The sequence below is a fragment of the Epargyreus clarus genome, unplaced genomic scaffold (assembly GCF_041222505.1).
Source record: "Epargyreus clarus isolate Ecla_fem2 unplaced genomic scaffold, WU_Ecla_fem_2.2 ptg000002l, whole genome shotgun sequence".
NCBI classification, from domain to species: Eukaryota; Metazoa; Arthropoda; class Insecta; order Lepidoptera; family Hesperiidae; genus Epargyreus; species Epargyreus clarus.
The window spans coordinates 4,758,215-4,830,303 of record NW_027332210.1 but is presented as its reverse complement, the minus strand read 5'-3'; the positions used below and the strand labels follow the sequence as shown (position 1 = coordinate 4,830,303).

The window sequence follows — 72,089 nt, the reverse complement described above, 5'->3', positions numbered from 1 at the left end:
GAGAATTATATATTTAAGATATAACGAAAGTTATATACTTACACTAATTTCATTAAAATCCCCCAATCCCACGTTTGCAATAAGCCACCTGGTAACTCTACTAAGAGCTATAAAATCAGCCGCACTTCAGTAGCAATAGACAAGCTTCAAAACACTTGTATGCATTATTCTAATACCGATACGATCTCAGCCAACGGAAAACTCGTAAAATTATTATTTTTGTCCCGGATCAAAGATCAATTACAATAGACTTTGGAAGCACTCTATCGTACTATGTTCTATCTGATTTGCTTTTCGATTTAATCTTTACTCTTTCGCGATATTTTGTTTCGATATATACGAGTAGTATTTTCTTTATTATTGATTCCTTTTGAAATGGTGATTCCTTATGCGCGAATAAGAGATTCATTATCACATAAGAGATTCATTCATTCATTAGTTCCGGGACTAGAATAGGGCTACGGTATCCCCTGCCTGTCGTAAAAGGCGACTAAAAGGGGGCTTCCGGGGTTGCGGGCGGCAAGAGTGGGATATCGAACCGTCCAATATGCTAGCCCGGGAAGGACGGCGGTATGTGTGGTCGCATACCGTCGTAATCACCAGATGTTGTGGGAGGAGCAAACGCTCCCCCAGGGCAGAACCCGATCCGGGCATCGCGCTTGGAGGACTCCGGTTGTGTTCCGTTGGAGATCCCGGAGTTCTCCAACAAGCGCTGAGGATGGCCACCAGGGCGGTTTTAGTGCGGTAAAAATCCCACATAATCCGGCGTCGCTCCCACGTCGTCGGGTAACTTTTGAAGGTTTCCCCCTCGAAAAGAAACAAAAAAAAAGGTTCACAAGGTATATGAAGGTATATGACGTCTACCGGTATACACTTGGCCAGCGCGGTGGACTATGGCCTGATCCTTCTCATTATGAGAGGAGACTTGTGCCCAGCAGTGGGACAGTAATAGGTTGACGACACCTATCCTTTAAATATCCAGTTTTACTCAATAGCCTAAAGAGCGATGGTGATGATGATGAGCATTGAATCCAGTTCCCAAAAATTCTCATCTTCAAAAATGAATTTCGTATTTTTTTGTACAATTTCGATGTACGAGGTACACATCGATCTAATAGGTCAGCATTTATACAAAATTTTAATAGACGTTTTGATAAATAATTTAATTTTATCGACAAGCCGTTAAATCAGATCATTCAGCGATTCTTTTACGTTTCTTTCTAAGAGTTCATAAATATAAATATCGCCGTAACAGTGCCTTAATAGAATATTTCATTTTATTAATCCGAGCGAGGACGCCTAACCCGTCGCTACTGGAACTGATATCGTTACATGTCCCTAACAATTATATTGGAGCCCGACGACGGACGCTGTTTGCGGTGCCACATTGTAGACTCATCCTCATGAAAGAGTCTCCACTGATGCGAGCACTGACCTTGCTCAATGGCTTGGTGGAGTGGAGTCCAGCTGTTGACATTTTCTGCACACCCCTTGCTGAACTTCGCAGCGCGGCAGGAGAGTACATTGCAAAGCTTTAAAACAAATTGAAGTTTCTGTAATGTTTTATTGCTTTATTTTATGTGATAATAAATAAATAAATAATATACTTCTTCGATGCTTTTCAGATACGATTACCAAGTATTCACTAAAAATCCCTATTTCTTCCGTGTCTATGTACTACAGTATTAACAAATGGATTACCCGCTTGCTACGAGTACTTACTTTAACAAAATACCATTTTTTTTCAGTAAACATGATTTATTCTCGACGCTCTTAGGATGTAAACAGACGCTACAAGCTACGAGATAACGCCAATGGGATACACTTAAGGGTTAAATGTTTGGGGATGTGCGATGACGTTTTCACTTATCGATAGTTCACTGATTCTTGCGACTGACTTTGAGACAGCGGCGGCTAAAATATGTTCGGTTTTTTCCTGAGACTTCGATGCGGTACTTTATTGTGGTACATATTACATCTAACCTTGAAATATAATAAAGGCTCCATTTACATAAAAATGGGTTATTACTTTTGAGAACTCATTAGCATAGTTTGAAGGTGGTAGAACCCTTTGTGGTTCGACTCCGGCGGCACCACCGCCACACCTATTTCTACCTAATAACAGCAGTGTTAGGCGTTGCTGTGTTCCGGTTTGAAGGGTGTGGTAAGGGAGACAGACTTTTCCGAGGCGTTCCAGCTTAGTCCTCAGGGGTAGCGGCGCATCTGTGGCCGACCTCAGGTAGGAATATCTAATCCTATCTGAGGTTGATTACAGATGTTCATGGGCGGCAGGAGCCACTTACCATCAGGTGGACTGCATGCTCGTCTTCTACTCCTATATTATAAAAAAAAATAAAAAAAGAATGATTGGGGAGGTGTGAGAGTGCCCGCTGAGGTATTGGAAGTGCCTTACTCAATCTTTAAACTGGAACACAAAAGTATTACTACCATATATACAAAACTCCCACATACTCTCAACATTACCGTCCACGGCAATATTGAGAGTCCGTTTTGAATACAAACAGAAACATGATTGATATACGGCCCTTGTGGTTGAGCAGTTCCGGGTTCGATCCCATTCAGATAAATGTAAATCATGAATTTTGACTTCTTTTCTAGGTCTGGGTGTTTCTATATTGGTATTTGTGTGTATCCGTTGCACCCACAACATTGATAAAAGTCTATCAATGTTCCAAGATTTATTACTACCACTATGCATGTAGAAAGTGCGTTAGTAGTGGTCAACCTCAGCTAGGTCGACCATATCTGTCCCTGTAGTTCCGGGATCAGAATAGGGCTACGGTATCCTCTGCCTGTCGTAAGAGGCGACTAAAAGGAGGCTTCATAAGCATCTGGGCGGAGCCAGACGGGGCCACGCGCCAAGAGGACTCCGGTTGCGTTCCTTTGGAGATCCCGGAGTCCTCTACGCAGCACTGGGGACGGTCACCGGGGGGGTTTTAGTGCGGTAAAAGTCCCACATAACCCGTCGTTGCTCCCACGGCGTCGGGTACCTTTTGAAGGTTTCCCCCTCGTCAACAAAAAAAAAATCGATCGATATCGATAGAGGTACATCACTAGGCCCTGTCAAAAGGAGTGCGCACTCCAGTTGTATTTGTAAGGGCCACTTCACCTGATATTTATGTTTGCTTATCTGCTTGTTGCTAGTCCCTGACATTGCACAGAAGCATTGGTGGCGAAATAGATGCCACAGATTTTGTCAAGTTGTCTGAAGTATGAGCAATATATGGTTTTTAGTACTTAAAATACTGATACTATCCTAATTTATCGCAAAGACATGTGTTATTAGTAGATTACGTTGAAGTTTTAGACATATTAATATTTTTCCAAACAGATCTTCAACAAAAATAGTTATAAATAATAGTAAAAGATCAAATTGGGGTTCCTTAAATATTCGTTTTTGATATTCTTATAAAAGTTACACTACTCATTTGGTATACCTACTTAAATATAATAAAATGCAATTTAATGTTATTTTGATATTTGTATTTATTTTAATATTGTTTATAACTTTCATAATTATATCTACCTTTAACATCGACAACCCATTATTATCCCGCAGCTGGGCACGGGTCTTCTCTCAGAATGAGAACGATTAGGCCATACTCATAGCGCAAATCATAGCGCAATGGACTATGGCCTAATCCTTCTCATTCTGAGAGGAGACCCGTGCCTAACAGTGGGACAGTAATGGGTTGATGATAACATACATATTAGCAGTAACATACGCCCGTTATTAATAACCAATCTATCCAATGTCTTGCCTACTAAAAATTGGCATTTAACAATTCCTGCATATTAAAATTTCGATCTTTGCTTGGCAAGCATTGTATAATTGAATTAATAACAGACATTAAGGAAAACTCAGGGTTACCTTATGAATACACTGAAGTACTCATAAAAGGTACACTAAAGTACTTATAAAAGGCCTTATGGTTCAATGTGCTTGTGGCCGAGTGATTTACGATAACTACTGAAGTGCACGGAAAAACTGACCGCGACTGCCCACTCCAGTTGCCAAAAGAATCAGCGATGTACAATCGCGATCAAAAGTGTTTGTTATATAAATAATTTTACTTTACATTTTATTTTACATTATTGCGATGTTCTAGCTTAGTCCTCGAGGTAGCGGCGCATTTGTTGCGAGCTCGGGTAGGAATCCAATCTTATCTGGGGATGATTACAGATATCCATGGATGACAGTAATTAGTAGCAGATAGTTTCTCAGATGATAGTGGTCATTACGCGGTCAACCTGAAGCAGCAAACCTTTACAAATAAATAGCACACAAATTGTCTAATCACGATATAATCAAATGAACTAAAGAAGGCAGCAACATATAGCCGGATATAAAAAGCTCATATATCGTTTAAAGATACGAAAAAGTAATAGAACAGAAAACCTGAATGTAACTTTCTAATTAAGACCTCGATATACCTATCAAATGATTTAAAGAAAGCAGCAACATATTGCTATATACAAAAACAACTCATCGTTTGAAGAGAAAATAATAGAACAGAACACCTGAATTAGGCTTTCCAACTTGGTCCTCAGGGGTTAACGACCATTTAACATTAAGTAGATAGTTTGTTTGTTTGTTTTTCCGCAACATAAAAAAAACTTACAACCCATAATAAACGGTCATAACAATGTATGAAAATCTCTATACATAATCTCTATACAAGACACTAGTCACTAGTACGACAATTGATGCAAAGTCACTGCCATCCACATCTGTACGTCTGTAACCAGTTCCATTTATAACAGAAATTCTACCTGAAGCCGATGATATCCGTTGCCAATGACGACAAAGATGATCGCCTTATACATATACGAGCTTTTGCCCGCCGCTTCGCTCGCGTTACGATGTAATATTATTAACCAAGAAGATTTATTCAATCTTTCATCCCCTATTTTATCCCCTTGGGGGTAGAATTGATCAAAATCCTTTCTTAGCGGATGCCTACGTCATAACATCTACCTGCATGTCAAATTTCAGCCCATCCGTCCAGTGGTTTGGCTGTGCGTTGATAGATCACTATGTCAGTCAGTCACCTTTGAGTTATATATATTTAGATAAACCAACTGACATAAATATTTCTTAAATCTATATTTTAAAATAAAACCGTAGACACTTTGCCAACAGGTAGTACAATAAATAAGTGGCGTTGAATTGGGCAAGCAAAACTCAAGTGGTCTATTAGAAGCACATTTGGACCGCGGGCCAAGGTGCATTCAGGCTAATGGCAGACATACTTCTAAATAAGCACACTCGTTAAATTATATCAAATAATAAGTTAAATTGCATATGAATTTATCAGTTAAATGGCTTCTTAAGAAAGAAATTAAAGAGTTTAAATAAATACTGCACTTTCTGTGGCATTCTAGAATTGGGATTTTACAGCACAACAGAGGTGTGAAGGGGGCAATTCGATAAGGGCAATACATTTTGGGTGGTAAAGATTAGCGTTTTTGTATTATTTAACGTGTATTTCTTATAGGAACACCTTAAAATTAAATTTAGGTCCCCACGAGGCACGTTTTAAAGACGATTTATTATAACTTTTTGTGGTCTATTAGAAGCACATTTGGACCGCGGGCCAAGGAGCATTCAGACTAATGGCAGACATACTTCTAAATAAGCACATTCGTTAAATTATATCAAATTATAAGTTAAATTGGAATTTATCAGTTAAATGGCTTCTTCAGAAAGTAATTAAAGAGTTTGGTAAAGGTGGTAGAACCCATTGTGGATCGACTCCGGCGGTACCACCGCCACACCTATTTCTGCCGCATGACAGCAGCGTTAAGCGCTGCTGTGTTCTAGTTTGAAGGGTTTGGTAAGGGAGACATACTTTTCCGACGCGTTCCAGCTTAGTCGGCAGGGGTAGCTGCGCATCTGTGGCCGACCTCAGCTAGGAATATGTTATCCTATCTAGGGTTACAGATGTCCATGGGCGGCAGTATCCACTTACCATCAGGTGGACTGCGTGCTCGCCTGCCATTCCTATATAAAAAAATAATGCATCTACTGGCACGTTCTAGATTTGGGATCTTACAGCATATTAGATGCCATGAGTGAAGGGTGAAGTCGGGCAGGGCAGGGTAGTGTTCAAGTGGCAGAATCGGACTATGAAGGGCTCTAAGATCTTCAAAATTTCTAGGAAAAATTACTTTAGAATTACCAAGTATTTTATATGTCTACAGAACAAAGTAAAAGAACTGTGATTAGGCTTATATTATTTTGTGAAATGAACAATTCGACTAACTAGTAAGGATACCTATATAAGACAAAAGAAACTATGTTAATATTAACAAAACTGTATAAAGTAATACATTTTATAAATTACAATTATTTTTTATACTTTTACTCGTATTACCATCATAATGAAGAGTGAATTTTCTGAAGGAAGCTCGCGCGAACATAAAGCACTCGTCTCAGTGCCGAAGATAGAATAGCATTCTTCATTCTATATTCTATTCAATATTCTACCTTATAAAGAATGCTGGTATTCTAACCGAAATCATTTTACAATGAAGTCGGTTAAAAATTACAAATGTTCTTAAGCACAGGAAAATATATTTGAGATTTCATATAAAATATATTTGATAAATAGATTTTGAGGCGGTACAAAGTTTGCCGGGTCAGCTAGTGATTAAATAAAAACAATTGTTTTAAACTCCGCTTGTTTTAATAGGTGAAATGTTCATTGTACATTTGAAAATTTTAAACTATTATATGTCTTTAATAAAATTCTTTCTTCTCACAGTGAGACAAGTGTGTAAAAGACGCTCTTTAAAAGTAGAAAAAGCTCAAGTCGATTACCCTTGGAACGTGACGGAGTGAAATCAATTTGGCCTCAAACGGGAAAGAAAGCTAATCAATAGGAGGATTCAATAGGCGGAAACCGCCCGAAGGCAGAGCGAGGGCGGGGTAAGGCGGGCGGAAAAAAAGTGGAAATAATTCGTTAATCCCGTAATTGGAGCCCGCTACCGAACCGGAAAACAAATTTCCTATTATTGGATGCTAGGGTTGGCGACGCTACTTTTTGGATTCCGACTTTATCAACATACATTCAAATTAAATTTTGATACAATACTATAAACGTGCAGGACAAAATGGAATCAAACGAACAAAGATTAATCTATTGAAAAAAATATGTGGTATCTTTTATGTAACCTTCTTAAAATAAATAAATAAATAAAATTGTAAATAATTTAATTACTTGTATTTTTTTTGATGTGAAACATCTATAGCCGCACGTAAAACCGATTTCTGGCGTGGCGACGCATGCCGTGCCGACTGTATATATATACCATCGTATAGCGTGGCGACGCATACGATGATATATATATACAGTCTATATGCAGTAGTGTGTACGGTGTGGCGACGCGTCGCCATGCGCAATAACTATTACCGAAGTCACTGATTAAACGAATTAAGTAGTCACGATTTGAAATAAATTCGTAAATTTTTGTATTTAATGAAAATAAATGTTTATTCAATAAATAGTCATCGTTATCTGGAAAAAAATCGTATATTTTATTTTATCATTATGACATATTTAGTTCCTATCACAATATGTTCTTTTCTGCATATTACTTTTACAAAATAATGTCGATGTTTCACATCTGCCAGGCGTCCCGTGACGGCTCACATTTTTTTTTTACCTACATGTGTTTATGCGAAAAGTTATATAGGATATTGTACTACTTTTTATGTATTTTTTTAAGTTTTCATTATTTAATATCAATTAATTACAATAAAGCTTTAATTTCGCAAAGACTGACAACAATGACAGATGTCATAAGCCTTTTTTTTTTTTTAAATCATTATTGAATTAAAACTCAGAACCTTTTTACACTCCACGACACAACCCTAACCGAAGAATATTCGCAAAGTCGAACTGAAAGTGTAGGTAGATAATTATGATCGGAGACTCATTAGACGGCGATTGTCGTCCCCTCCGTCCGGCCGCCACACCTGACCGGACCGTTTATATCGCACAATTGGCCCGCACTTTGTATGTACAGGGTGTCGTGGGTTGTAAAAAGTTTTTGATGTGAAACATCTATAGCCGCACGTAAAAAAGATTTCTGGCGTGGCGACGATTACCTTTAACTACATAGACAAATGTTCTATAAGGGACAGAGCTATTAGAACAATGTGATAAAAAAAGACAACTAGTGTTTGACCTTGCGTTTCAAGTGTACGCAAACGTAAATATTGACCATGGAATATAGTGACCAATGATTACTTCAGTCAAAACGGGACATCGATTTTTTTATGTCAAATACTTTTTACTTGAAAAAATATAGTTAGAAATAATAAAAAACACGCTTTTATGATAAAATTAACTAAAAAGTAGAAAATAATTTTCAATCTAGGAATCATTTCAGGAAAAGTAAATAGTATAATTGTGCAAAAAATGTGGGGCTGTGTGGGGGTGTGTGTTACTTAATTGACAATGGCAACGGTTCATTTCGGAGACAACGGCACGAAGCATCGAAAAAAGGGACTGTCCCGTTAAAAACGGGACGTATGGACGTATATTTCTCATTGATACTGATGCTTGTCAAAGACAATGAAATAATGGAACAGAAGGTAAAAAATGTCCAGAACTGTCGATAATAGTTTTAGTACATCGTTTACGTAGAAATGTTATAGTACAGTTTAACTAAATAAATTATTATTATATAAATATATAATTTGATGAAAGAATGTATCTATACAGATGTATCGACTGGTTTAAAGACAAGAAAGTGTACCCAGTTTTGAGAATTGAAATAGTTGCGTAAAAAAGTTTTGCCACGTCTCCGTGCTAAAATGTCCCTAAAATATTTGAAATAATTATTTATCTATTATGTAAATTACGCAGTATTAGTTATTTATTTGTAAATTTTCTCTAAAAATGTTTTTATTTGTCAAGAATTCAAAAAAAACTTACTAATAAGCCGTTTGTGGCTTCATTCAATTTCAAGGCGGCGAAGTATCTTTACTAATTTATGTTTATTATTTTCAGTTTTATTTTACACACGACCATTAATTGCAAAGTTGTGTACATTTTATAAATGTACACAACTTAGCTGACCCAGCAAACATTGTGTTGCCATATAAATAAAAAAAATGTTAAGGGTGAACAACCCTTATCACTTAAGAGATATGAAAAATAGATAGATAGTAGCCAATTCTCAGATCAGTAAAACCGTTTCGCAGGAGTACAGTAACTAACATCGTGACATGCGAATTTTATATAATCTTACCGTGGTCTTTTTGAGGATTAATTTCTGGCTATACAAAGATTGTTTATTAAATTATGTTTAGGTTAATTTATTCAATTAAAGAAATTTTAAAATACCGTATACTATCCTATATAAATTTTATGGTAATATTTTTTATTATTTACCACAGATATCGAAGAAAATTTAGAGATTAGGATACAGAATTTCCCATATATCGATTTTATTTTATTAAAATAAACTATAAAAAGTTATATTTTGACTAAAACACACTAATATAAAAATTAAGCAGTGGGATCTTAAACTATAACATACACGTATGAACATCGTGAGCTTCAATAAAATGTCACTTCTGTTCTGTTGATCTATGGTCATAGATCAATGAAAATTATTTCATTGATCTATGACAGTTCAATTCAATCAATGAAAGTTTTTGTCAATGAAAGTGATAAAGACGCAAAATGCATGGTCATGCATTTTGCGTCTTTATCACTTTCATTGACAAAAACATACTTTGTCTCTTTCTGGTTACTCATGTAATCATGGCGGATCGAACACGAAAAATAAACAAAATTTAATAATTTCTCTTCATTTACGTGTGATAGGTGATTCCATGAATCTTGTTTCTTTTTCGAGCATAATTTTTGCATTTATGCATTGCACAAGAAGGCATTTTGAGGCTTAAAATTCAAAATAATGACGTTTAACGTGTTCAGTGACATTCGTGTGTATTACTACACCGCGCGAGAGCGACTGGAGTCGTTTTAACTCGTTTTACACCACTTGACGTATTTTGTATGTTTTAAGTATTGCCCGCTTATTTTTCTGATAATAAAATGTCTGACCGTGATAATTTAGAGAGTGAAAGTGATCAGCCTTCTGCAAAGAAAGCAAAATCACACTATGACACACCATCAAGTCATCAGTAAGTTAATTATTTTTTTATAATTAAAGTATGCATTTATCTGTGCATTAAGCACGCGTATATTTGGTGTGTTTTGAGCGCCAGCAAATGTAAAATCTACTATCTTGGTAGATTAAAATTCACATAAAAATCATTGCATACAATGTTTTTAAATTATTAATTAATTTTAATGTCATTCTTCTCAGAGAATAAATTTATTAAGACTGACAGAATTGTATTTCAAAATCAGCTGATGGCGTGCAGCGCACGAAAGTTTTTTCTTATTTGTTATAAATATGAACATTAAAAAATTAATTATTTTTTCTAATCATAGTGGCATTTATTGTGAAACATTCATTATTGATACTTATAATTTACGATTTTAGTAATATATTGAAATAACTAGCTAAGATTCTTGAGTTTACTAATATATTGGAGCCAATTTATTTTTTTCTGTATATTTTAATAACATATTTTTTATAAATATTTCAGAACCCAACAATCATCACAGGGGTCACAAAATATTATTATTGAAACTGGACGTCACCAAGATCAGTTAAACACAAGACATACTATTAATGTTATGTAAGATTTTGTAAATCTAATAGTACCAGAATATACTAATTTTGATGTGAAACATCTATAGCCGCACGTAAAACCGATTTCTGCCGTGGCGACGCATGCCACGCTATACGATGGTATATATATACAGTCTATATGCAGTAGTGTGTGCGGTGTGGCGACGCGTCGCCATGCGCAATCGAATTCAATAAATAGTCATCGTTATCTGGAAAAAAATCGTAATATTTTATTTTATCATTATGACATATTTAGTTCCTATCACAATATGTTCTTTTCTGCATATTACTTTTACAAAATAATTTCGATGTTTCACATCTGCCAGGCGTCCCGTGACGGCTCACATTTTTTTTAAGCTATCGTTCTTTTGTTTGTGAAATATGAGTGTTTTTTTAACTTACAAATGAAATGGTGACTAGAGTTGGGTCGTAGATATTGCAATTTTGTGGAAAATGTTTTCTTTAGCTATGATACATTACTAAAAAGGATAGGACACGATTAATTATTGTGGTGTCATGTCTCCCGTTGGTTTGTAATTGTTGCGCTTCTGTACATTAATACAGGTAGTCATTTTTCATCTTTTTTATTAAAAACAAAAACGTACAACTTACAACTTCTTATTTGATTACAATAAGAACACACACGCTTTTCTATTCAACACATTACACAGAGTGAATATATAAATTATACCTAATATTAAAATATTAGTAAATAAATTATCTCATCAGCAAAATTTCATATTCTTTCGCAAAATTATAATTATTTTTTAAATCAGAGCAATATTTTACTTTATTGTAAATTTCATTTATGTTAACTTCGCATCATCCTGTATATTCCAGAGCTGAGACGCCATTACTGGCTCAGCTTTTTATTTGTCGGTGCTCAGGTCGCGAATACTCTTCAACTTCTAACTACTAACCCTAACCACACACTGAAACGATTTATCTCATTGATGAAGATGGCTACAGATCAATACCTATAGGTAATAAAAAAATAATTCTGATTTAGAATTCCATTTATTTTCAGCATGAAATTATAAGTTAGTGGTTTCAGCAGGGCTTCGGTTTCGTGCCATTCCTATTCCATTGCTAGCCACGGCCCTCCACTCAGAAAAATCTGAGGTCATAGTCCACGGCACTAACAAAGTGCGGATTGAGAGACTTCAGACATCTTTCAGGACTTTTTTACAGAACTCTCAAGTATAAAGGTTAACTCGCGATGTTTTCCTGTACTGTAAAAGCAAGTGATTATTATTATTATTATTTTATAATATAGGAGTAGCAGACGAGCATACAGTCCACCTGATGGTAAGTGGCTACTGCCGCCCATGGACATCTGTAATCAACCCTAGATAGGATTAGATATTCCCACCTAAGGTCGGCCAATGATGCGCCGCTACCCCTGAGGACTAAGCTGGAACGCCTCGGAAAAGTCTGACTCCCTTACCGCACCCTTCAAACCGGAACACAGCAGCGCCTAACACTGCTGTTATTAGGTATAAATAGGTGTGGCGGAGGTGCCGCCGGAGTCGAACCACAAAGGGGTCTACCACCTTCAAATTAATCGTATACACCAAAACCTTCCCTATACTCTTAAAACTCCGAAAAACCGTGTGTAGAATTTGAATCCTATTCCCACAACGTAAATTTGAAACCACTAAGCTACGAGTACCATTGTATGCATTATTGTCTATCAAATGCATGTTCGAAAACATTTCGTACAGATAACAACTTTACCAAAATCCATCAGAGTTTTTCAAACACAACTATCGATCAAGGTAGCGAACAAATAAACAAGAAAAATGGTTAATGTGTTGCATTATCCCTTCAACGGATAATTAAATATTTTGACTTCGACGTAGGCATGTTACGTGGTTCTGACGTGCAATGAATGAAAGGTAAATTAAGCGGGTTGATTGTGAAATCGAAGGAAAATCATTGAGTATTAAAGCTGTGTAGTGTGTGTAGAGATACTTATACGTACTATATCTAGAGATATTTGATTTAGTCTTTCATGTGTTTAACCGATGCATTATTGGCAAAAATTTTACATGAAATTTAAAGTTATAAATAAACTATAATAACTTTAAGTTTTAGTATTTTATTTTTTTTTACGTCATGAAATCTCGGCACGAGTGCCTTCCGCCATATGGGCCGGCAGAAGGTGATGTCGGGCTCCAACCGACTAAAAACCTGACGGTGTCCCTCCGCATCACCACGGGGGTGGAGCCGCGGGAACACTTGCGCACGTTGCGCACTTCCGCGACTCCACCAGTGCTGTCCGACCGAGTCGTAGTCGAACTCGCCTCAGGGGGGGATGATGTTCTCCCCCGCCACCGATGTCGGCGTGCCGAAGTTTTAGTAATATCTTAAAATATAATGAAGTATAATTCAAAAACATTCATATCTAGAATTTACTTTAAAATTGTAACAGAAATAAATGCTTATTATTATTTTTTTATTTCATTTTATTTATTTTATTTCAATTTCTAATAACTCCTATATCGAGACAAACTTGAGATTAGAAAGCTTCTTCAGTTTTAAATTATTTAAATGTAGTATTAAATGTAGTAAAAGTATTATACTTATTTATAGTAGTAATTTTAACAGTTTAAAATTAATAAAATTGTAGTGTTTGTAATTTCAGCATAATATTCTTAATGATAATCATGCAATCAATATTTTGCAGTACAAAATGATTAAATAATATCTATCTGTTATCAAATTTATATTTTCTGTCTGTTTCCATGTCTATAAGGGTTTTCATCTCTATAAGTCTATAAGTAAATATAACTTAGTAGATTTTCATGTGCAAAATTAAAACTATAAAACATTATAGTGGTAGGTATACACGTAGTACTGCACGTGGGTAGAACCTCACACGATTTCTCATTAACTATAAAATATAACAATAACATTGCGTAAACCGAACAAAATGAAAGCCCTCACATAACGCATTCAGAAATATTATACTCACACACGACCCAAATTTTAAAAGTTAAATAAAACCCGTACATCTGCACATCACTGTCTCAAAGTTTACACGTTGTCGGAACAATGATATTTAATTGCCTAAAACTCTCGTAGGGATGTTGATCTGAGATCAATTAATCGATTAATCTTTTGGGCCAAAAATCGATTAATCGAAGAATTGATCTTTTGGGCCAAACATCGATTATTTTAGTCGATCTCCAGTTATTGATTGAGTGAATCGATCTTTCGTCCTAGAAAATCGAATTCGATCTTTCCCAAATTTTGAAAGTTAAATAAAACCCGTACATCTTCACATTACTGTCTCGAAATTTACACGTTGTCGGAACAATGATATTTAATTGCCTGAAAGATCTCGTAGGGATGTTGATCTGAGATCGATTAATCGATTAATCTTTTGGGCCAAACATCGATTATTTTACGCGATCCCCAGTAGTCGATTCAGTGAATCGATCTTTCATCCTAGAAAATCGATTTCGATCTTTTAAAAGTTGGTTGAATGTTATAGACATTGTTTTTCCGACGAATTATGTATTTCAGTGCTTGTTTGTTCCTGATGAAGTTTTTTTCGCTATCTTAGGCCTTTTTAGCTGATAAGATCGAATATCGATTTTTTAAGAATCGATTCTTTGGGCCTTGATATTTTGTGAATCGATTCCTTGCACTTCAATTGAATCTATTCAAGAATCGATCTTTTTCGGAAAGAATCGCTATCCCTAGAGAGAGATTCTCTCGTGAACAGTGAAATGAGAAAAGCATAACAAATAATATATCATTTAAATCTTGGACAGTGTAAACACGTTATGAATGCGGTTCTTTGTATGTAATTAAGTAAACTATGTGAATGTAATTTGATTCAGTTCATTTTGATTTGATTATTGCCAATTTCAATTGCTGTTTGAAAAACAAAGATGTTTCGCAGAATTAAAGTTAAGACCACCAGATTCACGGATAACAAGATTTTTTTTATTAAAACGATTTGTGTCACTTTCTAAAGATTTCATAATGTTACTAGCTGACCCGGCAAACGTTGTGCTGCCATATAAATAAAATATTAAGGGTGAACAACCCTTATCACTTAAGGGTATGAAAAATAGATAGTAGCCGATTCTCAGACCTACTGAATATGCATATAAAATTTTGTGAAAATCAGTAAAGCCGTTTCGGAGGAGTACGGTAACTAACATTGTGACACGAGAATTTTATATATAAGATAATTAATTTGGTCTCAAAGTGAGTGCAAAGTGGTGGGGTCCTAATCGCACCCTTCAAACTGAACCCAAAGCTTAGCGTTATTTCCATTATAGAAAAAGTAGAAACTAAGCACTGCTGTGTTCTGGTTTAAAGAGTATGGTAAGGGAGACATAGATGCTTTTCCGAGGCATTTCCGTTAGTCCTCAGGGATAGCGACGTACGTGGCCGATCTCAAGTAGGGATCTAATCTTATCTGGAGTTGATTACAGATGTCCATGGCCGCACTTACAATCAGGTGGACTGCATGCACATCTGTTACTCCTAAGTATATTATAAAACAAAAAGCTCTCTACCCAGGATTCGAACCTGGAACCTTCTCTTCGTTATCACAATTCTTTCGTCAAACAAGTACCTACTGACTAATCACAAATAACCCGAAATAAATCGGAGCAGGTCATCATAAACGCTGGCAGCAAAAACATAAGCATTCATGTTTAGTGTATTCACATTTTTAATTACAGGCAATTACACGGCCGCAATGTAATACAAAAAACTGGCTAAGGGCGAGTCGGGCTCGTACACGGAGGGTTCCGTACCACTAAATTTTCATTTTTTATTTTTAGTATACTTTATCGTTGCAAGAAGTGAATGCATTGTGAACATTTTAAATAATTATTGATTTTAGTTTAATAAATAAAGCGGAAAACGCCGAAAAATTGATTTATTTTGTATAGCGATCCCTTTTCAAGCTATATTTATTTTTATTTTTATAGTTTTGTTTATTTATTTATTTATTTATTCTTATCATTATCATCTATCAATAGATACAAGTTCTTCACCTAAAGCGATAGAGTAGCCTATTTATAATTACGTTAAATAAACTATATGTGGGTACATAGCCATAAATATTATTAAAATTTGCTTTTTAATAAATTTGTTGTTAAAGCAACCACCGTTGTGTATACTCTGTAAATTTGAAATTTCCATTTATAACGGTTGTAAAGATAGAGCCCTGACAGACGGACAGACAGAGTCTTAGTGACAGACCTGTATTTGTTTTTTAGGTACAGGTATGTGGTCTTAGTAGTACGCTTCCGTTTTTGCCCTTTAGTTACGGAACCCTAAAACGGACACGTCAGTTTATTGTTGTCGTAACAATAAAAACTGTTTAGCGACACACACACACACACTGCTGAAACAATAAACATTATACACATGTGAACCAACATGTATTTCAAACTATGAGATCTGTTTCGGTGGAAATTATTTATGGCAGACTCTTTATAAATGGAATTTGTACTGGAGTTCAATTATTTATATTATATATTTAATTATTATTGAAGGTAGAACCCCTTGTCTTCGACTCCGGCGGCACCACCGCCACACTTCTTTCTGTCTAATAACAGCAATGTTAAGCGTTGCTGTGTTCCGTTTTAAAGGTGGTGGTAAGTGAGACATACTTAGCTTAGTCCTCAGGGATAGCGGCGCATCTGTCGCCGACCTCAGGTAGGAATATCTGGTCCTATCTGGGGTTGATTATAGATGTCCCTGGGCGGCAGTGGCTTACTATCAGGTGGGCTGCATGCTTCTTGCTTGCAGTCCACCTGATAGTAAGTTGCTACTGCCGTTTATTCTGATATCAAAAAAGCAGAAATAGATGTGGCAGCGGTGTCTCTCAAGTCGAACCACGAAGGGTTTTTAAAAGTCCTAAACAGAGAACAAACCCAGAACCTTACAGTGGCAGTGTTAAGCGTTACTTATTTATATAAAGGTCCGTCAACATCCCTACTCCCATTAAATCTCATTACATCTCAAATAGTGATGGTTCGTTGAAAGAAAACCTTTTTGTCTCACGTGTTTAATATTTCAACACGAGATGTTAAATAAACTGTTTAAAGTAAACAAATGGTCCATGCGAGATCGGTATAAAATTGTAAGGAAATATTGTACCTACTTGATTTGTTTTTATTTTATTTCTCATACGTATGAGATTGTTTGAAAGATTTAGAAGTTTTGATTTGGTGAGGCATTGTCAAAAACGAAGTTTGATTTGCAAAGTATTTTCATTTTATTTCGTGTAGGTACTATATATAATAGGGGCATAATTATATTAAATAAGTTTAAATGAGTTGGCTACTTGTAGTTTTTGTAATTATTTGGAAATAAGAAAAGATGTAACAATTTTTTATTAAGCTCTTAAAATTTGCTTTCTTCTTTACTTTATTTTCACTTTATCCTAGTCTAAAAAAACTTATTGAAAAATAGATACAAACAATATGTCACAGTACAGTGAAAATATATTTAAATAAAGGTTGGTTTAGTACATAAATCTGAAGTCGGCGTTCAATATATTTCGTTTGATAACGACGTAAACAGCGTGTCCAATATGAGCGCTGGCCAAGGATCAGCCTGGACAAGATGACTATGGGAAGGGAAGGATAGCTTTGTTCACCGTGGTTTACGGCAGTTACTAGACCATACTTTATAGGAAAATAATGGTCGGAAGTTAAACAACGTTTGAAGGTGGTAGAACCCTTTGTGGTTCGACTCCGGCGGCACCACCGCCACACCTATTTCTACCTAATAACAACAGTGTTAAGCGCTGCTGTGTTCCGGTTTGAAGGGTGAGGTAAGGGATACATACTTTTCCGAGGCGTTCCAGCTTAGTCCTCAGGAGTAGCGGTGCATCTGAGGCCGACATACGGTAGGATTATCTAATCCTATCTGGTTGATTACAGATGTCCATGGGCGGCAGTAGCCACTTACCATCAGGTGGAATGTATGCTCGTCTGCTACTCCTATATTATAAAAAAAAACGTTGCGACGCAGACAAAGCCGCGAGCAGAAGCTAGTCTTACATAAACTCAAGAGTTCACCAGTAACTAGTGAGACTATAAAACTACGAACCAGAATAGCGGTGATTATAATTTACGCGCGATTCATTTTATAGAAACCTCGAGTTAATTACGTTTACTGACGGAGAGATTTGCAAGTTTTTGAACTACAATTTAGTGTTTGATTAAAAAATCCAAGTCCATAAAAATAAGTGACTAGAGATGTTACTGAAGATGATTAAAGCTGGAAAATTGTTTTGACAAAGAATAGTCAAGTTTGTCACTTTTTCTCTTCCGAAATTGATCTTATTTTTTTTCATAATATATGTTCAAAATATGCCTTCACAATAATTTCATATGCATACTTAAGTATATCGATTTAATTTTGTTGATTTGTATAAATATCAGTTTGAAAATTAGAAGTCGAATTCAAGCCTAAAACATAGAGTAGAGGACAACCGGGTTAGGCTAATTTTAATTATTGTTGCAATGCTACAAAACTTCCACTGATGTAACTCCACAATCTGACATCTAAATTGATCACAAACGCTACAAGCTACAAAACAAATACAGCAATCAGAATAAAAATGGGTCACAGAAACATCGGAAAATCCCGGAAATTTTCACTCAGGAATGAATCAAAAGACCTTCTAATTTTAACATTGGAATGACTCAATCATCCCCAAAGCAATTAGAGATGTACCATTACTCATAAACCGTTTAGAAATCAATTAGTGAGCCACAAAGCATTGTCGGCGACCGAATTAACCTCATCTAAAACAAGAGGAACCGCACGTGTTCGGAGTGAATAAAAATAAAACGTACCATAGACAACGCGCTTCTTCGATGTAATGGAAGGCGCGTTTACACGTACTGGCTGTTATGAGTACTAATACTAATACAGTGTTGACTAATTTATATGGAAATAAAAATGTTATAAATGCTGCTTGATGATGAAGATAATGCCCACAGAGTAAAACAGTTTTTATTGTTCCATGATGGTGCTTATTAACCTAAACTTTTTGTGTCATGGAAGACATATTATTTTAAAATACATGAATAAAAGACGAAAATAAAACAAAAAGTAGGTATTTAGGTTGTAGGTAGGTACTTTACAAGCTTAAAGATAAAAGTTTGTGAAAGGAAAAAATACAATTGCTAGAAGTGATGCGATAGAATCAGAGATTTGCTATCAATAAATATAGTATAATATATTAGTTTGCGATATCATTAATAATAATAATAATATATAGATGTGGTTAAAAAAATATAAGAGTCGCTTATTTTCGTCAAATATAAACAGGAAGAAGATGAAATTAAAAATAAAGAATTAAGCTATTACAACTTAACCAATTAAAGAAAAGCTTAGTTAACCAATAGTACTTAACACTGTACTCGTACAAGTAACTCGCCTAAACAAACACACGTCCAGTACTTCCGACCGCAGTAAACAGGTAGGGGAAACATATCAAACGTTTATGCTACTGAAATGTAAATGTGGCCGACAAACGGACGAACGGATCGCTCATTCACTCATAAATACCGTGAAGTAGGAATCCGTTCAGATCGAATGGATTGGAATGGGAGTGAATGGTTATTGAGTTTAGGTAAAGTAATATTTTGAGATGAGTAGGTAGGTATTGTTGTGTAAATGATGTTGTCAGATTTTTATAATTTTGGTAAACATTTATAGAATTTCTAGCTGACCCGTATTTAAATGTTAAGGGTGAACAACCCTTATCACTTAGGGGTATGAAAAATAGATAGAGATATAGATAGATTCGGAGGAGTATGGTAACTAACATTGTGGCACGAGAATTTTATATATAAGACTAGCTGATCCGGCAAACGTTGTGTTGCCATATAAATAAAAAATGTTAAGAGTGAACAACCCTTATCACTTAGGGTATGAAAAATAGATAGTAGCCGATTCTCAGACCTACTGTAAACAATTTTACATATAAAATTTGGTGAAAATCGGCAAAGCCGTCTCGGAGTAGTAGGAACACGACAATTTAATATATGAGTTGACTAGTCGATTAAATGACAGACATGCCGAGGAAAATAAGAAGTAAATTGTCAGAAACATTTTTAAATATTAACCTACTGCTGGGCACGGGTTCCTAACCACATTTAAAGGAGGTCTGAAACGTCTTACTAGAATCACCATAATTACTGAAATACTAACTTACAAACACCAACAAATTCGATCAACTTTAGTTGTGACTTATGCTATTATTTGTAGTTCCTTAGATGCAGAAATCCCGATATCGACAATAATTATCCGGTGGATTATATAGTATAAGGTGGTGGAACCCTTTGTGGTGAAAATCCGTAGGCACCACAGCCACACCTGTTTCTGTAACAACAGCAATATTAAGCGCTGCTGTGTTCTTTGAAGGATTTGATAGGGGAGCCATACTTATCCACGGCGTGTCAACTATCCTCAGGGGTAGCAACGCATCTGTGGCCGACCTCAGGGAGGAATCTAATCTTATTTGGAAATTACATATGTCCATAAGCTTCAGTAGCAGTAAGTACTACGTCTAAGTACTACGTACTACGTCTATTACCTATATAAAAAATGTTCCTATGACACCGCATTTACTTAAAAAATCGAATTGATTTTTTAAGGCACTATACCTAAGCTGTCCTCATGAAATCGAGATCACGTCTGCTTCATAAAACATGCTTGGACATTTTATTAGTTTACAACACATAATTATGTATGTAATAAACGAATTTCCGAGAACATATAATATTATTTTAAAACTTTTTGTCGCTGCAACTAACACGGTGTTTACGTTATAATTCGGAAAAGAGGCGGGCACGTTTAATAGGTGTTTAAGTTTTTTGGACGGTGGTGTGTTTTTATTTTGAAACCTCGTAACACGTGTGTAGATTTTTGGGGTTCCGTACTCAAAGGGTAAAAACGCCTATTACTAAGTCTCCGCTGTGTGTCCGTCTGTCACAGGGCTCTATCTCTTGAACCGTAATAGATAAACAATTGATTTTTTACAAACTATGTTATACATAGTTTAGTGACCGCTATAACAACAAATACTAAAAATAAAAATGTCTTCAAAATAAATAAGGATCTTCATACAAGAAACCTGCTATTTCTCGGGTATTTCACTTTTTCTATTGAACCTTAGTAAGTAAACAGTATAAAGTTTCGCCATCATTTAATTCTAATACCTAAATATTAATGAAAAATTTGAAATACGGTATCCTCTATACGTGAGTTCGACTCGCACTTGGCCATTTTTTGTAAGGTTACCGTGATGGGGTTGTGATTATTTAATGACTTAATTCTAAAGGAACTGGTCTGTGGCTTTTTTTAAGAATGTATGGAGTATGGTAGGTAGGAATGTATGGTATATTTACATACATTCCTACCTACCATACTCCATACATTCGTAAAACTGCTAGTCCGTTCTGAATATAGAAATGAATCTCGTCGCCTGGTTTTTGAAAAAGTACGTCTAATTGAGAATCGAATGAGAATCGAATAAAAATAGAAGGGAAGTATTGATAAGTGACAAACTAAAGGAAAGGTTCATTTTGAAGAAAATACATTTTTTGTCAACTACTTAATGAAATTATATTTAGAAGAATAGACGATTCTATCACATGCGCATACTAGTAAACATTTAATAATATGTGCAGTAACTTCGCTACACGCACTGCAGTTCGACTTCCGGCGAAGCGCAGCGCGTCAACAATCGCAGTGGAGCGGAAGTTTCCACGCGCCGCGACTGACGGACGTACAGACGGACACAAAGGCGTTGGAGTATATACTCTTACATTACAGCATTGCATAGAGTAGCTATATTTGATACCTCTACGTACTAGAGGTATCAAATATAGACTCTATTAAACAGGTTATTTTTTTTTTAATTTTGCCTGCATGGTGAAATTCGTAGATATAAGGATTTACGAAGATATATGGAAAATGCTGTAAGAAATTGCAAGACCAATTTTGAATAAAAATGAAGCGTATCATAGAGTACTAATGTGTAGAGGTTTTATAACATTCTGTTTTTATTTAAAAACTAAGTATATGAGTTCAATTTATAATAATATAGCAGATTAACACTAGATTTTTTTTCAATTCATTTTTTAGAGAGTGAAGGTGGTTTCTGCCGGTGTCACGATAGGTTCCGGCTATTATAATTGTAAAAGATACAAGTACAAAAATATTCAAACGCAAACAAATATTCAATTATTTTTAGACATGTTCTTTTTTTGTATAATTTGAATTTTAATACATGACCTAACCTAAGCCCTTTATAGTTTTTAGTCTTCGTACAGCTTAGAATTCCCGCTGTTATAGGTATCATGCGTAATAAGGACACATCGATAACTTAATTCGCAAATCAGCCAACTCCACTTTTTGGCTAAATGTTTTTTTTATTTATTTTCATAATAAATGCCGTTGAACGAACTCAATTATACATAAATAAAAAAAAAACATTTTGAAAAAAAATGGAGTTGGCTGATTTGCGAATTAAGGTATCGATATATGTAAAAATATTTTCATAAATTCTCTATCAACTTTATTTTTTCCGGAATTAATTCTAAGAGTTAAAGCTACGCTTGTTTGTTCTGTGTATATTTACTCTGTGCCCACGTCCCAGATTCGTAAGAATCAAAGCTCTGGCCCGCGTCCAGTGGTCAAAGACAACTGAAGACACCGTTTGGTTAAATGTCGTCCGCTACACTGGCCAGTGGCGTCAATTAGCTGTATAAGATGATATTGTATTACATTGCAACAGGACGCACTGTCAGTGGTGTAAAATAGGATGTGGCAAATTCATTGCATGAGTCTGTAAGAATCTTTAATAATAATAAAATCATTTATTCGCGGAAGTTGACTATATGCACACACATAAAAACACAATACAAACAGTAAAAAGTCTATTATGTAAAAATAAACAACCACAGAAGAGAGACAATGATTAAACACCAAAACCTAAAACGAAATATAAAAAATAATAATTCAAAAACAATATGAAACATAGAAATTATAACAAATTAACATCAATTTTCATGCAAGATTTTTTTAGTTTGACTTTAAACATATTCTTGATAATTAAACTTTTCCTTTAGGGAGACTTTTGTAAGTTTCAGAATAGATTATTGTAAACATAACCGACACCGTCATACGAGTACGTTATAATCTATCGCGTAATTAAACTGTTCCAGGTATCCATTACTGTAAGATGGCCATCAAATTCCTTTACATCCGTATAGTGTGGGCACTACACCCACATGCCATACCAACGTCACACTAAACAAGTAGGAAAGAAATAGGGATCCGTTGAGAAAACCGTTTGGGTACTAAATCTTTAAGTATTAAATTTGTCAAAAATTTCGATGTGCCAATTTAAGGGAATACGCCTTTGAAGTGAGACGCCGATATACCTACTTGTGATAGACTAGATGAAAGGTAGTAGCATAGTAAAGAAAGAGGTAGTAGGTATAATCAGTAAGTAGGTAGTTTCTTATATTTCGATCGAGGAGGTACCATTGTCACACTTATTTCTGTCGTGAAGCAGACCTGCATTCCAAAAAAAAGTGTGGTTTCGAAAAAAAGAACGTCATAGGTCTTATTAGTGATGCTTTTTATGGTCATGAATACCATAAATTAACCAAAATATATTAAACTAGCTGACCTGGCAAACGTTGTACCGCCTCAAAATCTATTCATCAAATATATTTCATACAAAATATAGCCTATGTTACTCGTAGATAATGTAGCTTTCGAATGGTGAAAGAATTTTTAAAATCGGTTCAGTAGTTTTTGAGCCTATTCATTACAATCAAACAAACAAAGTTTTCCTCTTTATAATATTAGTACCTATCTATAGATTACTGAGTAGAGTGAACAATTAAACCATTGAAATATTCATTAAAACAGTTCCTTAAATACCATTAAAACCCGGATAGTTTGTGAGCGCACAGCGCTATTCTGTTAGCATTGTTTGTGTTTGTTTGAATCGCGGATTATCCGAGTCATTGCTTTGTAGTCGTAATGGTAACCTGTTTGACGCGAGTGATTCGCGAATGGGGGCGAGTATTAGCCGCTAAATGTAGGGCTGCCAACATTAACATATATTCTATTTTATTCTTTAATTTGTAAATACAAAATAAATAATTGTCTGACATTCTCCTTCTATCTCTGTATTTTGTAACTCCTTTCTTCATTCATTTCTGTTTAAGTAAGAAGAGTTTAAATTACGAAATAACAAACACACACGTGTGTAGGTACGTGCACAAACACACATTCTCTTGACACACTGTTAGAGATAGAGAGAAAAAATAAAGACACTCCCGCGCTCACACAAACACGAAACACACTTCCGCGAAAAAATGCTTATGTCTTCCTTAAGATTGTCGAATACATTCAGTAAATTAACAAATAATCTTAATAACACAACGCGCGTTACTTTATCCAGTTACTGAGGTATTCAATAGTACATTTCTTTAAATAACATTAAAACCCGGATAGTTTGTGAGCGCACAGCGCTAGTCTGTTAGTATTGTTTGTGTTTGTTTGAATCGCGGATTATTCGAGTCATTGCTTTGTAGTCGTTAATGGTAACCTGTTTGACGCGAGTGATTCGCGAATGGGGGCGAGTAAACGTTGATCATAGACTTTTTAATTGTCTTCATTAAATAAGTACTAAAAATAAATAAATGTTAAATACATTTAAGAAACTGGTATTTTTTGTCATTTTTCGTACAACTGTTAAGCCGTAATAGGATGATAGTTTACATTTTTAATATTACGAAATATTGAAAAAAGTGAAAATTAAAAAAATGGTGGTAGAGATTCTCCTATGGGCGAATTCGATTCGTACTTGACTAATTATTTGGATTTATTAAAATGACACGACTGTTGAAACCCTGAGCATAATTTCAGTACTTATAAATTGCAAGTACTATTAAAACTTATGTGTCCGATCTGATCCAGCACGAAAGCAATAAGTATTATCTACTTGTACCGGGTCAAAAGCCAGACTGAAATTGTAGGTTGTAGGGGATGTAGTAAACTGTATGGTGTATGATTGTAAGAGGTAAGACCCAGTTCTCGTCCCAGCAGATGAGTAGATAAAACCACCAACCTTGCCTTCAAAACCGATGCGCACGACGCTGTCACAGGGCTCAAGGAAGCAAGCACGGCCTGATCTTCCTAAGGAGTAGTCTCTTTGTACTTCACAATGCACACGCGGTAGCACGGCTAGTCCACGTCGAAAACAGGAGCGAGAGGGCACGTACAGAACGTCTGTAGGGTCTCGCCAAGCGCAAGATGACGACTGGTCGCACGAAACGACATTGACAAGACAACTCTGGTGGAATATTTACATCTACCCACATAAAATTGACAACGATTAAACATTATCTTTATTAAACTTTACAAACATACACTATATAGGTTTTAATTTCTAACACCATGGAGCTCAAAATTACCAACTATACTAATAACAAAAAACCGACTCATTAGGTTATTTTTAATTCTCGTGCTCGTCATCTCTCAACTCAATATGAAACAACACTGCCTTACGCGTAATTTTCACTGGGTATTTGGCTGAGCCAATATACGGCCAATATTCTGAAGGTGGTAGAATCCTTTGTGGTTCGACACCACGGCCACACCTATTTCTGCCTCATAACAGCAGTGTTAAGTGCTGGGCAGCGCGCAAGCTCGACATAGGAGCAACAAGGAGTGTGGTAAGGGAAACATATTTATCCATGTATCCATCCATAGTTATGTGTTCCAGCTTACTCCTCACGAGTAGCGGCGCATCAGTGGCCGACCTCGGGTAGGAATATCTAATCCTATCTGGGTTTGATTACAGATGTCCATCGGGGGCAGTAGCCACTTACCATCAGGTGGACTGCATGCTCATCTTCTACTCCTGTATTATAAAAATACGCTTGTGTTTTTTTTCTCGATTGATATGCGTAACTCAAAATGACTGTTTTTTGAGTTTCGCGGTGTTAGAATGTAAGTAACACTATATTCATTTTGTTATACTACCTACACAATTTTCGTAAAACTACTTAGGTAGATTTTGAGCTGAATTCTCAAAATCATTTGTGTTAATGGGCACGTCTTGCTATTACTAAATTTCGCTTAAAGTTTCTGATGCAAGCATTATGCAGTATTGAGCCAGGCTATGATAAAATTATCTTAAAATAAATCGTACTAAGGTATTTATAAAACTAATTATACACTACTTTTATTTATTCACCATTACTCATCACCATCATCAAACCATTGCTGTCACACTGCTGGGGACGGCTCTCCTCTCAGAATGAGAAGGATTATGCCATAGTCCACCGCGCTGGCTAAGTGGGTATTGGTAGATCATTACTCATTATTCATCATTATTCGAAAAAAGAATAACTACTTTAACTCTATAGGGTTAAAAGTATTATAGAATACAAATAGGGATGAAAAAAAGTGATATGTTAATTAAACGAGTAAAGGATAGGAAATTATTTCCTTTCTTTCTATTTGTACATTTTTGTATTCTCGCGTCATTTTTTGTAAGATTCATGTCATTTCATGTCATTGTCATTGCGCGGCACCCTCCATATATATTAACAAATTATTATGAAATAAAACTCATCTTGAAGGTCTTGAAGTCATGTAATAATATAGTCACATAAACGGTACAGAGTAACGATATAACAATTATACGTAAGTAAGTTCACACTAGTGATTAGAAGTATTATAACTACACAAGTATCTCCGTTATTCGACTGCTCTTGCTGAAGTCTCCGACCAGAATGTCGCTCTCTGTTAATTCGAGCGCCTTTAAGGTGTCGTCCCCACTTCACCTACCCGCATCTGTTTTTAAACTGTAGTATCAAATGAGTCACTTATTACTTTAATGTAACGTTATAAAAATGTGATATCGTTAATATCCAAGCTTCTTATTAACGACGATAACATTCGGCCGTCCTGCTCACACGTTCGTCCTCGATCGTGTATGGTCTGATGCAAGAGCTGCAAAAGAAAACCAGTTGTTTAATGCCTAAGTCCAGAAGAGTTACACATTTTCTTGTAATACCGACTCGCACGTAAGAGGCCCGAACTGTTTATCAAAAACATGGCTTAAACTCTACGCATTTTCTTGCAATACCGACTCGCATGTAAAAAGCCCGAACTGTTGATCCGAACCAAGGCTTAAACTAGGTGATGTTCATATAGAATCACACTAGTTGTGTATTACCTAGGTTATAAATCTGCCCCAACAGTGTTCACCACGGATTTCTGTTGCAGGCATAGTTCATAAGGACTCTTTACATAAATGTCATATGCGCGACAGGTATTGAAGCGAATGCATTAGACCATTGTTAAATAATAAAACACACGGTTATAACTAGGTGATGTTCATATAGGATCACTCTAGTCATGTATCACCGCAGTTTTTATACCTTGTTTACGATAACATTCGGCCAGTGCTCAACTCAAATTTACTCTAAAAATGCAATATTCACTCAATGTAATACATCCACCCAACATACATACATACACCCAACCATATGCATCACCAAGAGACACCCGCGAACATTACACTGCTCGAGGCATCTGCACTAATCCATCTTAACTACAGATAAATAAAAATCAAACTAAAAAAAGTTTCCTACACCTACAGTAATGACAACATCTAGCTGCCCACTTTACTTATGTCTGGATTTTAAGTCCAATAGTTAAATCTCCAACAACTATTGATTCGATAAAGTTACGCATCAGAATAACGACGTTAATCCTATTAGTCCATTTCGGAATGCTCAACAACCTGTTCAATAACTGTTATACTGATAGATAGATAGATCTATAGTTGGCCACTAAATGAATCTGTGCGACTCAAAATACTATTATAAAATTATTTTATTACTACTTAGTACCTCTTTTAATTATTACAATGTTATTTTATACAAATAGTTGCCTTTCCAACGTACGTCTTTTATCAACTGATGAAGCAGTATCAAAATAATAATATATCATGAATATTTGAAATGAATGATATCAAAGTTAAAGACTAAATAATGGTAAACAAACCATGAATTTCACACAATATAACACGTTTAAGTTGTATGAACCCAATTTTTTTACGTTATTTATCACAAATTCAAATTATTTCTTTCAAAGTAGGGCCACATAACCCACTTTTGAAAGTCAGAAAGAAATTTCATTACATTAAATTGAATTTATATTCAGTTATAATAATACATACTATTACATGAATTTCAAAATTTAATTAACAAAGCAAAGGACCCATGCGTTCACGTCAGCGACATACTTGTCAATTGTGTATGGCTTAACTACTTAACTTTTTTTTTTTTTTTTTTTTTTTTTATTTCACCAAAAGTTTTAAATTAAGATTCCCATAAGGAAGTTATAGTTTGGGCTATTTTACTGTAAAAGTTATGCATTATACTAAGGAAGATTTGCTAGACTTTACGCAAACGTCGTTTTTAAAAAAAAAATCAAATAATGTTATGGAAAGAATAAACACATTAAAATGGTCCGTTAATCTAAACGGAGTTTAAACAGACCTTGTCTTACATTGAGTTCCTCGGAAGCGGATTTTTTTTTCCGTAGGTAGTTATCAAACGGATAGTGTTATTGAATACACACTCGTAAACTACCTACCAAGAAAAATGACTTCAGAAACCGGCCATTATTTAACTATACTTATTTGTGTCTACAACTGATAAAAGATTTTTTTAAACACGCTTTTATTTTTGCCACGCTTTTATTAACTTGACCTGTATGTATGTAACGGAATATTTGAATTCGATTTTTACCTACTTTGAACGGTCAGATTTATTTAAAAATTTTGAAATACTTATGACATGACATGATTTTAATAATCTTGTCCGATTCTAATTTTGTCTCATCACGATCGTCAGATTTAAAACTATAACTGTTTTACATAACATGTGGCTCCTTATCAATCACAACCTAAAATTTCTATGACCTGAAAAAGGTCTATTAAAGTTGATCATGATTTTATACCAGCCAGCCAAACAAACAGTTAGTCAAACTATCTTATGATACACCTTATTACCGAACAATTCATATTTATTATATATATTTCAAACGCCTCGGCTTCACCTGACTTTTATATAGTTTGTAATAAAAATTATATTAGTGCGTAATATCTGTATAGATTATATTAATATAATATGTATCATTTACAACCAACACTCTCAAGGAGATGCTCGATGTTTCTATAGAGAAAACCTAGACATGACGCAATTGTGAACCGTATGAAATTTATATGAAAAGTAAATTATTGTATAAGAAAATCCCATCGAAATGTACCTATGCTTTTATTTGATTACATTATTATTCATTTGGCTATGATATACATATAATAAGAATGAAATCTTCACGTGTTTACATCGAATATATTTGAAAAAGAAAAATTGTCTGTCGGTTTGTATGTTTGAAAATGCATTAAAACCAAAACTACGAAGTTGATGTCAAAAGTATACATTTTTTTTTTAAAAAACATTACATGACCAGGTAATGGAGAATTCCAAATTACTAACGTACTCCGTGATCTTGACAGAGGGCATTGTATAATTCAAATTATATTTTGAATCCACATGAACAAAGTCGCAGGCAAGACTCTTTTTAAAAATGCAATTCAAATTATATTTTGAATCCACATGAACAAAGTCGCAGGCAAGACTCGTTTTAAAAATGCAATTCAAATTATATTCTGACTCCACATGAACAAAGTCGCAGGCAAGACTCATTTTAAATATGGTATACAAGAGACTATCTAAATTTATGTAGGCTTCAGTGACCGTTTCTCACTTAATACGTATAATAACTTAATTGCTGTAACTTGTAAATAGAACTAAGCTCAAGTTATAAAAGCATCAATTTATTATTATTATTATTATTTTACTTAAAATAATTTATTCTCAATCCCATACAAAGTGGATCCCGTTTATCATTTCGTAAATGGCTCACATAATTGATAATATCGATAGTCTAAGCGTCTCAACGTTTAAGGTACAAACTTCATTTACCAGTATTTGATAGTGCCCAATTTTCAAACCAAAAGGACGTGTAATGTGTCAAATTCAAATTGAAATTTAAAGATTTAAAATTACGAGATGTAAAGAAATATTAATACAAAACGAAACGTTGCATACTAAATTTAAAACAGACATTTAATATTATGTATAAGTGAGTCAGTCAGAAGTAGAATGGGAGATAAGAGAGATATTTTTATATATAATATTCCAAAGACCGCTGCGCATAAGTTTCTCAGTTTTCTTATAGATCATTAACTAATGTGCATTTATACTTTATGGGAGTCAAACACAGTAGTACACAGTACTGCGTGAATTCGCCTAGAATTGATGGAAATCTAAATTTGGCAACGTACGTATGCTTCTTTCATAACAATTACGTATCAAGTATATGAAATCAAAAGGAAACTTTCATTGATTTATAAAATGAAAATGTGAACAATGTAGATGTGAATGCAAGTTTATTTTTAAATATAGTCAATTAATATCCAAAAAAAAAAACAATAAACCTTAAACTCATTTACCATTTCCCTCCTGGGTACACTCAGCCACTCAATACCGTGGTCGTGATACTTTTTTTGCAGGCAGTTAAATATGTACCACGTAGATATTATACATTTCTGTACAATTATGAATAATCAAAATTTTGCAACTTAATAAACGTATCACTTATATCAAGTAGGTATACTGTACTCTGTAACTGCGTTTGTTGCTACCGCATAGTCCCTTCCATACAATAATAACAAACGCATATACGTAAACCCCGTTTGAAACATTAAAAGTTATCAAAAATAAATTCAAATCTAACCTGTATGCAATTTCTGGCGTACATTAGCCTATATTAACAACCATTAGGTTCCCATATCTATAAAGCCTGACATTTAAGATTAAAGATCCTTAAAATATTTTCATAAGTACGTGTATTTCTATATATTTCAAAGTAGGTGTAACTTTAGAACAATTAGGATTTACTTTTTACACCACAGAATTTAACCAAATGGACAGATTTACCACAAGAACTGCCTTGCAAAATTACTTTTAGACACTTCTTCACAGAAAATGCACTTATTTTGAAGTAAACACCTCAGTTTACAATGTTAACAAGTAATTTGATAAGAGTAAAGTTTGTTCACAAAATTTAAGTATATCATTTTCAGAGGGTATTAACATTTCATTGAATTACTAGTCTCAATCTATCCATTTTCTTAATTCAAATGAGTTTTCCCTTACATCAACGACATTTATCTACCCCCATTTTTACTTATTCTACCAAGATGAATTCACATATGACATAATAATGTTTTAACTCACGGTTTTTATTCCTGTGTCAAGTATGTTCGTACTTACGAATCGCCGTCCATGATTGTGAGCTGGTTCTTGTACACTTCTGATGAAATAAAACTCATCTTGAAGGTCTTGAAGTCATGTAATAATATAGTCACATAAACGGTACAGAGTAACGATATAACAATTATACGTAAGTAAGTTCACACTAGTGATTAGAAGTATTATAACTACACAAGTATCTCCGTTATTCGACTGCTCTTGCTGAAGTCTCCGACCAGAATGTCGCTCTCTGTTAATTCGAGCGCCTTTAAGGTGTCGTCCCCACTTCACCTACCCGCATCTGTTTTTAAACTGTAGTATCAAATGAGTCACTTATTACTTTAATGTAACGTTATAAAAATGTGATATCGTTAATATCCAAGCTTCTTATTAACGACGATAACAATTATTATGTTTGTAATATTATAAGAACTTGTTATTTTACGTTTATGTTTTGTTTTGATTCTTGTTTTTTAGTCATGTGTGTGCTGCTATGTATTCCGTGAATAAAAATTCATTATTATTATTATTATTATTTAATTAAACGCGGTAAGGGTCGTTGCTACGCATGCACAACAGTATATTTATTGTAAATATGTATTTGATTCCAACTGTAGTTATAGTTTCTATATTGTTTATATTATGAATGTACTATATTCGAAGGTGTAAGAACCCTTTATGGTTCGACTACGGCGGCACCATCGCCATACCTATTTCTGCCTTATAACAGCAGTGTTAAGCGCTGCTGTGTTCTGGTTTGAAGGGTGTGGTAAGGGAGACATACTTTTCCGAGGCGGTCCAGCTTAGTTCTCAGTGGTGGTGCATCTGTGGCCAACCTCCGGTACGATTATTTAATCCTATCTAAGGTCGATTACAGATGTCCATGGGCGGTAATAGCCACTTACCATCAGGTGGACTGCATACTCGTCTGCTACTTCATATTATAAAAAAATGTAAAAATTAACAGATTCTCCCAACCCTATTACCTTTTCACACCAATAAAAACCGTATATTTCGTACGTGTGTAGTGAAAGTTAAAACAAACCAGAGACAACCCTGGTCATAGATACGATTTCCGCGTTAGCATAATAAACAGCTTGGAATTGTTGCAACAGAACACAGTCAATTGTGTCATTACCCGCTACAAAGGAAAACTGCCTTAATACGTCAAATAAATTCATCTAAATATTTACATACGCCCGCTTAATAAAACTAGTGGATTTGTTCTCGCGTTAAATTTTAACCGTCTGTTTGTAAAACATTTTATTTTTATAATTGTAAAATTTTATTTTTAGCTATATTTTATATATGTTTTACGTAGTGCAGATTTAATTTTGTATCTGAAGTGTATCAGTAGATAGTTTGGAAAATAATTGGATATTTTAAATACCTAAACATTACTTCTCTTGCAAGAAAAATTACCTACCTACTCACCTTGCTTACACATCTTTTAACATTATTGTGCCTAAATATCATTGTTAGTGTAGCATATCAAAATTTAAAAAATATTTGTATTGTTGTATTTTATTGGATTGATAAGTAGGTACCTAATATTACAAAAAATCAATATACATACTACTCGAGGAGGTAAATATGTACCTACTTACTAAAAATCGATAACATAATAAAAACTTTAAAATCACATTTAAGTACCTATATTTACTAGTGTAGATTTATATTCACTAATGTACCTACGTTAAGAACATTCTCCAAATAACAGATTTAAACTTAACAATAATCGCTCATTAATTATTTAACTAGATAACATTTATATTGCATACCACCATCCATCTGTCTCATGTAACCCGAGCCCAATACGTCTAATTGCAGATGGCGAGTCGAACTAAAATAAATTATTTTAAATAAATAACGTAGAATTAGCGCAATGATAGCTTTTACTACGTCAGCCGTATCCGGGACAGATCTTTCGAAAATATTCGATTGGATTTAGTTATCATTTTATTATAATTATGTTTTGTAAATAATAAATTTAGTAAAATATTTACAGGATATTTTATTTGTAGATGAAAGAATTGCTATTTATACAAAGTTTTGATAGCTTTGTGGTTGAAAGTTGGTTTTTCGATGTGGTTTCGAGGTTCGAACTCCGCCTCTAACTTTGAAGAATCATAAGTCATGATTCTTCAAGGTTTGTTTTTATGTAATGCACACATTATGTAATTTAATTATTACACATTGTGTAATTTAATTATTGCTTTTATCTAGAGGAAAACGTCGTGAGGAAATCTATACGCCCGCGAAATCTTAAAAAAAAGTTCTCAAAGGTATGTAAAGTCTACTAATTCGAAAAACGGCTCTTATATGAGAGTTGACCCGTGCCGAGTAGTAATGGGTCGATGAGGTCAATTATTTACGATTCGACGTTATATCGTGGTACTAGTGCCACTCTTATGTGCCTTATAATAGCGGTGAAAAGCTGCTATGTTCGTGTTTGACGGGTATTATTACTTATAAGGCAGAGTTACTAATATGAGATATTTTAACAGACGGCGACTCGTACCTATGTTGCTGAGGTTCGAGACCTACAGGTTTGATTTATTTATTTCACATCGGCTTTAAGTTTTGTTACTGCCGCTCATGGAAATCTGTAACCATCTCAAAACGGAAAACTGAACTAAAAACTGCCATTTCTTAAGATTAACTCGGCCAAAAAGGCAAGATTTGCTTTACGTTACACTACTTGTAAGGTTCCCTGGTCAACTATACTGGTATTGTCACTTTTCAAACCGTGGATCTTCAAACAAGATATCAAAAAAGACTATCGTAGCACATAAAAATCATATCAAAAGTAAACATCCGATTAATTTTAAACCCCCCATTAATCATATAACTACAATTCCGATTAACTTAACCCAAACTCTACAGAAAGAGTTCGCGGAAGCCCACCCAACTTGCACCTGACAAACAAACAGACGAACACCAGAGCCGAGCAGTAGCTGCCTCTTGGGGCGTTGCTTGACTTTCATGTTACTTAAGTAATCGTTTGGATTCGAATGTAATCAACGCTTGTGTTAACCCTTTTTTAGTACCTATACATTTTTACTCTTTAAGTAAATGCATGCTTGCAAGAATTGCTTCACGCTAGAAATGGGTGTGGCGGTTGTACCTACCTGGTAAGGCATTACTGGCTATATTAGCTTTTTTATAATATAGGAGTAGCAGACGAGCATGCAGACTACCTGAGGTTAGCCAAAGATGCGCCGCTACCCCTGAGGACTAAGCTGAAACGCCTCGAAAAGTTATTTCTCCCTTACCATACCCTTCAAACCAGATCACAGCAGCGCTTAACACTGCTGTTATGAGGGGTCGAACCACAAAGAGTTCTACCACCTTCATTGGCTTTTAAAGGTACCTAATAGGTAACCTAGTAATTATTTACACTCTTGTTATTAAGCAATTGGCTCTTATACCATTTTAGTGATTATAAGATTATTTGTCCAATATTGTTGGATCTACACAAGTATATTTAGCGTAAATAATAAAATTACCTAATTATTCATTACAGACTGTAGATTTTTTCCTAAGCCATTCTACCTACTTCATGATTAGATTTTAGAAGCCACTAAATTGGATCTGACTATCTTTTGTGTACGAAGAAATGTAAACAATTCGATTGTTAGAGCAGGACGCTCGTTGCAACAATTAAACTCCCACTGAACTCCAATAAAATCAATATAAAACTGTTAAGTAGGTGTTTCAAATTCGGAGGTCAACTTTTATGTGTGGTCTCCCGAAATAGTCGACTGCTGGTGGTCACTCAAATAAATAAGTCGATCAACGTAACAGTTAAATTCGATTTTATTGTGTTTCCAAGTTTCTGTTTTATCGTGATTTCGTTATAAACTGTTCGATTAACTCGCTCGCTAAACAGATAAATTCATCAATACAGGCTGTTCCCGTTATAAATAACGTTTTAGTAACGTTACGCATCCATTTCTTTAAAATTGAGTGAAATGCGTCGTCGAGGAAATATGGGTCGCGATAAATGATTGCGTAGGGCGTTTCATGACGTTTAAGACGCCGATAGTAGTACCGATAACGTTTATTCCTAGAATTTATCTCGGAATATTTTTAAAATCTCTTATTTACTTACAGGCTGTAAAAACGTTTTTGAATGGATATCTTATTAAAAATGTAAAATGTAAAATGATAATTATTAATATCTTAACTACCTATTATAATCATATTTATTGATGCCATCAATTGATTTACACTTAATAATAAACATTTATTCATACATTGAAGTTAAAAAGTTAGTCAATATTTGTATATGAATATGAAACGAAGAACATTGATGAACATAGTGACATCTATCGATACTTTAGTAGAACTATTTATTCGGCTACTCAACATTTTACAATAATAGTAATTGCTACTCGACGATAGATGGCAGTGTTACATCATAAAAAAATACCCTGTATCTGTTTCAATTATTGTAATTAAACGTTTCGTTATTGTACTTTGTTAAATGCATATCATGTACAATTGAAAGATAATTCAATTTAAATAACTAAATAGAAATGGGTAGGCACCTAAACACATATCTATGTACTTTTCGACTTCATTTTAAATCAATAAAGCTTGTTATAATGCCAATTTTTAAATAATTTTAATATGAAAAAAACATCTTCAATAATTTATTTGTATATAACAAGATATTTGTAATTCCCTAACTTTATTAATTAATTATGCCATATCGATCATTTGTGTATGATTCTAGCGGAAAAAATAATATTAAAATTATTTACGACGTAATGGATTATGTTATGATTATGTTATATTTCATGAATATGGTAATCAACAATCCAAGGAGTATTTTATTTATAAAATATAACTTAAATGTATTTATTATACTGTATTTTCATAAATCAACTGCCTTTAATGTTCAATTTGGCAACACTATATCATCATTCGATCGCAAAATGACGTTTCTCGACAGTTGCGCTTTGTTATCGTGCCGAGTATTTTCTACATTTCTTATTAGAAAAAAAATTTTGTGTATCAGTGCAGTCAATTTTCATATGGATATTAAAGATGACGCGAAGCAAACCATGGAAATCCTCAACGTACCTCCAATTGTTTCAACATACCGGCAAGCGTTACGCACTTTCGATGACAAATTCAAAAGTGATTTCACAACAAATTTACAGAAGTTGAGAACTATGATGAATTTATTGAAAGCGGATGACCTAGGGTTCGACAATACCTTGAACGATCCCGCGACTTGGAGGAGGCCATTCAAGGCGCCGTGCACTTACATTGAAGTGTTTCAAAACAGACAAGTAAACATGAGTATTTTTGTGTTGAAACCGGGTTTTAAAATGCCTCTGCACGACCATCCGCATATGCACGGACTATTAAAGGTGATTTCGGGAGCGGTACGTATTCGGAGCTTTACGGAGCACCATTTGAAGGAGGAGATGACTTCTGCAGATTCGACGTCTCGTGCGAAAATCGAAGCGGCTCGATTGACGCAAGGTAAACATATGAATAGGCGATTTTTCGCGAAGATTTCACAGGATCACATATGTAAAGCTAATTCTGAAACTTGCGTGCTCACACCAACTGTATCTAATTATCATGAAATTGAAGCTCTGAGCATGCCTGCTGCTTTTTTCGACATCCTGTCTCCACCATACGACACATTAATAGAAGGTATTGGTCCTAGAAGATGCAGTTATTATAATGTAGTCAATAATATAAGCACAAATCTAGTTGAATTACAAGAGACAAGTGTGCCAGATTGTTTTTATTGTGATCAAGCACCATATTTAGGGCCTATCCTCTCATAAATATATTGTTTTCATTATTTATGTTTCAATTTGTGAAAAAAATAACATACCAACAGTTTTATTTACTGGAATAGATACATCTACAGCTAAAAAGTTTAAACTAAATATATATTTATGTACATTTCTTCTAGAAACCTACTCTTATGTTGACATTCACAAAGTATATTTACCTGTCTCATTAGTTTGTAGTTCTAATAACTATGACAGGAGCTGTTGTGTGCAGGAAGTTATTGTATTTAACAATTCAATTCTCAATGTCTCTGACCATTTTTAAAGCCCACCTGGCACAGGTTTCTCCTTAATACTTTATTATATGCCAATACAGGGTTTAAATATGTACAACTGACTAAAATGGATAATGTCTCTTGATTTGACCACAGGGTGCCTAAACTATTATATACAGTTTCAAGAATGACTCATTCATAATGCAATGTTTACATACTTGCTACTTGTGTAGATGCAAATATGAGTATGTAAATAATGTGGCTATTAACCCATTACCGCCCTGTTGTTGAGCACCGGTCTCCTCTCAGAGGGAGAGGAGTCAATAATATACTCAGGTTTTTTTTTTATAATATAGGAGTAGCAGACAAGCATGCAGTCCACCTTACCATTGTAAGTGGATACTGCTGCCCATAAATATCTGTAATCAACCCCAGATAGGTTTAGATTCCCATCCGAGGTTGTCCACAGATACACTGGTACCCTTGAGGACTAAGCTGGAACGCCTCGGAAAATAATGTCTCCGTTACCACAACCTTCAAACCAGAACACAGCAGCACTGAACACTACTGTGTACCAGTACACTACAGTACTAGTCTGTTCTCCACAGGAAATAGGTATTTTAGCACAAATCAAACTATTATGCTTCTATACTTGTGCTCGGTTGGATCTCATTATTGTAAGGCGAGTTACTCGACGAATTGTTAGCGAGTATCTAAATATTGCATTAAAATAGAGGGTATTAACTTAATTCTTAAGAGGTAACAAAATTTTAACGAGATGGTTCCATTTAAAAACAGTTATTGTTGATGATTTTACAGTTTAAAAATTGTCTAATTTTAATTTCTTATTTTACTTTTTTTTTTTTTTATGCACACAAAAATACAACATAAAAGAGAGCTATATCTAAAATTTAGTGCAAAGGCACTGTGTATCTTATTAAAATGTAGTGCATTATGCACACAGCATCACATAAACTTTCAAATGTTTCTATATAAAATGTAATATATTAATGTTAGTATCAAGGAAGTGATATACTAATATGGCAAGAAATGAATGTAATATGTTTGTCACCAGGATTCCATGGCAATATTGCAATCAACATAGTAAAATTATTTCCTTAAAGTATATGTTCATCCATTGGTAGGAGTTGGGCCACATATACAGGGTGAATTTTTCAAACGGGCCTTCAGGGCCATATCCGAAACTATAAGGATTAGCGAAAAGTGCTGAAAGGAATTACGAGGTCGATTTTGATAAGAACTAAAACTGCATCATTACTTTTTTAATATCTTTTTCCTTATCCGAGAATTGAATGAGTTCATTTTGGAAAAAAATTATACCCTCTATATTATATCACTATCTGATATTGTCGCTTCCTACACACCTTCGTACACACTGTATAGTACAATATGATTTGATTTTGTCATGAAAATGTGTATTTTCTCTAGATAATTGCCCCCTCCCCATGAATTTCCTTCTACATAAATTAGCTTTCATTCATATTTATATTACCAACTGTCTTCAAGTGTATTGATTCACATAAATCAATGGCCATGTTGCTATCTACATCACCATAGCTACAATAAGATGTGACCTTCGGATAGGCTGTATATAATATTTATGTAAAATGCATACATTGACCAATTTCCACTGCCATATTGATTCTTAAAAATAATGTATTTGTTCAATAAGGAGTATCAGCAATACTGCTATAGTAAAAAAAAAATTATATAAACCAAAATGTAGCTAGAAAGACTACACCTCTAATTAGATATTGATGTTTATACCCATTATAATACTCCTGAAAAGCAGATGCGGTCCCAGGGGGTCCTCCTCCGTCGAGTCCGATTCACACTTGGTCAGTTATTCGTGCTGAAATCCTGCATGGATTCCTCTCTGCCTTGGGGGTAGCGGAGACGATATGACGGACTTTACAATAAATACTATAATATACATTTTAACGCGTTAGAAAAAAGTGGTCTAATTTAACCAAATTTCCCCTGTGACCAAACTCTATGCTGCGATTGTGCCTGCTGAAAAGGTGGTAGAATCACTACTATTTAAAGCATAGATCAGATCTTGCATGTTCATTCAGATCTTGCATTTTGATGAAATAATGTAGATGCCGATTCAAATATGTGAGGAGACTATTCCAGTCCTCTGAAGTTGCAATGCATCTGTGATTAATTAGGTACAACCACTATTTCAATAAAAAACAACATTGCTTGTCTATTATAGGAAATTATCACTTCATTTAAGTATTTGACTGAAGTATATTTGCTTCTCCTCTTTCCTATATATCTCAAATATATATTTCTGTTCTTAGATTAAGCCCACAGGGTATCCTTCTGTTCTGAAAAAATTATAATATGAGCAATATAGAACTGTTGAACGATATAGTCTTTCTTTGTAGTCTTTGTATGTACAATGTATATTATGTAGTTCTTAAAAATTGTTAGTTTAACGACCATGAGTATATGGAATTTGATTCCTATGTATAGAATTGGAATTCAATTGTGTGAGGATATTTAATAGATCAATGGATGTACTATCTCCACTAAAAGCTTCAATATTAACTAATACTATGTATATTCAACATTAGTGACTATGTTAGTCAGGGTTGAGATAATTTTGGGAAGAAAATCAGGAGACTGGTCCCAAGAGGTCTATGAGATTTCAGTCCAATTTAGTTGACAGAAAGAATGGCCGATAACATCAGAGTCGGGACTGTCCTGGATGAATCGAAATGGGTGGCAACTCTGGTATAATGTTATCTTCTTATATTCCTGTTACAAGTTAGTGTTCTTTTACAAGTTTTTATTATTCTACCAATTAATTATCCTCACACATTTAACATAAAAATTGCTATTGAAACTTAATAGTTCAAATATTTTTGTGCCTTGTTTTTAAGTCGGTAGATGTTTTAAATGTTGCGGATGCTAGATTTTTCATTGTATATATACATAATACATATAGATATTTTACCATTTCGTACCACTAGTTACCACTTAGTAAAGCATCACATGTGTGTCTAATCTAAGTTAAAGTAAGAATTGAAGTTAGTAGAGGATCCCAGTATAGGACGACCTTCTGTTAGAGCTGGTTAATGGATGAAACGTTTTTTATATCGAATTAAATATGTCCAAACTATATTACAAACTAAAAAAATTCAGTCCAGAATATATATTTTTTTGTTAATACACAAATTATATACCAATTGAAAGTATGAAGCCTATAGAATATGCAAACGTTACGTTGACTATTTTTCCTGTCACAATCTTGGGTACCCAAGGATTTTTTAAGTCATACTCTAGTCTGAAAATTTTTGGTCAACCCATTTGAAATATATTTTTTGACATATTTAATTTAGTATATAAAAAGTTTCATCCTTTAGCGAGCTGGATGAAGGTCGACCTACATTGGGATCTTAGACCAAAATATGTAAAGTCAATGTCATGTCTTGTATGCAAGAAGAGTATACAAATCTCCTTATGATATGTTATTGTTGCATGTTCTGACTTTATTCATATTTGAATTATTATAAAGGCTTGTTGACAACAGAGCGCATTTTGTTTTTAAAATATTTAACATGTATCTTATCAATTTGATAACTTAAAAATTTTTCAATTGTGCTTACTTATCTGAATCAATAAGTTTATACATTTTTATTTTTCTTTTGTAGGTAATACATTACATTAAATAATTTCTTATGACATTGATTAATGTTCTAATTTATTAGAATATATACAATTTATTCTTTGTATCTTCGAAGTTATACTTCTTTTGGCGCTTTTGGGAAAACAGATCAGAATGTATTTTCGAGAGGGTCGTAGTTCCGCGCGTCGATGTTACACATATTTATGTGTTACATTGGCGACATAATTTGTAATATTTGCTTTCGTTTATTGGTCGTTTGCTCAATTAAAACTTCTTTGCATATAAAATTATTAATTACGCTAAAGAAGTTAAACTTCGCACGTGCGTGAAAATAAATGAAACTTATCTTTCCAATATATTGTTACTATTGGCATATTGATAATATCTTCATGTTCTTAAGTTCAATTAAATTTAAAACGATTTTCGTATAAATATATCTTAATCTTAATATAATATATTAAGATGTTTAAAAGCCAAATGTGGATTTGCACAGTGCAGATATAAATATGGGTTGTAGTATGAGAAAAGTTATACGTTTTTCATATTTTACACAGTATTATATACGACAAAGCAATATTTAATTAATTAGTAATTCAAATGTTAAGTCATTTAAAAAATGCATGTAAATAATTATAAGTCCAATGTTCTTTTTATGAATGCTATGCATATTCAACCTTTTATTTAAACCATCAATAAAAAATATTGTGTCTAGTTCTTACGTATAGCTTTTAATAATAAATTTCTGATTTAATAAGTGATAATTATTAACAGTAAGAGCCACTAACGTCCAGAAAATGTTTTTATCTAAAGTTATTCACTTATATTAATGCTGCAGCAGTTCTAGTTATGTTTGTCTGTGACTATTTACATCTTCTATGTAATTTCATAGATTATGACCATGTTTCTTGACTACACCAAAGATCATATACCTACATGTATACATTGACAGTCAGTCATAAAAATACAGGCTAAATTCAGTCGGCATAGCTTTTACTTATGCAAAACTCGTGCATATAAAAACAATGTGGTATACGGCGCAAGTAATACCGGTTTATACGTCAATTTTAAATCAAATTGGATTGTATTTTGTTTCGATGTAAAATTAATGTCTTACTGTATATGCCAAGTACTGTATATGTTATATGCCAAGATATTACGTTAATCTAAGAGAAAAAACCTGTTAAATAAAGTAAATGATTAGTACGAGAATAATATGTATGTTTGTTGACACAATTAGGAGTCCTTAAAATGTGTCTTAACTAAAAACTGGACTACTATTTTAAGACCAAATCATTATTCATACGTAGGTAACTGAAAGAAAATACATATGAAGAACCCACTATACTTGAAATAATTCAGAATTTTCTCATGTTAATCTGATAAGAGGCGATTTACATTCCAAAATTGTAATTCTATATTTGGCTATTGTCATTTAGTCATTGGTAATTCACAATTAAGCTTGTTCAATTAATTGTTATTAATTAACTTAGATTATAGTGAATTATACTGTAATTATTGCTTGATCTCTAATTTAATTCAATTATATTGTACCTATAATTTACCTATATTAGTCTCACAACTTTCTTACAAGCGTATTGTATTGTCTAAACTTGGTGGAAGGGCTGTATTAAAATGTATGAAAGTAGTAAGCGGGTAATGTAGATTCCGTGCCAAACTTCTAGTCCGCTCTAAATATAGAAACGAGTCGCGTCGCAACAACAAATTGTAGATATTAGACGTCTGCTGCCTGTTCTCGCCCACGGGTACATAGCTGCGTTAGTGCCCTTACGTTGCTACGGAATATATGTTTGTAGTTGTGTTTGATCGCATTGACTAGCTGACTCCACCTGCGCGCAAAAACTTCAGAGCGGACTAGAAGTTTGGCGCGGACTATACCTTATATAGATTTCTGTAATTTGAGGTTATTTCCAAGGTATGTCATACGAAACAGAATTGCTGCTAGAACCAGAGTGGCCTAACTGCATTTTAATGACTTGACCTATCTGTATTTTCGTAATTTAAAAATGTTGCACTTACTTTTCTCCATATTGTAAATCATGTTTTTTGTAGTTAGGCTACTCTGGTTCTAACAGCCTCAATTATGAAGTCCATTACTACGTAGGAGTTTTTGAGGACAGAGATGTTTTTGTGCTCGAAAGAAACAATCTTCTTTACACCTTAACACTTAGACAATATTGTTATACAAATATTATTGAGAATTCTACTTGAACCACACTTGATAAGGTAATTCTTTCTAAGGGTTGATTCCACTGCTGATTCCATAAGGATTTTTCAGCATTTATTTTCAATATATAATGATATTTGTAATTGGCAGCTTAATTTTTGTATTTTTTTATATAACTATTGGATTATTCTTTATTATTTTCTCGCTAAAATCAAAATTTATCTAAATTACCGAGTATTTTCACTTTAGTTTAGACAATATTTTTAAGTAATATTTTGTAGGATTTAAGTTTCGCTTTTGCAAAACATAGTATTGATTGTGTTTTTGTTAATAAAATCTTAAATTGTTAATTGACTTTTTATTTTTATTAATAGGAAGAGGGAGAAATAGATTTGTAATAAAAAACAAGTAAGTAGTAGAGTAATATAGATATTTTAATTAATTATTTAAATGAACCGTTAACATGCGCGTAAAATAAAACATTATTGTAACAATTGCACACAAAAGTATTCATTTCAATAGTTTGTGAGACTGTACACACACTAAAATATATACATGTTGATATAATACACTAAAACATACAATACAATTTTTGGTAAAGAAAAATGTGTGTGTAATTCACGAAAATATTTCAATATGTATTTACCAGTTTTTTTTTTTAATTTTTAATTGTGTGTGTACAATGTTTTGTATACTATAGAAAAAATATTTTAAACCCCATATTCACTGGAAGACAATTAATAAAGGTAATAAACTAATAAAGTCCCGTAAAGGGTTTTTAGTTTTTAAACCTTCGTCTCCCATTTCAAGTTCGACGTCATAACACTGTCACTCTTTCTGTGACGTCACATTGTTACATTTTGTAAACTCTTTCTCTATTCAGTTTAGGATTTAAGGATCACAATGTTGTTAGGACACGAATAATCTGAAAACAAGTGTGTCTTCCAGTGAAATAGCGATTTATAGCATTTTTATTGTGGTAGTTTTATTGGTAAAGTATCTTAACAGTACGTAAAAATATGTCATGTGATAAAATACAAAATATTAGCAACTGTTGATTTTGTAAACATAAATAATGCAAAAATGCCAACCTTATATCGGGGAATCCGTTTCTTATGATAACTTATCAGACAAAGTATATACTATTCTGAATTTGCAATGAATAAAATCAAGGAATTACAATTATTTTGGTGAATTTTACAGTAAGTTTATAATTGCATATAATCAGTGATAGCCTAGTGGTTAAGAAACGGCCCCTTGGTCGAAGGTTCCAAGGTTCAAATCCCAGACACCGCTGATTTTTCAAAGTTGTGTGCGTATGAGAAGTTATTTACCACTTGCTTAAACGGTGAAGGAAAACATTATTAAGAAACCTGCTATAAAAAATGCCATGTCATAATTTAATTAAATCTTGTGTACATAGTACAAAAACAAAAGCAAATAAAAGCAAAAGCAAAATATTTTAATATGATATTCAATACCTAAATTACAAAGTCATACTCTCATACACAAATAGACGCATTTATATGAAACAATACACGTGTATAGATAATAGAATTGTTTGTTCAAATTTTAGCAGTTGCCAATATTTTGTAAAAATATTTAGTGAGAGTTTAAAAATACACAATTCTCGAGATTACGTTGATTTGAAGGCGATAAAGCAGTGATAAGGGACCAAAACACACCGTATCTCACGTCGCTCGTATCTAACGGAATTATGATAAAAATTTTGAGCATGCTTCAACAGACCTTCTGTTACTGATTCACATAATTATCCTTTGTTTAGAAAACACATCCTGTATAAAAATAATAAAAAGATGTGTTACATGCCGCGTTCTCTTGGCATTCGTCGTAAACTACGTACCTCTACAATGTCTTAAGTTTCCGTAGAATTTGTTACACAATCCAATACAAATATGCTGTCCACACATTTGAATTTGTGAAGACTTGTTCAAGTTTGACAAGCGTGTAGACGCAGCATTTTACCTAACGATTTTTTACTTTAATTTTTAAAAATGCTTCCCAATTATTAACTAAATACAGTACAGTTTGCGAGTTCCATTTTTTTTTTGGTTTTCAAGTTTGTTCAATGACAAAAATACCATAAGCTACTCTGCTAGTCAGTTACGTATGAAATTAATAAATATCACATATATTTCTAAACAAATCATAAAATTAATGTCATTTTGAACTGTATGTTCCTAAGCATATATAAGCAATATGTATGTAAGCTAATATAATTTCAATCATATATAAAAAAACAGATTCAGTTTGACAATTAATGAAACCAGAGATTATAAATGCTTTACGGAATTATTTAATTATTTCACATCACACATCTGCAAGGCAAGTAATTTTATCGTTATATAATTTTAATCGAATATTAAGCAAATTAATACCCTAGAACATAAAATTTTGTGATGGTTTTATTAAATAATATAGGCAATACAAATAATGTAGATCTTTATGTGTTTGTCCATACATCTGTTAATATTTTCGATAACAATAGAACACATTGAATTTCAGACGTTTATTTAAGAAAAAGCCAAAATGACTCATCTATATAAAAGTCATCGATTTTAACTCAATTTGTTATTTTCAAAAGATACATATACTGAACAACTTTTATATATATTATATGATAAAAAAAGGAAAGGTTTTATGTACCTTCGTACTATTCTGTTCTCATAAGCCTAACATTTTTTGTATGAAAACTTAACCATACACATTTTTATCTCGAATTCTTTTATATTATTCTGTACCTTAACAATTTTTCAAACATAAATTCAATAATAATTGTGATTCTGCCGTCTTCCCTTCACCCTTCTTATATTCCATTGTATTACGCATTACATAATGTGTTCCCACTTAATCAACTATTTCTTAAAAAGAAAATCATCTTATGAATATTACTGACTTACTACTTCTAAAGCCTAACTAAGATTTAGTTAAAAATGTAACATTGGTAAATTAAAATACGATACATGCATTTTTAAGCAATTATAGTGATCATTTCAATAAAACTATAGTAAAATTCTTTACAAATTAATCAAATTGTGTTTATTATTAGTTTGCAAATTATATATTGTTTTGGCTAATATAAGAAGCCGTTACTTATAATTATAGCTCTTCATAATATATGTACAATCAAGAACACAATTATTATTTGAACATAAATGAACACATTCTGTAATTATGTTGGAAGGACATTTATTACTGAGTTATAATTACTCCTAAAAAAGTCTAAAAGTCTTTGAATTGAAACAGAAATAAAAAAAAAACACTTGTATATATTTTTATAAGTAACAATTGAACAACTTCCACACAGATGGTAAGTGGAGATCTGTATACTCACTCCAGATACTCTAGAACTCCAGATAGAACAGGTTTTTTTTTATGATATAAGAGTAGCAGACGAGCATATAGTCCACCTGATGGTAAGTGGCTACTGCCGCCCATGGACATCTGTAATCAACCCCAGATAGGATTAGATATTCCTACCTGAGGTCGGCCACAGATGCGCCGCTACCCCTGAGGACTAAACTGGAACGCCTCGGAAAAGTCTGTCTCCCTTACCACACGCTTCAAACCGGAACACAGCAGCGTCTAACACTGCTGTTATTACGTAGAAATAGGTGTGGCGGTGGTGCCGCCGGAGTCCACAAAGGGTTCTACCACCTTCGATATATTTTCTACCTGAAGTCGATCACATATGCTTTACTACTCTTGAGGACTAAGATAGTTGCCTCATATAGACGCTTTCTACACTCACAGCCCCACACTAGGATTTCCTGTGTGGGTGTTATGGACACACAGCGACACAAAAACACCCAGACCCAGAAACAGAAACCTAAATTTATCATTTAGATATCTATCTGGCTGGGATCGAACCCGGGACCCTCTGCGCGTCAAACCAACACCCAGACCCAGAAACCTATAAATTAATCATTTAGATATCGGTCTGGCCGGGGATCAAACCTGGGACTCTCTACGCGTCAGACCGGTATGCTGACCGCTCCGCCACGCAGTCCTCAATATGTAAGTTAACCGAATAGAATATATTATTATATCGCTTATTTGAAAGACATGAGCAAGATATTGATTTCAAAATAAGTGTCTACACCTACAATCATATTTATTATTTTTCTAAAGCGTTTTACAAAGGATTCTTTTATACTATACTTGAAGGCACCTCAAATCAAATTTTTACTGATGAACATCAGTTTTAAAGATATTTTAAAATACAATAATGATTTAATCAATTGTATATAATATATTTATGACGATATATTAACGCTAATTATTCATATAACTACCAATGTCGATTTTTTAGTATAGTCCCCGTAAAACTGCTACTCCGCTCTGAATATAGAAATGAATCGCGTCGCCATAGCAAATTATATGACTAAACCTGCTCGCAACAACTTCAGAGCGGACTAGCAGTTTGGCGTGAACTATATTCTATTACAAAAAATGCAAGAATTTGATTGGGAAATAATAAAATTTTTGAAATATTTATATTTTATACATTCACATTTATAAGTAAACCAATTTAGACTAGGGCAACGTTGTACTATTTTTTTTTTAATTTTTCGACTAGGCTCTATATTAAAAAAGTTATTGAGCGGCACATAAACAAATATATGATTATTCTTTCATATTCAATTAGTAATATAAAAAAACAGCTGAAGCCTCATAAGAAAGGATTGATTGTTTTCATCATGAGAGAAGAACCTAATTTGAGTTCAAAACTTAAATAAATCATAGTTCCTCCGACGGATTTCGTCTAAGTTCAGAAACAAAAGTTAGAACTCTTGGTGGACGTAAAATAAAAAGATCTTAAAGATGTACCAAGATTAAGTAATAAAATCTTGGTAAATTAAGAATTAATGAAACAGAATGTTATAAGAACATTACACAATGAAATATTTCACTTTGATTGGCTCGGACAAGTATGCCAGATTCAGACCAATAACATTCATGAATGTGACTTTACATTCGATCTGATTGACTAATGTTTTACCAGAAATTTGGTTACTTTTCTAATGGAATATTAAGATGTATTTGTTAAAAAAAAACACTAATTATTTGGGATATTATTAATGTTTGTATGTATTTATATATTATGTATATTATTATGTACTTAAATCTATTGCGTGATTAGCTATTAATTATGCAAGTGAAGATAAGATTGGTCCATTAAATATATTTGTAAAATAATTTACGAATTAATTTATATTTATTATCTTGAGCCCAACACACAATATTATAATCTAATACACACATCTATAACATACTTGTACAAAAAAAATAACAATAATATGAATATTTGAATTAATGTGTCATATAACAGTTTAAGAAATTTGTAAACATTATTTTTGAAAATCGATTTGGGAATAACTGGGGCTCTTTTACAAAGAAATTAAATAATATTCGAAATTTTATTATAACGCATTAATAATATTTTTATTAAACAATATTTTGCCGTATTACAGTCGTGTGTATCGGATATAAACGTTAAAAAGATAATTAATTAAAGATAGATAAGATTTTTGGCCATATTCATCGTAAATATTATAAAAAAGTTTGAAATCGAAATATGCGGATAATTTGAACAAAATTGAGCAATATACTTTTAATATACCAATTGAATATTAAATTGAAATATCTATCTTGGACGGTACTTTAAAATGTGCATTTTTACAGCAGTTAATTACTATATTTAGCTACAATTACCTTTGCGGCAACTTTCCGCTACTCGTCAAGAGATGGCGCTAAAGTATCCTGAATCACGCTATCGAAGTTTTTTCAACATCTTGCATATATACAAGCTCCGAACTGAGACTATCGGAGATGTCTCTTTGTCAAACCTTAAACACTATGTGATTATGCGTCAAAAATGATGATATAATTAATTGTGTGGTCAACTTATCAACATTTCTTTACAATTTGTAAAAATTAAAAGAGCACCAAAACAAAAATATGAATTATAAAGCCATTTTGTGTAATAAAGTAATGCAAAATTTAACACCGCTATACCGAAAATAGTGCTTACTACATTTAGCACTACAATACGGTTTAGTTCTAGTAGTTTATTCCATGAACACAGCCAAAGACTGAACACTAATACCCAGAAAATATCTAAACTTAAAATTTAGAACTGTCTGACTGAAGCCGAATCTTCTATTAATCCAAAACATCCAATAAAATCTTACGTCATTATTAACCAAAGTAGTTTCAAACCCAAATCCAAAAAAATGCCTACCAAAGAGTGAATTTGCCAATTTCTGCCTACTAAAATCTGTCAAATTTCGATCTCTGGCACGCAAATATCGAATAGATTGAATATTAATAAGTTGTTAGTTTACAGCGATATTCTATTATGAACTGTTTGTAGTGAAACTATGCGGGTATTTCAGCTCTGGTGCCCACTCCGCCTGCTAAGTCAAACACCGCTTGAGCTACTTCCGCTGCTAATTTGTCGGCATTCTGAAACAAATACGGAATAATTTATTTAAGAATAGTTTGACGTATGTAATGTAGGGTTAAATTAATTACTATATTTTACAACCACACGGGGTTGGTTCGAATCAGGCGGCATCACTGTCACATCTTTCCCAATTTGCCTCACTCCTAATGATAGCAAAGTTAAGCGCTATGTTCTTATATGAAGTGTGTGGCAAGTGAAGGTTATCCAATTTTATTGTTGAAGGTAGAACCCTTTGTGGTTCGACTCCGGCGGCATCACCGCCACACCTATTTCTGCCTAATAACAGCAATGCTGCGTGTTTCGTTTTGAAGGGTGTGGTAAGAGAGACATATTTTTCCGAGGCGTTCCAGCTTAGTCCTCAGGGGTAGCAGCGCATCTGTGGCTGAACTCAGTTAGGAATATCTAATCCTATCTGGGGTTGATTACAGATTTCCGTTGGCGGCAGTAGCCACTTACCATCAGGTGGACTGCATGTTCGTCCGCTACTCCTATATTATAAAAAAGGCGTTTTCAGGAGCAATTTGTTGTCAAATTCTGATAGTTATCTAAGTCTTATTTGGACTGAATGGACTGCCATCTCGTTTACTACTTTAATATTGTAAAAAAGCACCATCTCTTGATGAGTTCCCACTCTGAACTAAACTGAAATGGACTCTCACCTCTTGTGTATCAGGTTCAGAGTACACCCGCACGACATCTTGGTGCCGGATGGTCGCACAAACGCCCTTCCACTAGTATAGTGCGAGACCAATTCGTCCACCCTAGTCTATAGATGTGAAAATATAACAGAATTTGTAATAAAAGTAATTACCTCCTGTGTGTCAGCTTCAGAGTACACCCGCACGACATCTTCGGTTCCAGACGGTCGCACGAAAGCCCTCCCGCTAGTGTAGTGCGAGACCAATTCGTCTATCCTCGTCTGTAGGCCTTCGGGGGCTGTGCACTGTCTTTCAGCATCCGTTGTCGATATTGCGTTGCGGTCCTGATATAACATTAAGATATTAGTAAACAACATCTTTTTTATTCTTAAATTGGTTAAAATTAAGCAAAAACAAATATAGTCTCCTCACTAGATCAAGTACAGATTCTTAAAATTCCTCATACTTAACTTCTCTCTATTCGAACACCTCTTTTAATGCCTCACTTGGGTAATGTATATTTCTTCATGTGTCCCTTTCTCTCTTTATGCCGTCTAACCCTCTGTGTAATTGTCACAGAATCTCTATCACTCTGTATTTCACCAAATGAAAAAAATAGTCATAATTTTGAACTCTAATAATAACTCACTACCGAGATTGAGTAATCTCTCTCTTTCTTCTATCTTTTCCACATGTCACACTCTCTTTCAAACACCTTTCTTAAGCCAACACTCATCTAATCTATCACTTTTTAATTTCTAACAAAATAACAATTCCTTATCACTCTTTACCTGTACAGTCACTTTAAGCTGTCGACACGGCAGATCGTCGTAGGCAGCCATCCATTGCGTTGCGTTCTGACCGCGAGCGCAAAGCACTGTCTCCACCAGAAACAGATCCTATATAGCGTCCCAAACACACTCTTACACCACTTCCTCTCTCTTTCTCACTCTCCACTCTATAACCTATCTCTATCACACTATCTCACCTTCTCTGTAACTTCCCCCCTTCAGATATTACAACAGTAGCTTTTTTTTAAAGACGATAATAATCTGTCATTATTCACCTTGTCTGTACAGTCAAAATAAAGCTGACAACATAATAAATCACAATTAACCGACATCATCCCTCTCTCTCACTCTCGCTTCATCTCTCTCTTTTCATTCATGACATTCTAAATTTCCACGAAATTTTTCATATTTTTGCATATATGCCTTATATATAAAATTCTCTTGTCACAATGTTAGTTACCGTACTCCTCCGAAACGGCTTTACCAATTTTCACAAAATTTTATATGCATACTCAGTAGATCTGAGAATCGGCTGCTATCTATTTTTCATACCTCTAAGTAACAAGGGTTTATTCACCCTTAACTTTTTTTACTTATATGGCAACACAACGTTTGCCGGGTCAGCTAGATTTTTTAATAAATATATCACTCCTTACCTGTACAGTAACTTTAAGCTGTCGACACGGTAGATCGTCGTAAGCGGCCATCCATTGCGTGGCGTTCTGTCCGCGAGCGCACAGCACTGTCTCCACCAGGAAGAGATCCGATATAGCGTCCCCTACTGTCTCGTTGGTCATATCAATGAAGTTGAGGAACAGTTGGGCTGCTTTACGTTCTTCTGGTTCCCTGAAAAGATATGGAATATTTTACGTAAGCTACTTTTTTATAATATAGGAGTAGCAGACAAGCTTTCAGTCCATCTGATGGTAAGTGGGTACTGCCGCTCATGAGAATCAACTTCAGATAGGATTAGATTCCTATTTGAGGTCGGCCACAGATGCGCCGCTACCCCGAGGATTAACCTAGAACGCCTCGGACATATATGTCTTCCTTACCACACCCTTCCAAACAGAACAACAGCGCTTAACACTGCTGTTAAATTAATTAGACATTTAATTTAAACTTAAATTCTCACTGCTGTATGTATATCTCATTCTTTAACATGTTCTGCAGCCCAAACGGCTTGATCGACTTTAACATATGAGGTGTCGTTGTGAAGACCAAATTGTGGGAGTAACATATAACATGCTATACTTTTAAGCAGCAAGTTTTATTTTTAAACGTAATTCTCTAGTTTTATTGTTATATACAATAATTTTGCAACTCACCCCTCCTCCGCAATCTTGCTTATAGTGGCTTTAGCCTGTTGACTGTACACCACAGTGCCGTGGCCGTTCGCCTCGAAGTATATCCCGATGTCGTACGACATTGCCGCGTGGTGGAGATGCTTCACTCCCGTCTTCACGCAGGTCACTGGGATTTTCTGTAATTTTTTATTTATTTTATTTTATTTATTTATTTATTTCAGACAACAAGGTCCATATTACATATACCTTACAGACTAACATACATATATATAGTTATAACTAAATCACGTATTTGCGGCGACGTGAGACGCGAGTTTGGTGACTTCCGGGGGTCCTCTCCGTCCACGGAACTTCCGGAACACAACTCCCTTCGGCCACAGCTCCTCCTTCTTCAGGAAGGTCGACAATTGCTCAGTTGGAACGCGTACAACGAATGAACTAAAGTTCACCGCGTTACGCGCCTCCAACTTTTCGACCACCAATCGGAACTTGGTTTTTACCACCAAATACTCCACTATGTCAGACGGCTTCGTGCTGTAGTGGAGCCGTGAGACATACACGTGCGACACAGGAACGGCAGGACGCAGGAGATGGTTAGATCCTGTCGGTGCTGTGCCACATTGGTTACGACAAGGAGGCTTTTTCTTCTTACGCACCACCTTAATAAAGCCATCCTTGTCCGCCGCATGGTTGGACACCGCACTGCATGGGGGTTCGTTGCGGGGGTTCCCACTTTCCCTCTCTGGCCTCGTTGTCTTCCGCTTCCCGGGTAGCTGGCGGGAGGCTGGAGGGTTCACGGGATTTTTATAAGTTTTATTCTTTGATTCGTTCATTCATTCTTTCATTCATTCAATTATTCTTTCGTTTGTTTGAATACTTAATGCATTACAATCCACTACAAATAAATAACTATCCCTTTAGGAGTTCTACCCAAACATGACTATGCATTTGGTGGCGATGCGCATTATGGTGGAAGCTAAAGTCTTCATACATTCCACATGTGCTTACCAGCTTCTGTGTGATGTATCTGGTGGAGGCGCCATTCGCGTAGGCGGTCTGCACCAGGCCTATCGTCAGTGCCGGGGCGTTGCAGGCCGTCTGCAGCTGGATGTAGCTACCAGGTGCAGTGTAACACTCACCAGCTCCTGTGTGATGTATCTGGTGGAGGCGCCATTCGCGTAGGCGGTCTGCACCAGGCCTATCGTCAGTGCCGGGGCGTTGCAGGCCGTCTGCAGCTGGATGTAGCTACCAGGTGCAGTGTAACACTCACCAGCTCCTGTGTGATGTATCTGGTGGAGGCGCCATTCGCGTAGGCGGTCTGCACCAGGCCTATCGTCAGTGCCGGGGCGTTGCAGGCCGTCTGCAGCTGGATGTAGCTACCAGGTGCAGTGTAACACTCACCAGCTCCTGTGTGATGTATCTGGTGGAGGCGCCATTCGCGTAGGCGGTCTGCACCAGGCCTATCGTCAGTGCCGGGGCGTTGCAGGCCGTCTGCAGCTGGATGTAGCTACCAGGTGCAGTGTAACACTCACCAGCTCCTGTGTGATGTATCTGGTGGAGGCGCCATTCGCGTAGGCGGTCTGCACCAGGCCTATCGTCAGTGCCGGGGCGTTGCAGGCCGTCTGCAGCTGGATGTAGCTACCAGGTGCAGTGTAACACTCACCAGCTCCTGTGTGATGTATCTGGTGGAGGCGCCATTCGCGTAGGCGGTCTGCACCAGGCCTATCGTCAGTGCCGGGGCGTTGCAGGCCGTCTGCAGCTGGATGTAGCTACCAGGTGCAGTGTAACACTCACCAGCTCCTGTGTGATGTATCTGGTGGAGGCGCCATTCGCGTAGGCGGTCTGCACCAGGCCTATCGTCAGTGCCGGGGCGTTGCAGGCCGTCTGCAGCTGGATGTAGCTACCAGGTGCAGTGTAACACTCACCAGCTCCTGTGTGATGTATCTGGTGGAGGCGCCATTCGCGTAGGCGGTCTGCACCAGGCCTATCGTCAGTGCCGGGGCGTTGCAGGCCGTCTGCAGCTGGATGTAGCTACCAGGTGCAGTGTAACACTCACCAGCTCCTGTGTGATGTATCTGGTGGAGGCGCCATTCGCGTAGGCGGTCTGCACCAGGCCTATCGTCAGTGCCGGGGCGTTGCAGGCCGTCTGCAGCTGGATGTAGCTACCAGGTGCAGTGTAACACTCACCAGCTCCTGTGTGATGTATCTGGTGGAGGCGCCATTCGCGTAGGCGGTCTGCACCAGGCCTATCGTCAGTGCCGGGGCGTTGCAGGCCGTCTGCAGCTGGATGTAGCCACCAGGTGCAGTGTAACACTCACCAGCTCCTGTGTGATGTATCTGGTGGAGGCGCCATTCGCGTAGGCGGTCTGCACCAGGCCTATCGTCAGTGCCGGGGCGTTGCAGGCCGTCTGCAGCTGGGTGATGTAGCTGGCCAGCAGTGTAGCTATACGATCACCGTCTAGTAGGTGCATTTTGTTCCTAGGAAGTAATGTTAAAATTAACTTAAACATTAGCTTTTGTTATATCACATTATTCTTTCATCGTTTGCATTTTCTTAATATTTATTTATGATCTCTTTGGGAATTAATTTGAACTGTAGCGTCTTAGACGACTATAGGATGTGAAAACATTTCTATGTTCTAGTAATGAAACGCATTTACAATGTTTTCTTACTAAGCGACTATAGAATTACGATTATGTTTTTTTCACTTGATAGTTTAGAGAATTTCAATATTAGCCTCAGTCATAAGTAACCTCAGTAAACGACGAAAAAAAAAACCGGAAAGAATCTATTAACGTTATTATCATAGAATAAAACGTCACAATTACATAGTAAATAAGGAGTAGCGGTTCGTAGCCCACTCGTGTGAAGCAGTTTTAAAACACTTGTCGTGAATATCCGATACATAATGAAATGTATAGATTTCGCCAAAATACTAGTATAAAATCACAACATACTTATCATCCAAATAGTAGTAGACGAGCCGATCACCGTCGCCGTCTAACGAGGCGACGCGCTGGAACGCCACGTGTTCCACGCCCACGGGCGGCTGTTGAGACACTTTCACGAAGTCCGCACCACACTGGACACAAAGTTTTATCTGTTTATTTATATTTAAGGATTAAAATTCAATGTTATATCTGTAGAAGATCATGTTTTGTGCTTTATTTTTTTATAATATTAGCGTAGCATACGAGCATGCAGTCGACTTGATGGCAAGTTGCTACTGCCGTCCATGGACATCTGTTATCAACCCCAGATAGCATTAGATTCCTACCTGAGATCGATCACAGATGCGTCGCTACCCCCGAGGTGTATTTAGGGATTTTCTTAAATAAATGCGTTTTTATTTTTTTTGCTACCATTACATGGACTGCATACTCGTCTGCTACTCCTATATGATATATTAAAAAATAACATAACATAAAGATGAACTCACGAGAAGGAATACAAATTAAAACTCACATTCAAATTCAACTTCCCTCCATTACCACCGAGATTATACAAATTGAGATCGAGTTCGCCGTCCAAGCTTTTCCTTATAATATTGAGCTTTTTCCCGCCGACGCCGTTAGCACCATCTACATATAACGTGGTGGAGTAATCACCCGTAACTGGTAACTTTTGCCGAATGTTCTTGAATGCGCCGACGATTTTTTCATAATATCCTGAAAGATACATAACCATTTTGTTGTATACACAATAGATATATTTAAATAGTTTTGACCTGTGTCTTTTATAAAATTGACGTTTCCTAAGCTCTTATGCTCATACAAAAAGTTAAAAGAAATGTTTTTATATCTAAAAAGTAGTTTCGGTAATTGTAAAAAAAGATTTTCTAATAGAAAAACTCCTTTACGGCGTTTGAAATGAAAATTCATGACTTTGTAGTTTTATATAGACTTATTTTTATGATAACAATACTTCTACTTATACAACATCATATAGGACATATATCGTGTCAATTACTAAATAATTAAAAAACTTCATAAAGCAAATTACTGTCATATAGGAATTGAGACTGCAATCCGTTACGTCGGCAAAATAAAATCCGCCTCTATCGTTTTAAAATTATCTATGTAACAATTAATATGTTCAGTACATTTTATGTTTAAAATCATCATCATCATCATCGACCCATTACTGTCCCACTGCTGGGCACGGGTCACCTCTCAAAATGAGAAGGATTAGGCCATAGTCCACCGCGCTGGCCAAGTGCGTATTAGTAGACTACACATATCTTTGAGTTTGTTTCTTTATGTTTGTGTTATTCCATATTTAAAAATATCGCAAAAAATTATTCTCTTTATTTGAAAAAAATCGCTAACATATCTTACCTTCCTCCGTAGGAGTGCCGTACGTGTTGTCATTACGACATTTGACACAGTAGTGAAGCATGGGCGTGGTCACGATACCGAACTCCTTGGGCGTGCCCTTCAGAGCGATCACACCGTGCACCGCAGCTGCTGCTAACCGAGGACTCGTGTATCTGGAAACCAAATATAGTAAAATATAGAAGTTTGAAGGTGATAGAACCCTTTGTGGTTAGACTCCGGCGGCACCATCGCCATGCCTATTTCTGCCTAATAATAGTGTGAAGCGCTGCTGTGTTCTAGTTTGAAGGGTGTGGTAAGGGACACATACTGTTCCAAGGCGTGCCAGCTTAGTCCTTTAGGGTATAAGAGTAGCCAACGAGCATGCAGTCCAAGTGATGATTACTGCCGCCCATGGACATCGTTAATCAACCTCTGGTAAGACTATAGTCCTACCTCAGGTCGGCCACAGATACGTACCCTTCAGGACAAAGTGGAAAGCCTCGTAAAAGTATGTCTCCCTTTTACGACATCATCCAAACCGGAACATGCAGCGCTTAATACTGCTGTTATTAGGCAGACTTAGGCGTAGCGGTGGTGCCTCCGGAGTACAACAACAAAGAGTTCTACTACCGTATTTACAAGCCAATTTCAGAGTTCATGAATACTTAGTCCTATAATTAAAACTTAAATGCTCTATCCCTTTCTATCGCGTTAGGAAGGAACAAGACAACGCCTTTCTATTGTTGTAACTCAATAGTCCTAGTTCCATTAAATTAAGTCCATCAGACGAAACTCACAATAGACTCAGGAAGTAACGTTTCTTTTCTATATATAGAGGACATTGTTAAGCCTTTAAAGAACCCTTTTGTATTGTTATTTTCAATGTCAATTTTACAGTAGGTCTCTTTTATAATATAGGAGTACCAAACGAGCAGCACTTGATGGCAAGTGTCTACTGCCGCGCCTGGACATCTGTAATCAACCCCAGATAAGATTAGAATCTTACCCGAGTTCGGGTAGAGATGCGCGGCTACTCCTGAGGACTAAACTAGAATGCATCGGAAAAGTATCTCCCTTACCACACCCTTCAAACCAGAACACAGCAGCGCTCAACACTGATGTTCATCATCATCAAGTCATTACTGTCCCACTGCTGGGCACAGGTCTCCTCTCAGAATTGGAATGATTAAGTCATAATTTCGCCGCACTCGTCAAATGCGAATCGGTGGACTTCACTGGTGCCTGGGATTTGAACCTCAGACCTCACAATCACGAGTTTCTTAACAAATATCTTCACTGCTTTTATTAGGCACATTGCTGATATATGGCAGAAATAGGTGTGGCGGTGGAGCCGTAATCGAACCAAAGAGAGTTTTACTACTTTCCATTTAGCTTACTCTCGCCTGGTACGGATATGCTTACCTGGTGTCCATGCCGATGTATACGCTAGCCTTGAGAGCCATGTCAGCGTTCACTTCTTTGATGACCTGTGCTGTTGTTGATTCTAAGTCATTGTCACTGAAATATAAAAAAAATGTTATTAAGACAAAAAGATGCATAAGCATTTGAAGATTTTTAACATAACATACGAAATATCATATGCGAGTCTGGGATTCGAACCCAGAATTTCGAACTTGGGATTTCGAAATTAACGCCACTGTCTCATCAAATATAACATAGTATTGAAGTCGTAGTATAGTTTTGCAAGTGTTGTCACATTGCCTGAGGGGTTATTGTTTTTCAAGCGTACATATGTATGTCTAATTCTTTAGCATGCCCTGCAGCCCATAAGACTTGACATAGGAGGTGTTATTGGATTCGTCTGAATATTGCGTTGGCTTTCGCTTTTTATTATAACTTGTTAATGCTGTTAAAAGAATTTCGAAATTATTACTTAAATAATTATAGACTGCCGGACCCCCTAACAAAATTTGTCCTGAGAATTGACATATCTATGGCTATATTTTTTCAAAAAAGTGTCTTGAGAATTGCCTTAGTCTATCGCCTCTCCAAAAATCTTTGAGCAAAGGTCAGAAACCCCCGGCTAATGAGAGAAACTTATCTACTAAAATTTCCAAAGGATTTCCTAATTCAAAAAAACACTTATCAAGAATCCTTACCTGACATTAGCGAGCCTGGTAGCGATCTCCTCCCAGCTCTGCTCCAGCATCTCTCCGTCAGGGTCCACGAGCTTCACACCGTTGTCCGGCTCCAGGTTGTGAGAGGCGGTTATCATCATGCCGATTGTGCGACCTGGTGATAAAATAGTAGTATTAGCAGAGAAGTATGTGTTAAAAATATACATATGAAAACATGTAAATGTTTTTTTGTGATGGATTTTATCCAGCCAGATATTTTATTTCATTTTCATCTTAACCACAAGACTATCAAAAGCAGTGATAGCCTAGTGGTTAAGAAACTCTGCCTCTCGATCGAGGGGTCCGAGGTTCAAATCTCAGGCACGCACCTCTAATTTTTCAAAACATCGTGAGAAAACCTGCATACCTGAGATATCTTAAAAAAAAACAAGTGTTCTAAGGTGTGTGTAGTCTACCAATACGCACTTGGCCAGCGCGGTGGACTATGGCCTAATCCTTCTCATTATGAGAGGAGACCCGTGCCCAATAATCGGACAGTAATGGGTTGATGATGATTTAATTTTCATACAACGCCAAGAACAATTTTCCCTCCATAAATAGGGGAGGTTTATAGAATTTTCTATAAGCGGACTATTCCGCGGCTCCTTTGCGGTTTAGTGGAGGAAGGTACGAGGAAATGATCTACTAATAACAAGAGGGTGTCAGGTGTTATCCGTAAGACCCGCGACGAGATTTAACGACTGTAACACAATGATGATACCAGAGTTTAACATGGCCTCCGAAATATGAAAGCGTACATGAGAATAGCGCACTACCACAACTGCTTCAGACCTGCGACAGCATTCAACTATCAGTTGATATGTTAAGGTCCTTTTTTATAATATAAGAGTAGCAGACGAGCATGCAGTCCACCTGATGGTAAGTGGCTACTGCCGCCCATGGACATCTGTAATCAACCCCAGATAGGATTAGATATACCTGAGGTCGGCCACAGATGCGCCGCTACCCCTGAGGACTAAGCTGGAACGCCTCGGAAAAGTCTGTCTCCCTTACCACACCCTTCAAACCGGAACACAGCAGCGCTTAACACTGCTGTTATTAGGTAGAAATAGGTGTGGCGGTGGTGCCGCCGGAGTCGAACCACAATGGGTTCTACCACCTTCGTCTACATAAAATACAAGCATTTATGGGTGTTTTATGGGTAAAACCTTAAAACCAGTAGTGTAAAAGACACATGGTGTAGCATTGGCGTCGCCGAAGTTTTATTGTAGTAACACCTTCATTGATAAAATCATCCGACCAGGAAATAAAGTTTTCTATCGATTCCAATAGTGAATAGAATATGAAAAATCCATTTAAGCTTCGATAATTGGTTCTACACTGACCTAGATTTAGATTGCATTCAATCGATGAACACACGACCTTTCTCCTAATAGACTAGAGATACAAAGCCTTTGCCTACAAAGCAACTCAATTTAAAATTTATTTTTCTATATCAATACATACGATATCAGTATATTGCCACTATATTTTTTGGTACGGAGGTATCGAAAAATTTGGGTAATTTTATCACATAATCATTTCAGTTAATTTGTAAATTTATTAATTGCCGAGTACCTAAAAATTAGACGTAGGTAAAAAACAGGGTTGTTTCCCGTCCGAAAAAAGATGAAAGTCGGCCAATTATGCAAGATTATTCCTGAAACAATTAGCTGATTGACAAATGAAGCAACCATCTTAATCGGAAGTGGCAAAGCATCTGTGATCAACTTCAGGTGAAACCTGCTCTAGAAAGGACTTTGTCTCCAGATCTCCCTACGCGGCAGTGAGCACTTACCATCAGGTGGACTGCACGCTATATTGCCACTCCAATCTTATAAAGAACCATATTATCTTAGGTACTATATTTTGTATACGTACGTGCCTAATATTATTTTATTTCCAATAAACTTCAAAACTAACTGTAAAACTATTTTCCTGGACTTCTAATTTGGTACCTTATTATTTTACCAAATTGAACAACAACAAAATAGATATTAACCTCGTATCCAATACTTTGCCTACCGTACCGTACCAAAAGATCGTTATTAACAATTTCTTCATAACAAACATTGTCAAATTTCAATCTTCGAGGTAAAAATTCGATAGATACGAGTAGTTTATTACTAACGGGCATTAGTCGCATGAAATATCAGACAAAGCCACGCACTTTCTCCCCTCCATAGCCGTTATTGAATAAATTGAGGCATTTCCGCAGTTCCCAGACGCGGTGTAATACGGGTCACATATCGTGCAGGCGAAATTGCATACCACACGAACGCTCATATTTGTATTACGAACATCTTTACAGCATTGTATAACCTCCGCCTATGGACTTAGGATGACCACACATTGGCTATCTCCACGCTCGACCACCGGACTGTCGCCCGCGTCCTCGTGAATTCGAGGGGCAGGTGTCCTCTGACCACCTGGAGGACTGAAAATCTGCACTCGCAGCCTGGCACACGTCACATAGAGGACCGAATGCTGCACCGCTGCCTCACGGCAGTTCACAACACCGGTGGGCAGTGTACTCACTGAGGAGATTGCCCGGGTAAGGAGGGATCCCTCGAGGCCCGTAAACCCTGCGCCACGCGGCGAAGTCACGCCGCGGCATAGGACGACCGCTTTCTTTTCGTTCGTTCGACATTGGCTATCGCTTAAGCAACTCGTAGCTTTCGCGATTAAATAGTCGTCGACTTTTCGGCGTCTTTTTTATGCGGACTTGCAGTCTACCTGATGGTAAGGGGCTACTACCGCCCATGGGCATATGTAATCAAGCCCAGATGAGGTAAGTCCTGCCTGAGGTCGACCATAGTGCGTTGTTGTTCCTGGGGACTAAGTTGGAACGCCTCGTATAATTATGACACCCTTATCACACTCTTCTAACTAGAAAACTGCACACACTCTTGTTATTAGGTAGAAATAGGTATCGACTGTCGTAGTGGTGCCGTCGGTGTAGACACACAAAATGTTCTATCACTGTGTGAGCATTATGGCCTGAGCAACTGTAGCTTTACGAATAATGGGTCTGACAAAAGTTGCTCGGGTGAATTTAGTAGCTTAGGTATGATAGTAGCAGAGGTGTAGTTGACAAAATGTTGATAGGTTTATTGAATAACATCAAACAAGTGTCGCTTGTCGGTCGCTCAAACAACAAATTTGACGCCTGAACGATAGCGGCAAACGGTAATAGTTTCTCAAAATTTTAAGTTTTAAGTAAATAGGCCATAACAACGGCCATTTATTTTGACAATTGCTCTACAAGAAATTTTATTCAAAATCACATATTTTCAAGTCATTATGCATTATTCGTGTCAAATAGGTATGGAAGATGTGCACAGAGCTTTATAAAGTTCTAGATTAGTGCCACAAATAGAAACTATTCAACAAGCGCCGCTGACCTGGTGCCATTCGTTTGAAGTGCAAAAATCGAGTTTACGACAGGATACAGACTGTTCGCTCTAAACGCCATAAACATGAACCGTGCCAATAGTTCCTTTTATCTAATATTATCTTTGCGAATAGGTAACACCGATAGAATTGATTGCTATCGATGAGATAAGAAAACTATTGTTTACTTTCTTGATGTTGATTGTGATGGTCATGATCAGTTATTTTATAGTAATGAAGGCGTGTAATTTGTACGCCTACTCCTTAATGAAGAAGGAAATCAAGACAAATGGAAGCTATAGTCTAGAGCCACACTTTAATCCCGTCCGAAAATTGGCATAAAAAAGACCTTTTTTTACTTTCTTTTTTTCTTTCGAATATGACAATCGTTTCATCAGCTACAGATTGGGTAAATAATATGTACATATATACGTATACGAATAGATCTTCGAAAAAAATGTTAAATTCCCTAAAACTTGTAACCCTCGAGAAAGGTCAATCTAGGTCGTCTCCTCAATGTTTCGTAAAAGTTACATTTTTTCAAGGCTGATTGACCACACCAACAATCAACATCAACTGTTTCGCTATAGAAGACGATCATAGTAAACCATCCTGTCGCTGATAAGACCTGTCTAACCTTACTAAACGTAGCCAAATGGATAAATGGTGGAAGTCCCTCCACCGTTTAGTGTTTCCGTGAACCGGACGTACTGACACCGTGTCTTGAAATAGCTTTCCGCGTGCACATTGCATCGTACTGCACCGCATTCTTTTATCGATCCACGAAAAGTTCGGGTCGGAATTTTATTAGCGTAGATGGAGTCAAAATAAAAGTAGTTTTTTTTTATAATATGGGAGTAGCAAACGAGCATGCAGTCTACCTGATGGTAAGTGGCTACTGCCGCCTATGAACATCTGTGATTAACCCCAGATAGGATTAGATATTCCTACCTGAAGTCGGCCTCAGATTCGCCGCTACCCTTGAGGACTAAGCTGGAAGGCCACGAAAAAGTATGTCTCCCTTACCACAACCTTCAAACCAGAACACGTAACGCTTAAGACTGCTGTTATGAGGCAAAAATTGGTGTGGCGGTGGTGCCGCCTGAGTCGACCCACAAAGGGTTCTACCACCTTTGAAAATTACTAATCTACTATTGTATATTAAAAACTTGTTCTCCCTCTTCAGGCCACAGGCGTATACTCCATTTGTGATCAACTTTACGTAGGTGAAATTCTATTACGTTTATGAACTATTTCGTTGAGTTTACCTAAATTAAATGGACTACACATACGTCATATAGGTCAAACATTTTACGATTGAACTAGTCGTTTCCACAATTTTGAAAATCGAATGATACCTCGTGTGTTCAAAATGTTCAAATCCGTCAAGACGTTTAGAATTCTAGGTGTTCCAAAGACAAATCAAATCAAATCATTTTTTTTATTCAAAATAGGTTCTTTACAGAGCACTGTTTGAATGTCAATACAACTACCACCACTTCACAAGGTGTTTCGTTATGAAGAAGCGGCGAAAGAAACTCCATAACACACATCTTTTTTTCAGACTGATACATACTTACATTACCCTTCACAATATAATACAATATTGCATATTGTATATGCATTACAATAACAATAATCAATGATTTTAACTAAGATATTGTCCGCGTAAAATTGCTAGTCCGCTCTGAATATAGAAATGAATCGTGTCGCCATAGCAAATTGTATGACTACACCTGCTCCCAACAAATTCAGAGCGGACTAGGAGTTTGGCGCGTACTATACCATCAATTTTAAAATATACTTGCAAAAAACATGTTGCTTCTTAAAAGTAGTACACAATTTGGAATGATATTTAAAGGCGCTAGCACATCGCTGGATGCCCTAAGAGGGTTAATAGAACGCGACTACGCTAGAGATGGGTATGCAATAGTTCTTTATAAGGTGACCTATTTGGAGTTTCAATGCTCCCATTCATCCGATACGAAATGGAGCATTGCGCGGAAATAATTAATGAGTTTTTCAACTTTATTAAAAAAAATGGTCGTGCAGCCGTATTAATAGTAAAGGTTTATTTTCAAGGATTTAAAAAAAATAATTTTCTTTTAATACCGTCTACCGTTATAAATAAGTAATATATAAAAAATCAAGTATAATTACGATTCAAGAAATAGAGCCCTGTGACAAGAGAGCAAAGGCTTAGTGATAGGGTTCCGCTTTTATCCTTTGGGAACGGAACCCTAAAAACTCCCCGTAACAAACACATTTATTATGAGTATGATAATATTATGAGTATTTAGCAGCGGAAAAAGTAGGCTTAAAAATAATGAAAAATAAAATAATCTTTACCAACAGAAGAAATACGACATACGCCTTTTTTTACAACACAGTAAATTACATGTTTGGACTAAACTTTAAGATATTTTTATCAAACTTTTTAGTACAAATATTAACCACAACAACAAACACAAAAGCCCCTAAAACTGAAATATTTTTAAGAGATACGGCATTGCGGTTTAGAGCCCAAAAAATTAATGATAAATTATTCCCATTATTAAATGGGGTGTGAAAGTTCATTGATCTGTTCAAAGGCGGTCAGAAATAGGTTACACAAACCGCTTTATAAATGCGGTGTCGTTTATAACAACAAGTTATGAAACATTTATCAGTTATCAGAGAAATGTGGGCATCCGGCCAATCTTATGTTGGTAAGCGCTTACTTCCCGTAGTTACTTATACGAAAATTTTTGGACTTAGTACCCATTTATGGCAATAATATCAAATAAACCCGCAATATTTTTTACATAACAGAAAAAATTTTGAAGGTGGAAGAACCCTTTGTGGATCGACTCCGGCGGCAGTATCGCCACGCCTATTTCTGCCTCATAACAGCAGTGTTAAGCGCTGCTGTGTTCTGGCATGAAGGGTGTGGTAAGGGAGACATTCTTTTCCGAGGCGTTACAGCTTAGTCCTCAGGGGTAGCGGCGCATCTGTAGCCGGCCTCAGGTAGGAATATCTAATGTTATCTAGGGTAGATCACAGATGTCAATGGGCGGCAGTAGCCACTTACCATCAGGTGGACATGCACTCCACTTGACGGTAAGTGGCTCGTCGTCTTCTCCTATATTATAGAAAAAAGTCAAAATTCATCCTGTTAATTTAGACTTACAGTACCTATTCCGATTAGCCACGCATGGAATCACACCTTTATTGGTTCATGGAAAAACGAAAGATAAGTGTAATCATTGAATCACTTTACCAATGAGCTGATAAGAATACGTGTTTATTAAACAATACAATGCATATACAACACTCTAAACTGGTTTTATTTATAAAATGTAAGTGTCTGAACACATGATATTGAGTGGTCGATGCCACCTATTGACATCTGTCATCATCATCATCATGAATCCATTGTTACCCCACTGCTAGGAACAGATCTCCTCTCAGAATGACGAGGATTAGGTCATATTCCACCGCGCTGGTCAAGTGCGTATTGCTAGACTTCACATACCTTTGAAAACTTTTTCTCGGGTATGCAGGTTTCCTCACTATGTTTTCCCTTACCGTTTGAAGCAAGTTATAATTAATTTCTAATCCTCTCTGACATCTGTAATCAACCCCAAAAGTAGTAGCACTATACTTTGACAAAGAGAGAACTCTTGCGAGACTAAGGGATCATGTTTGGACAGAGGCCGTGCTAAAACAGTCTTAATTCAGAGCTTTTATATGCAAGTTAGTGAGAAAACTTCGATAGCGTCATTCAGAAACTCGTATCGCTAAATACGAGTTACGGGTAGTCATCACAGGACTAACGTGTTAGTCGAGATCGGCGTTCCTATCATTGAGAAGTTAAAATGACTCTTTTTTTAAGACCCTGCTGCTCAGATCTTGAAGGCGGTAGAACCCTTTGTGGTTCGACTCGGGGGGCACAACCGCCACACCTATTTCTGCCTTATAACAGCAGCGTTTTAAGCGCTGCTGTGTTCCGTTTTGAAGGGTGTGGTAAGGGAGACATACTTTTCCGAGGCGTTCCAGCTTAGTCCTCAGGGGTATCGCGCATCTGTGGCCGACTTCCGGTAGGAATATCTAATCCTATCTGGGGTCACAACAAAAAAGATCACAACTGAAAATAAAACAGCGCTTGAAATTGCCGTTATAAGGTAAAAATAAGGCTTAGTAAAGCCACATTTATAAATATTACTGGTCTCCTCCTCATTAATATAAATCAATCACATAAGCAAAGAAATAGCGTGCGAAGCAATCAACGTACAATCTAAATAAAAAATTTAGTGCAAATGAATTATCAGCGTCATTGAATGATATGAGAAGACTGCCTCTTCCAGCACAGTTGTATACCCGGGTTGAATTGTGTACAAAAAATAGACCCATTCGGTTACCACAGCAGCACTGACGAGCCATCAATTTGAATATTACGTGAGATTTTTTTACGAAATACTTGCCATTCTTGACCCGGGAGCGGATGACGGCCAGAAGTCCCATTCGGTACACGACATGTTCCAGGAGACTCGCTCTGGAAACAATTTTCAAAAATTACAAGGGCTACTAATTTTTGCGTTCCGTAACAAAAGGGTAAAACGAGACCTTATTGCTAAACCTCTGCTATGAGTCCGTCTATCACCATTTGATCATCCATTGATCTATTTGATCATTGAACCATAATAGATAGACATTTGAAATTTATACAAAATGTATATTGCTATAACCGCTAAAATTAAACAAATATTAAAAATAAAAAAAGTTTAGTAACGTAAAATACCAGTTTCGACCCGCCATAAAAGAAAAGAAAAGATTCGTCTTTTTTCGAGTTTATCTGAGTGAATAGTTTGCTAAGATTTTCTCTATGAAATACTAATGTATATCAAAAGACCATTTAGCCTACTTAGTTGTAAATGGTCACTGACCCTAATAAACATCTATAAACGACCTTAAATAGGACAGAAGTGCTATCAGATCACAGGGTCGATCCCACATGCATTTCTGCTCCTGTAGATAAATCAGTCAAGCCTCATCAAAGTTTCTACCGGAGGCCCTTCGTTCTTGTCGACTTGACGAGAATATTGTTATTTATACATCTTACACATAAAGCAAATTATTATTATGGATCTAAATGGACTCTACGATCGCAGGTTACGAAGGTAGGCTCTTAGAAAAGCTTCATGAATTATATCTCTAGCAAATTAACGGATCACTCGAAACCCTGAAATGCTCATGAAACCACCATTGATCTGCCACCTAAGGTCAAATTATATTTAAAGTCAAGATTAACTTCACTAATTCTCTTCCCTGAGCTAAGACTGAACGACAAAATATCATCTCTTTCAAAGTTCCATCCTTTGTTTGTTTAACCGCTTTTGCTTCGTCCATGGAATATGTTATGTGGTTGTTGTGTCTATAAATAAATAAATAAATCTCTTACAAAATGAAACTTATTGTTTGCAGGTTAAAATTTAGTAGAACTAGATACGCTGCGCTACACATTCGATTCCACTGAAGATTAAAAATGTATAGTTTTGTAGCAGGATTGTTACGCAAAGACTACCTTGCAGTTGAAAGTATGTCAAATACGAAGTTCGTAAGCAAAAATACATGCCTAATGATCCCTGCACTACTCCACGTAGTCGGTTGTCATGGTTACGCGGACAGACAACATTCAAACCTATAACCTATATATGTAGATTATTATGGATAGATATTATATATACTACTAGTGAGATACTAAGATACCTATACTATTCATTCGAATTGAGTTTTAAGGATAGCAGCAACGATTGTTAAGGGAATAATCTTTTCCCGGCCTAGTTTTCACTTACATGATAGGATTTTATATTAATCACAAAATCATAAGAAATCTGTGTTTAGTTAGGATTTTAAATATTCTTAAAGCAGCAATGACTATTTTAAATCTTTAAAAAAATCGTCGCCATGTCCGACATAAAGGCCCGACACTCGGGGCTCATTACTCATTACCCAATTGGGGCTCAATCAATACTCGACACCCGATCGGGGCTCAATACACGATACCCAACACTCGGGGCTTACTACTCATTACCCGATTGGGGCTCAATACTCGACACCCGATCGGGGCTCAATACACGATACCCGACACTCGGGGCTCAATACTCATTACCCGATTGGGGCTCAATACTCGACACCCGATCGGGGCTCAATACAAGATACCCGAGACTCGGCGGTCAATACTCTAAACTCGGTACCCGATACTGTCGGGTACACATGACTATGTTTCCTAATTTAAATACCCGTAGAAACTAGATGAGCTCTTCTCGCAAAGATATACTTATTACAAAATATTATTACAAATATATACATTTTAAGTGCAGTGTAAATCAAGGTCTCCTAGCTGAATCATTATAATGTTGTTAAAGTCATTTACATATCTTAAAGGCATCTGTATATTAATGTGCTTCTATGATTCACCTTTGAATATAATAAGTCCAATGTACAATATTTTATATCTGTAATCTAGTTGTGTTTACTGCATTAATTAAGCACAATAGAATTTTGGTGAGATTGTGGTTAAGTATAAATAAATTATAATTATAAATGAATCATGTGACTTTGTTTGTTTGTTTTCGTCACTTTCATGTGTTACTACATAACCAATTGCCTTGAAATTTTGTACATATGTTATCAGGAGTTCAGAAAAGGAAATAGGGTGACTTTTATCCCGAAAAAAAATACCGTTCCCCAGGGACAAATAGACAGACCTGTTTCGCTTGCGGTCACAGGTCGTCAAAAGCTAGTAGGTACATAATACATTGTCCCTGTAGTTCCGGGACCAGAATAGGGCTACGGTATACCCTGCCTGTCATAAGAGGCGACTAAAAGGGATGTTTCTAGGGTTGCGAGCAGCAAGAGAACGGGAAGGACGGCGGTTGTATACCGGGGACCTTTTAAAGGTTTCCCCCTCATAAAGAAAAAAAAATACATAATATTGTTGTTATGAATTCATGCATATTCATAAATCAGTCTTAAGTTTTTATGTTTAAACTTTTTTGTTACATCAAATTAATTATTTGAATCCTATAACAAAGTTATAGAATCAACATTTTTTATATAACCATGATTTCTACTAACAATGCTACTTACTTTGTTATTATCTTTAGGGAATAAACAAGGACAAGAAATGAATAGAATTCCCAAGATACTAGCAACATTTGCTAGGGTTGCCAGATTAATTACTCACAATTTGAAATTAAACGGAATAAAGTAATTAACATATTTTTAATTGAATGGATAAGGCAACACAACCAACTCTTATCAAAATAATGTAAAGGAAACAGGTATTGTAAATCAATTGTCCAATCAAAATTACAATACAAAGGGATATAAGGTGCCAAAATTTCACAAATATAGTACTAATTTATTCTACCGTATATCATATGTTGACCCTATTCGAAAATTCTTTGATAATAAAAAAATGATAAGATCTTTTGACTACTACATTTGTTCAACATTTAAAAATAAATTGTTTTCATTAGTGACTTCAAAGCTTACACACTTTATGAAAAATAGAGTTAAAAAACATCCAACAGGATAATATTATATAGTAATTTAAAGAATTTTTTGCAAGCAAGAATGAGAGTTAAATGCTAAACAGTAACATATTTTTAAATCCCAGAAAAGCTCCAATCATTAGCTTTTGGTAACCCCTCTTATAAAAGTACCAAAATAGATATGCTATAAATAAAATTATTTCGATTTCAATACAGCTAAATATGGGTGGCCAATAAACAAAAATATTTAGATAAAGAACTCCTGAGTATTCACAGTAAAGTGCTTGGCAATGTTCCAATTGTATTTTAGATATAAGATCATGAAATGGTTTTACTCCAGGTATAGTATAGGTACAAAGATTTCTTATTATTTTAATATTACAAAGTATTTAGTCTACCTAATCTTTATATATATATTTTTAATGTGCGTGTGCATGTCACTGAAATCCTCCTAAATGAGTGGACTGATTTTGATGAAATTTGTTGTGTGTGTTCAAGGGGACTTGAGAATAGTTTAGATTAAATTTAGTCCGTGGGAAAGGTTTTTTTAATTAATTTTTAATTCATAATTAGTTGTTGACTTTGTAATGTTTCACATTGGATTCGACAGACTTCGGTACCATCGCAGTTTCAAATATTCTATCTACTTTTCAAACCTGTAAGTGATAAGGGTTGTTCACCCTTAACATTTTTTTTATTTATATGGCAACACAACGTTTGCCGAGTCAGCTAGTATAATATATGTTTACTGCCATGGACATTTCTTAGCAATTCCATATAGAATTCTACCGGAACTCGATGACAGATACTTTGCCACTTTTGAGGATTAAAATAATGAGGATTGACCTCACATGTAAATCAGGGAACATCCACAAAATTATATATATTATCTGTTAAGTTCTACATGAAAAAATTGCATTCCAATTTTTTATTTGTTTTATAAATAATATTATTATCTATTTATAATCTGTATTTATAAACTATATTTAGCACATACATAATAAATAGTGCATTAATGGACTAATGGCTAATTACCCTTGTGTCAACATTCCTGCAATTAATTCAATGTCGTGTACCCTTAATGAGCTAATGTAAGTCAACAAGGTCTTAATTAATTTGATAGCGAATGCGTAATCATATGTCTGGTTTCGTATTAATATTTTTCTTCCGCGATTTGCCTACTATCATAACATGAGTAATCTTTGTTGTAGATTAATACTGAAGTCATTGACCAAGTGCTTCCCGTTATAAACTATCTTATAGGTGACTCACATCTACTTTATTATTTAACGAATGCAAAAGGAATAGTGTCCTTCTATGCCTTCCGCAATTTGCCGACGTGACACTTTCAAATACCAATTTACATACATTCTTCACAAAATTTCGCAATTTTAATTAATTTTATAAACGAAATACTCTTTTTCAGTAACAAATGGTGAATTACGAATAAATTTTACTCACTTTGTACGGAATCCGGCTGTGCCGTATTGAATGAAAACGTCCGTAGTTTTCGGATGCATTTCTCTGGCGAACGCGTACACGACTCGTAAGCTACTTGGCGGCATCGTGTTCGGCGAAATTAATTTATAAGGCCGCGTATATCTCAGGTACAATCACTTGGAATCAACAAACGAGATTTCTACATTCCCGCACTGACAGCGCCGAACGAGTTTTAACAAAAAAAGAACGTCAAATTGAAATGTCAAACTACTAAAATAACCCTCCTTTGTACAAAAGTACAATCTTTATGTTAGCCTATAAAAAAGTGAAGTGTCTTTTATTTTGTCGCATTATAACTGTCAAAGTAGGAGTGAACAAACCTTTCAAATAGTTTGGCTACTAGACACTAGATGGCAGTGACGCAAACATATTATGTCATGATGAAAGTAGTATCACTACTCAATACGAGATGGCGTTTGTGTTTAAAATGTGGTTTACGTGAACTTTTAATTGTTTACGGATTACATAAAATTTAAGTGAAATAAATTTTAATTAGACGAAGAGTTAATTAGTTACACTTTATGCAAGAAATTAAACAAATTGCATTTTAAAATGGTCATTAATTTACAGTAACGTAGTCGAATTTGGCGAATAAAATAAATACAAATATTTTACATTTGTAAGAGCTTTCCAATTCCTAATAAAGCCATCATCATCATCAACCCATTATTGTCGCATTGCTGGGCACGGGTCTCCTCTCAGAATGAGAAGGATTAGGCCATAGTCCACCGCGCTGGCCAAGTGCGAATTGATAGACTTCACAAAAGTTTTTTTATAGATTTCTCAGGTATGCAGGTTTCTTCACGATGTTTTCCTTCACCGTTTAAGCAAGTGTTAATTAACTTCTAATACGCACATAACTTTGCGGGATTTGAACCCCGGACCTCTCGTTCAAGAGGTCGCGTAATAAAGCAGTCGGTAATAAATCGCAATATCA

General features: G+C 35.6%; 2 protein-coding genes across 2 annotated transcripts; one reads left to right on the top strand and one right to left on the bottom strand.

Annotated features, from left to right (window-relative positions):
- The first annotated feature begins 36,103 nt into the window (after nt 1–36,103).
- On the top strand, nt 36,104–39,590 carry LOC140746426 (2-aminoethanethiol dioxygenase). Its single transcript, XM_073078569.1, has one exon. The coding sequence runs from the start codon at nt 36,104–36,106 to the stop codon at nt 36,971–36,973; it is 870 nt and encodes a 289-aa protein (XP_072934670.1). The 3' UTR covers nt 36,974–39,590.
- Nucleotides 39,591–43,453: 3,863 nt separating this feature from the next.
- On the bottom strand, nt 43,454–71,340 carry nst (phosphoglucomutase 3-like protein nst). Its single transcript, XM_073078613.1, has 12 exons — nt 71,114–71,340; nt 66,578–66,648; nt 58,704–58,836; nt 58,006–58,101; nt 56,605–56,756; nt 55,733–55,935; nt 55,225–55,349; nt 54,585–54,744; nt 52,288–52,442; nt 51,616–51,805; nt 50,342–50,512; nt 43,454–49,529 (listed from the first exon to the last, which is right to left on the bottom strand). Exons 1-12 carry the CDS (start codon nt 71,215–71,217, stop codon nt 49,443–49,445), a joined length of 1,647 nt encoding a protein of 548 aa, XP_072934714.1. The 5' UTR covers nt 71,218–71,340; the 3' UTR covers nt 43,454–49,442.
- Nucleotides 71,341–72,089: the final 749 nt, after the last annotated feature.

Coding starts and splice junctions, on each gene's coding strand:
- LOC140746426 (XM_073078569.1), top strand. CDS start 36,104: ATGACGTTTCTCGACAGTTGCGCTTTGTTATCGTGCCGAGTATTTTCT.
- nst (XM_073078613.1), bottom strand. CDS start 71,217: ATGCCGCCAAGTAGCTTACGAGTCGTGTACGCGTTCGCCAGAGAAATG. Junction 55,350..55,732: donor GAGGGAAGTTGAATTTGAAT/GTGAGTTTTAAT, acceptor CTTTGTGTCCAG/TGTGGTGCGGACTTCGTGAA. Junction 50,513..51,615: donor AGCTTAAAGTTACTGTACAG/GTAAGGAGTGAT, acceptor ATGTTATATCAG/GACCGCAACGCAATATCGAC.